Raw genomic sequence first — 72,089 nt, forward strand, 5'->3', positions numbered from 1 at the left:
CCTTGAGGGCACTACTATAATCAAAGCACATAATATTACGGATTAATCCTATTTTATTGACGTTCAGTCTTGTCTTTTAGGTGGCACTTAAAATACTAGCAGACTAAATTATGGAGCCCACTGTTAATTTTCAGACCAGATCATATCGTCCAGGAGGCTATGTAGAAAAGCACTACAGGGTTAGGAATCTGGGTTTACCTTACCAACTATTGTCAATACTGCTGTTACGGCTGGGAGGTACTTCAAAAAAAATGTCTAAATAAAAAGTTACGTGCAACTGAAAAAATGCCTTGTCTGGAAATAATATTGTTTTTGACCAAGTGCGTATGCGCCAAATCCATCTATTCCTCACCTACAATATTACATTAAAATACACAAAGCTTATCTAGAAATATACAATCACTGTAAAAACGTACTCTATATTGTCTACTTAATCTACTTGCATGAAATATTGCATTACGTGTATCATGGATGAAACAACATATTGATGATGCATTTATATACTGTTGTAGGTGATAAAATCAATTACCTTTCCTACTTCTATATCAGCCGACCTGTGTGTGGCAGCAATGAGGGATTTTATTGGAGGTGCAGAAGAGGTGGAGTTGGCACAGCACACTTGATCAATAACAATACCTCTTTCTATTTAGACCTTTTTTGGGAGTACATAACAGCAGTAATGATATTTGCTCAGTGAAACTCCATTCTTGATAAATACCAAAAAAATTGACATTAAGCTTAAAGCTGGTGCATGGCATGTTGAATAAATGTTTCCTGGGTTTAAAGGAGAATTGCCATATTCAACATCTCCTCTAAACCCAGATTCTGGTTCATTTTCAGGGCAGAAAATGGCATTAAAACTGCACTGTGAAGGATATAGGTTGCTTCATTTTCTTAAATGCAACAACTAGGCCTAGGCTTGCCCATGGCTCTGAAGTATCCTAGGTCGGTGATTTTCAACCATTGGACCAAGGGGCCTCGGGACCTTTACAAAAAAAAATATCAACAGCAAGGCCAAAATGTCTCATTTAATGCAAGAACTGACTGGCATAGTGTAATTCCATATTTTGCTGGGGTGTCCTGGATTATTTGAAAACTTCTCAGATTAACCCGGAAGGAATCAGAACACTTAGTCCAGGTGAGATCAATCATGGGCCTATCAAAGCCGTTGATAGCCTATATTATATATAAGGCATAGCTGCATACTAGCATATGCTACAACTTTTGTCTAATTTCAGCTGAAAAGTGAACATGAATTAAAATAATGTATTCAATGAATTGACCCTTGTCTAGCTGGCAAAATTTTCCTGCTGGAGTCAAGTGTTGAAAGAGGCCCGCCTCTTGTGCTTTAAATGGTCTGATGCGCTTTTATACAGTCGCTTTGCAAATAAATCTTGGTGATGCCAGCAGTGTTGGGGAAGCTACTCTGAAAATATAGTTTAACAATTACTTCAGGCTGGAAGAATTTCATCTAAACTTAAGCTACCCTTAAGAAAATAAAGATTATTAAGTGGCTCACTATCTAAATGACTGAGAAATTATATCTAAATATGAAATGTCATACTACCAATTGCAAGAGCAAATCCAATCACTGCAGTCAATGTTAACCAAATGTGTAATTTATCAAAGTAGAATCAAACTATTTCAGGTGAGAATAGGGCAGGTCTGATGCTGAAAAAGAAAATAATTCTTACCTACTTCACACATTTTCCTTTCGCAAGGTAGTGCGTTTACAGTAGGCCTATTTACCTACACAACTACATAGACCAATTATTGTTAATCTTTTATTTACAAATTCTCTCCTAGTTTTGGTGCTGGTCCTGCCCTAAAGCAAGACAGATTGTACAGTATGGCTGCATTTGCGCTGTATTCCATCCGAACAATCACTCCATCTGATTTGGCTGTGTTTTAAGTTCAGTAGAACCTCCTACACAGGACACTTTGCGTTAGACTATATTGTAAATCAAAACCTAAACAAAACGCGTGTCCCTGTCTTTTTTTTCTTCTCCAAGATCTGGCCAATTTAAATTGGCAGAATAATTTTTTTAAGAAATATTTTTTTTTAAAATTATTTCTGGGTAATTAGTTGCTTGGGTAATCTGTTCCTTTGTATGTAGGCATCGAATTGTGCGTATGCTGCGCAGGTTCACTGGTTTGCAAAACAAATGGATGGGTCTAGTTTATCGATTTGTAGATCTGACGCAGTTGCTACCTTAGATTATGAGCCCAGCTAGTGTTGCAAATGAGGTATGTAGTCCCCCAGATGGCCACGGGGAGGAGGAATAGAGCTATAAACCCATACAGTTTTTGGCTGAATAAACCTTAAACCTAACCCTAGGTAAAATCGAATCAAATTTTATTGGTCACATACAAATTTAGCAAATGTTATTGTGGGTGTAGGAACACAAGCATTTCACTATCTCAAACAGTGCAGTAATATCGAACAACTCACAACAGCACACACATCTAAAGTAGAAGAATGGAGTTAAGAAATGTATAAATACAAGGACGAGCAATGTCAGTGGCATTGACTAAAATAGGGTAGAATACACTACATATGAAATTAATAAGGCATTATTTTAAACATTATTAAAGTGACAAGTGTTCCATGTCTATGTATATAGGTCAGCAGCCTCTAAGGTGCAGGGTTGAGTAGTAGGGTGGTATCTGGTTAGTGATGGCTATTTAACAGTCTAATGGCCTTGAGAGACCGATGAACAGCTTCTCTCGGTCCCAGCTTTGATACATCTGTACTGACCTCGCCTTCTGGATGGTAGTGGGGTGAACAGGCAGTGGCTCGGGTGGTTAAAGTCCTTGATTTTTTTGGCCTTCCTGTGACATTGGGTGCTGTTAGTGTCCTGGAAAGCAGGCAGTGTGCCCCCGGTGATGCGTTGGGCAGACCGCCCCACCCTCTGGAGAGGGTGCAGTTCCTGTACCAGGCGGTGATACAGCCCAACAGGATGATCTCAATAGTGCATCTGTAAAAGTTTGTGAGGGTCCCAGGGGCCAAGCCAAATTTCTTCAGCCTTCTGAGGTTGAAGAGACGCTGTTGCGCCTTCACCACACTGTCTGTGTGGGTGGACCATTTGAGATCGTCGGTGAAGTGTATGCAGAGGAACTTGAAGCTTTTCACCTTCTCCACTACTGTCCCATCGATGTGGATAGGGGCGTGCTCTCTCTGCTGTTTTCTGAAGTCCACGATCAGCTCCTTCGTTTTGTTGCCGTTGAGGAAGAGTTGGTACCACTCCGCCTGGGCCCTCACCACCCTGTAGGCAGTCGTTGTCATTGTTGGTAATCAGTTCAGTCGATAATCAACTGCTGTGTCGTCTGCAAACTTGATGATTGAGTTGGAGGCATGCATAGCCACGCAGTCATTGGTGAACAGGGAATACAGGAAGGGGCTGAGCATGCACCCTTGTGGGGCCTCTGTGTTGAGGATCAGCAGAGTCCAGGACCCAGTTGCACAGGGCGTGCTTCAGACCCAGGGCCCTGAGCTTAATAATGAGCTTGGAGGCTGAGCTATTGTCAATTAACAGCATTCTTACATAGGTATTCCTCTTGTCCCGATGGGATAGGGCAGTGCGATGGAGATTGTATCGTCTGTGTATCTATTGGGGAGGTATGCAAATTGAAGTGGATCTAGGGTGTTAGGTAAGGTACAGGTGATATGATCCTTAACTAGCCTCTCAAAGCACTTCATGATGACAGAAGTGAGTGCTATGGGGCGATAGTCATTTAGTTCAGTTACCTTTGCTTTCTTGAGTACAGGAACAATGCTTGAAATCTTGAAGCAAGTGTGGACAGCAGACTGGAATAAGGAGAGATTGAATATGTTTGTAAACACACCAGCCAGCTGGTCTGCGCATGCTCTGAGGACATGGCTAGGGATGCTGTCTGGGCCTTGCGAGGGTTAACAAGTTTAAATGTCTTACTCACGTTGGCCACGGAGAACGAGAGCCCACAATCCTTGGGAGCAGGCCGCGTCGTGGCTTGTTATCCCTTTGTAATCCGTGATTGTCTGTAGACCCTGCTACATACGTCTCGTGTCTGAGCCGTTGAATTCTCACTCCACTTTGTCTCTGTACTGACGTTTTGCCTATTTGATTGCATTACGGAGGAAATAACTACACTGTTTGTATTCAACCATATTCCCAGTCAACTTGCCATGGTTAAATGCTTTGGTTCGCCATTTCAGTTTTGCGCGAATGCTGCCATCTATCCATGGTTTCTGATTTGGGTATGTTTTAATAGTCACAGTGGGAACAACATCTGCTATACACTTCCTCAGAGGCTACCCTGAACATATCCCAGTCCGAGTGATCAAAACGATCTTGAAGCATGAATTCCGATTGGTCAGACCAGAGTTGAATTTACCTTAGCACGGGTACTTCCTGTTTTAATTTCTACCTATAGGAAGGGATGAGCAAAATAAAGTCATGATCTGATTTGCTGAAGGGAGGGTCGGTGAAGGGCTTTGTAGGCATCCCGGAAATTGGAGTAGCAGTGGTCGAGTGTTTTAGCAGCGTGAGTACTACAGTCAATGTATTGATAGAACTTCGGTAGTGTTGGTCTCAAATTTGTTTTGTTAAAATCCCCAGCTACAATAAATTTGGCCTCAGGATATGTGGTTTGCACAAAGTCCAGTGTAGGTCCTTGAGGGTCGCCGTGGTATCGGCTTGAGGGGGAATATAAACAGCTGTGACTATAACCGAAGAGAATTCTCTTGGGAGGTAATACGGTCGGCATTTGATTGTGAGGTATTCTAGGTCGGGAGAACAGAAGGACAAAAGTAACAGTCAGTATCTGGTGTGGCCACCACCTGCATTAAATACTGCAGTGCATCAAGGCACCTGCAAGTTCCCGGACATTTATGGGGGAATGGCCCTAGTCCTCTTCGCTGGCCATGGCAGAACACTGGCATTCCTGTCTTGCAGGAAATCACACACAGAACGAGCAGTATGGCTGGTGGCATTGTCATGCTGGAGGGTCATGTCAGGATGAGCATGTAGGAAGGGTACCACATGAGGGAGGAGGATGTCTTCCCTGTAATGCACAGCGTTGAGATTTCCTGCAATAACAACAAGCTCAGTTCGATGATGCTGTGACACACCGCCCCAGACCATGACGGACCCTCCACCTCCAAATCGATCCCGCTCCAGTGTACAGGCCTTGGTGTAACGCTATTTCCTTCAACGTTAAACGTGAACCCAATCATCAGCCCTGGTGAGACAAAACCACGACTCATCAGTGAAGAGCACTTTGTACCAGTCTTGTCTGGTCCAGCGACGGTGGGTTTGTGCCCATAGGTGACGTTGTTGCCGGTGATGTCTGGTGAGAACCTGCCTTACAACAGGCCTACAAGCCCTCAGTCCAGCCTCTCTCAGCCTATTGTGGACAGTCAGCACTGATGGAGGGATTGTGCGTTCCTGGTGTAACTCAGGCAGTTGTTGTTGCCATCCTGTACCTGTCCCGCAGGTGTGATGTTCGGATGTACTATTCCTGTGCAGGTGTTTTTACACGTGGCCTGCCACTACGAGGACGATCAGCTGTCCGCCCTGTCTCCCTGATGTTCTACTAGATGTTTTCAAATGACAGAAATTATTAACTGAATATTAATTAAAATAATAATAATAATTGTTGAAAAATGAAGTGTCCATGACTGATGTTCTCATCCTCTGCAACATTTTTGAAGGACTGTTTACACACACACACAATTTTAAATAAGGTTTGATTTTGAATGAAGCAACACATCTGCCAGTACCTTCAAGATGACTACCAGGTAAGCAGATCTCTTTATATTTCTCCAGTTAAAAGTTAAACGTTCTCTTGTCAGACTGCGTACACGGCGGTATTGATAATCATTACCGTTCCAGGTAGTTTTCCACATTAAGACAAACGTTCGATTTAAAATGTATGAAATTATACTTCATTCATGTCTAATTATGTACATTGAGTAAAAATGTGCTTTGTCCTCATGTCTTCTCTATTGTTAGCAGAACATGCTTAGGTTCCTCATCCTCCGCAACACAATTCTCACTTACCGCTGCAATTTAAGGCCAGTTGCGGTGGAGAACTTCTGTTTTGGTAATGAGAATTTAATCATACAGACTATATTTATAAATATATATATAATTAACTATTAATTTAAATATTATTTACTAACTTGATATTTTGTTTGTCCTGTTTAATTGCAGACATTCAGCCAGTGACAAAAAGAAAGCTTTAGCGAAGGCTGACAAAATTCAGAGAAAAGGTCTACGCCAACCCAGAACTGCTGGAAGAGTACAGAAGGAAGGAGAGAGAGGTTCGGGGTTGGAGAGGAGGCTGGGACTGGGCCCCCTAAGGGGGTTTTAGGACCTATTGCCAACTTTCCAAAAATCTGAATCGCTTCCGTCCCATGGGTGATCCTAGTATGAGACCTCATTAGGTCTTCCATTGCACATGTGCACCTGTGTACGTAGTAGGTGCACACGCCAAGGGAAATAAGACCAAGGATCATGGTAACGGGATACTGTCCGGCACCGTCCAAGAGCGGGCGACAGACCAATCTTTTGGTCTGTAGTCAGTCGGGTCAACTAAAAGTGCCTCATCCAGTACGCTAAGATCAACAGTCATGGGTCCCTCGTACTGGAATTGGTTTTGAATGGCTTGTGGTAACTCAAGGGAACGTTTAGCAAAAGTGTCCGGCATTTCAATCTCTGTGTCTATCCTGTCGGCGGGAAGTTGGTATAGAGCGAGGTCGTCTATGTGAATAACCTTAACAAAAACAGTCTGGTTGTTTTTACTTTGGTCCCAGCTCTCTGCAGGTCATTCACTAGGTCCCCCCGTGTGGTTCTGGGATTTTTGCTCACCGTTCTTGTGATCATTTTGACCCCACGGGGTGAGATCTTGCGTGGAGCCCCAGATCGAGGGAGATTATCAGTGGTCTTGTATGTCTTCCATTTCCTAATAATTGCTCCCACAGTTGATTTCTTCAAACCAAGCTGCTTACCTATTACAAATTCAGTCTTCCCAGCCTGGTGCAGGTCTACAATTTTGTTTCTGGTGCCCTTTGACAGCTCTTTGGTCTTGGCCATAGTGAAGTTTGAAGTGTGACTGTTTGAGGTTGTGGACAGGTGTCTTTTATACTGATAACAAGTTCAAACAGGTGTCATTAATACAGGTAATGAGTGGAGGACAGAGGAGCCTCTTAAAGAAGAAGTTACAGGTCTGTGAGAGCCAGAAATCTTGCTTGTTTGTAGGTGACCAAATACTTATTTTCCACCATCATTTGCAAATAAATTAATTAAAAATCCTACAATGTGATTTGTTTTCTCATTTTGTCTGTCATAGTTGAAGTGTACCTATGATGAAAATTACAGGCCTCTCTCATCTTTTTAAGTGGGAGAACTTGCACAATTGGTGGCTGACTAAATACTTTTTTGCCCCACTGTACATATTGTGGATTAGAGGGAGCATTGCCGAGATGCGTGTGTCTGCCGCTCCACCCCACCCCACCCCCACTTGAAATAGCCTATTTGATGCTGTTGAGGGGAGGGCAGGCCCACAACAATGGCCAAAGTGAAATGGAGACAGTAGATACAGCTGGTCTGTTGTAATATAATAAAGACAGTAGATATAGCTGGTTTGTCATAATATAATAGAGACAGTAGATCTAGCTGAAATGTCATAATATAAAATAGACAGTAGATCTAGCTGGTCTGTCATAATATAAATGAGACAGTAGATCTAGCAGGTCTATAATAATATATTCAACCTTATGTTCCCTGTACTCTATATATATCTGTTTATTATACCTGTTGATACAGGGCTCATATGTGAAACTATTCTAACTGAACATTTTCTTTCACAGTGACACTGACAGTGACATATACAAAATACCAAAATGGTATTCTAACACACTCCCCCCGAAAAAACACGAAAAAAATATTTATACATTTACCAAATAACACTTTCAATATTTGGAAGACCCTCAGTCGTCTACACAATATTGTGCTGCTGATGCCAGGTGCCATAGCAGTCTCTTTCTGCAGCAAAGCAGAGGGCCACCAAGCATGTGGTGCAGTGATGGGGGACTTCATTTTGCAAAGAACACAGCGACGCCTCCATGCTGTGCCCTTTTGCCCCTGAGGCACATCCATGCCTGCAGAAATTAATTTGGGCAGATGAACACCACTTGTGGCAGGAGCTGGATGAACCAGCTTCAGTGGGGTTGGACACCTTGGCACTGGGGGCTCCCATTTGGAGTCAGTGTCACTGTGAAAGAAAATGTTAAGTTAGAATAGTTTCACATATGAGCCCTGTATCAAGGTATAATATATATATATACTGTATATATATATATATATATATATATATATATATATATATATATATATATATATATATGGAGTACAGGGAACATAAGGTTGAATATATTATTATAGACCTGCTAGATCTACTGTCTCATTCATATTGTGACAAACCAGCTACTGACTATTTTATATTATGACATTTCAGCTAGATCTACTGTCTATTATACACTGCTCAAAAAACAACACAATGTAACTCCAAGTCAATCACACTTCTGTGAAATCAAACTGTCCACTTAGGAAGCAACACTGATTGACAATACATTTCACATGCTGTTGTGCAAATGGAATAGACAGGTGGAAATTATAGGCAATTTTTTAACTTCTCCGTATCCCTAACCACATCCCCACGCACACATTCTCTCTATCTCAAAGACACACACAGACACTCACCTCGATGATTGCTATTGTACCATTACCTAACCTCTGTTACAACTTGTTAAGCATATCACAACAACGTGTCGTGAAAGTGTAAAAAGAGAAAGTTGCCTCTGTTGACAGAGCTCTGTAGGATCTAGCCTACTCTAGATCCTTTGTCTTTGTCTGTGTTGTTTTGATTAACAGTGGACATCAGCTTTGTCCGATGTGGACGTTTATTTGGGGAAGTTGTTGACTGAGGAGCACATTGTAACCAATGACAAACCATCATCTTCCTGGTGGCATCTAATGTATGTGGACATGCAAACATCTCATTCCAAAATCATGGGCATTAATATGGAGTTGGTCCCCCTCTTTGCTGCTTCAACAGCATCCAATCTTCTGGGAAGACCTTCCACTTGATGTTACTGCAGGGACTTGCTTCCATTCAGCCACAAGCATTAGTGAGGTCGAGCACTGATGTTGGAGCGATTAGGCCTGTCTCAGTCGGGGTTCCAATTCATCCCAAAGTTGTTTGATGGGGTTGAGGTCAGGGCTCTGTGCAGGCCAGACTTGTTCTTCCACCGATCTCAACAAACCATTTCTGTATGTACCTCACTTTGTGCACGGGGGCATTGTCATGATGAAACAGGAAAAGGCCTTCCCTAAACTGTTGACACAGTTGGAAGCACAGAACCGTCTAGAATGTTATTGTATGCTGTAGCTTCACTGCAACTAAGCCCGACCGAACCATGAAAAACAGCCCCAGACCATTATTTCTCCTCCACCTAACTTTTCAGTTGGCACTATGCATTCGGGCAGGTAGCATTCTCCTGGCATCCGCCAAACCCAGATTTGTTCATGGGACTGCCAGATGGTGATTCATCACTCCAGAGAACGCGTTTCCATGGCGGCGAGCTTCACACCACTCCAGCCGAAAGCTTGGCATTGCGCATGGTGATCTTAGTCTTGTGTGTGGTTACTCTGCAATGGAAACCCATTTCATAAAATTCCAGACGAACGGTTATTGTGCTGACGTTGCTTCCAGAAGCGGTTTGATACTCGGTAGTGAGTGTTGCAACTGAGGACAGATGATTTTTACGTGTTATGCGCCTCAGCACTCTGCGGTACCGTTCTGTGAGCTTGTGTGGTCTACCACTTCGCGGGACATTTCCACTTCACAATAGCAGCACCTGTAGTTGACCAGGGCAGCTCTAGCAGGGCAGAAATGTGATGAACTGACTTGTTGGAAAGGTGGTATCCCATGACAGTGCCATGTTGAAAGTCACTGAGGTCTTCCATCGGGGGCCATTCTACTGCCAATATTTGTCTGTGAAGATTGCATTTTATTCACCTGTCAGCAACTGGTGTGGCTGAAATAGCACTTCCTGAATTAAGACACCTGAACCATGACCTGTACAAGCACACCTGAATGACCAGTTTAATAATGTCAGGTTGATCTGTAGTATATTGAAGTGGAGCTGGCTGTGGGTAGTGGATGATACGTTTAGGCATAATCTTGTCTTAATGCTCAAAAATGCTTAATCAATGTTTTATTCTTCATATTATTATATTTATTTCAATTGTCACAAGCTGAATAACATTGTTACCTTGTCCTGATCTGCTATCCCAGTTGTACTGTAATTCATATTCGGCCTACTCTGCAACAGCCTTACACTTATGTGTCTTATGTTTTATTTGTAGACATCAAAATATTTGTTTTTTTCGAAAACCTGCTGATCAGGTTTGAAGATGTGGGTGTACACCCTATGGGTGTACTGTTGCTCCTACTGTCCTCTGATAGAGCCAATTTCAGCCCTCTCTGAAGGTCATGTGCTATTCAGAGGTATATTTCTTACATATTACTAGTATACTACCAGTTCTTGGGCCCGATGATACGCGGAGTGCCTGGATATAGCCCTTAGCTGTGGTAGATTGTCCATATATCACAAACCTCCAGAATGTGTAATGTAGTAGATGTTCTGCATAGAAAAGCTGAAGTGAAGCTGGGGGAATTGTTTCGGACACTGTATCCCTCAGCACTGTATCTCAGATGAAACTGAGTGGAATCCTTTCAATGACACATCTGTCAAACTACTCAAGTTTGCAGACGACACCACACTGATTGGTCTGATCTCCAACTGATCTCACAACAGGCTGCTGAAGGGAGAAAGGCTCATAATAATGGCCTGAACGGAGCAAATGGTTTGACATCAAACACACGGATACCATTCCACCTATTCCGCTCCAGTCATTACCACAAGCCCATTCTCCCCGATTAAGGTGCCACCAACCTCCCGTGGTGTCCATGTTCCGGAGAGTGATTGACTGGCTGGTGCCCTGGTGACACAACAACCTGGAACTTAACACTCGAATCCGTGGAGAGGGTGATTGACTTCAGGAAACTTCCCTCACCACCTCTCCACCTTGACATCAATGGCTCAGCTGTAAGCACGGCTGAAATATAAAAAATTATAGGAACTGTAATCTCCCACAATCTCAAGTTGGAGGGCAACATCACAGCCATCACCAAGAAGGCACACCAGTGGATGTACTTCTTGCACCACCTGAATAAATTAAATCTCTCACAAGCAATACTGGTAGAATTCTACAATTCTACATCTGCCATTGCAGATTAGGAGTCTCCAGTCCTTTAACTCATGTAGCCGACAACACCTGCTTTATGAGGTGCTACATGCCCATGGCAGGATTAGACAGATGGGTACACAGATAAGAGTTACTTGGGTCGCAGCCCATGTGGGGGTGGAGGGGAACGAGGCAGTTGATGTACTGGCTAAACAAGTACTTAGTAATGGGGATGTTTAGGTTGTATGAGCAAGGCAGAGGCAAAAGCCTGGTATGGACAGTGATGGTGCAGAGATGGCAGAAGCAGTGGAATAGAGATAATAAGGGCCAGCATTTATTTAATGTGCAGAGGATTGTCGGGGATGGGAGGACAGCAGGAAGGGACGGAAGAGAGGAGGCTATTTTGTACAAGATAAGGCGGGGGGGGGGGGGGGGGGGGGGGCGGGGGGCACAGACGGTTGAATAAGACCTTAAATGTGATAGGAAAGCATCAAACAGGAAAGTGTGATTATTGCCAGGAAACAGAGACTGTGGAGCATTTATTGCTACAGTGTGGGTAGTATCAGAGGGAAAGAGAGAGGCTGAGATATAGTATGAGGGAGAAGAGGATACAGGAAATCAGTTTAAAGAGTATAATGAGTACAACATCATTAGATATCGTCTTAAATATTTTATATTTTTTAAGAGCAAAGGTGCTGGCAGGTGGGATTTAGTTTCTGGCCCACACTCCAGTACAGTAGGTGGCGGTAATGCACCATAACGTTGGATGCCAACCGCCGATAAACCCCACAGAAGAAGTCTTACCTGTGATGAAATGTTTTCCACATACATTGAGCTAGTAGCTAATTAGCTTGATCAGTTTTGTTTAGCTTGTTGTTAGCAAACAGGGCTAGCCATTTTTCATGTTAGTTTAACAGTACATCCATATGTTTTCAATAATGTATTGCAAGGTTAGTACGGTCATGAAAATCCTGCAAAAGTCATGGATTTAAAAAAAAAAAAAATTCCAGGCCTGGAAAGCATTTGGAAAATGATCAAATCTGACATTTTGGGAAAGTCATGGAAATGAATGTAATAATTTATGTTAATGTACATAATTTAGGCACCGTTTTTAAATACTGTATCAATCAAATAAAAATCTACCCATCAGCCAGGATCAGAATGACACTTAACGAGTGGGCCGTTGCTCACGGAGAGAGAAAGTTGGACATTACAGCAGCAGGTAGGCCTAGCCTCTAAAATGTGATCGAGAACAGACTAACTAGGTAGCCAATTTTAAACAAATCTTGTACCCTGTAGTTAACTGTTTAGCGATTGATAGCATGTATTATTGTTTTCGTCATGTCCCCCCAAAAATCTACCGACACTCTTGAATAAGGCCATACTAAGTAGATTTTTTTAACGATTCAAATGATTAATTTAAACTACTATTTTTGATAAAAACAAACAATTCACTATGTCATTGCATTAGTTGGGATTTGGTTCAATTGTGGTGAATCGAATCATTTGAATCAAAATAATAATTTGTGAATATTGAACATTCATTTTAGAAAACAATATTAGATGTAGCCTTTCTTTAGGATTATGTGGCTTCAAAACTTGTTTTGTAGATACTTCTAAATACTCCCATATATGCTAGTCAGCCTGCAAAGTAAACACTTCTAAGGTAGCTAAGATAAATATGACTGAACTTAGAAAAAGGTACATTTCCTGAAGAAAAGTTGCGTGTTTGCTTCAGCTGAATTTTTTTTTTTTTGTCGTCAACCATAGTCATTTGATCTTTTGATATACTGAATGAGCAAATTATTTTAAAAGGCATAAAATGTATTTGGTTGTAATGTTGCAATGTTTTGGCTTTTATTCACGCCCCCCCCTCTAAGAAACTCAATTTTAGAAATGAGCTTTTCAACCAGACATTGATGAAACTGACTGATGTGTTTGAGCAGGGCTTCATCAATAGCCTGCACATCCAGTAGCTCTCCAGACTGAGGGTTGACCCCATGTGTTTTACACAGTTGCCAAACAGATATTCTACATTGTGGGGGGTTAGATGCCTTGCTCAACAACAGGAGATGGTATGGGATCAGAGAGCACATTAAGCTTACTTTTTTTATACTTACATAGAGACGCCGCCAATCGTTGGTCATGGAAATTTGGTTAAAGGTCATGGAGAAGTCATCATTTCATTTGTCAAAATGTGTATGAACCCTGGTATTGCTTATTGTTTGCTCTCAAATACTACCAAGTCCCGAAAACTTTCATTGGCTACAATATAAAGGCTTTTCCCTCACAAAGGTTTGTTTATATTTTTAAGATGACATTGGCTCTCTTTTAAAATATATGTATATTTAAAATATATCACGTGTAAATTAGAAAATCACTTCTGAACTGCATTCGGGCATTGTAGCTTTCAAAGTATAATCTCAAACTAATGCACTAGCTACTTCATAAGAATAAATGTTATCACATTTTGGCATGCTTCATTTGGGAGTGAAAAACACTCAAACACTCAGGCCCATGTCTGGACTAGGTGTTCACATTTCCCACCAAACCCTCTGTGCTCTTAGCTCACTGGGTCAGGGTCACATGGTGCTAATTGTGCTTGGCTGGTGTGCCAGTGCAAAATAGCTTACTCCAGTGGCTCCGAGTTTACCCCTGTTAGGACACAGCTTCTCCACACCTGACTGACTGCTCTGCCGGCCTCTAACCCTAGGGCTGGGTCAGGTGCACTGGACAGGCTACGCTACTCAGTCAGAGCAGATCAGCCCCCTCACCAAGAGCCTATTCAGTAGGTTGGAATGTTTAGAAAGATGCCGATGTATAATATATGGTGGAAATAACAACTTTCTGTGTTGTGGAATAGAAAATAGTTTTTGTGCAATGGAAGACTATTATGCTAAGAAACAAAACTTTGAAACTTTTTGGACTAATGACGTCACTGGTGAACCTGGTGCTGAGGCTGCTCTGAGCATGTGATTGTGTCCAGGGATGTCTGTGAATTATATGTAGGTCAGGTGCACAGACGGTTGTTGTCGTCAGAGTTTTCCTGTAACAATGAATCGTCGAAGCAGAAGTAGGCCGGGATGAAGACGTAGTAGAGGGTAGTGGTTTCTTGTCTTTGTATTAGTTGTCGCATTAGACTTATGTAATTTTGTAACATTGAATGAAATCAAAGACAGCAGGAGTTGACATACATTGCATTCGGAAAGTATTCAGACCCCTTCTCTTTTTCCACTTTTTGTTTTACGTTAGAGCCTTATTCCAAAATGGATTAAAAAAAAAAAATCTTCAGCAATCTACACACAATACCCCATAATGACAAAACAAAAACAGAAATATCTTATAAGTATTTAGACCCTTTGCTATGAGACTCGAAATTGAGCTTGGATGCATCCATAATTTCTATTGATCATCCTTGAGATGTTTCTACAACTTGATTGTCCACTTGTGGTAAATTCCTTTCTCGTGATGGAAAAATACAGAATTACATAAAAACGGACACATACAGAACGTAGTGTAACAAACCACAGACTGTTTTTTGTTTGAACTCAAACTTAACAATAACAGAAACCAGATATGTGATAACGGTATCTATGGAATGAGCGCATAGATACTCTACACAGCAACAGTTACATCTATCAACTGGAGCGCCCGGGGGCTGGTACCAGCTCGTACGACAACAATAGGCTGGGTGAGTCTAAACCACGCCCAGTCTCTACTCTGTGACAGGCCGGCTCGGAAGCAGGAACTATTTCTGTCAAGAGTATATTATAATATCTTTGTCAGGAACAAGTCAGTTCACTGTTTGGGACAGAGAGCCCGTATATACGAAAATTGCATTTACCACTTATTGCTTAGCTAATAAAAAACACATAGCATACAATCGGTGACTCATTGTCATATTTATCCTGAAACCAGATTCGAATTGACGCAACCCTGACAAACCCGATCGAACATCTCTGGAGAGACTTGAAAATAACTGTGCAGCGATGCTCCCTATCCAAACCTGACAGAGCTTGAGAGGATCTGCAGAGAAGATTGGGAGAAACTCCCCAAATACCAGTGGTGTAAAGTACTTGAGTAAAAATCAGTTTTAGTACTACTTAAGCCATTTTTGGGATATCTACTTTACTTTACTATTCATATTTTTGACGTTTACTTTTACTTCACTACATTCCTAAAGAATACAATGCACTTTTAACTCCATACATTTTACCTGACGGGGGGGGGGGGGGGGGGGGGGGGGGGGGAACTATTTAATACATTTTAGAATATGGCTTTAATGTGACAATGTGGAAAAAGTCAAGGGGTCTGAATAATTTCTGAATGCACTGTATGTTAGAAAAGGGGATTGCCGCTGTAAATGTCATTGAGTTCTGGTCAGTGTGAGTAAATGATTAGGCTATAGATAAGTGTGATGGTATTCATTGATTACAGTGGGTGAGGATGTACTATCAGGTTCTCATTAAACCAGTTTTCAAACATGTCTCTAGCAAATTGAGTTACAAAACCAACTGTCATTCTGAAGAGTAAGATGTCTAGTTTTTGGCAAACTCTCTTACATTTCCAGCAGAATTTTTTACATTTTTCACCCCAAATTCTCATTACTGAAATGCATCCAGATTAAAGTCTCGGGTCATTTTATACAATTTTACTTTAGAAAAACCTAACTTATTCTACTAAAATACGATTTTGCTGTTTATCCATAAACAATTGTATACTAGTTGAAGTTGACATTAAATTATGATATTTATTACGTAAAAACAGTCTCATTACGTAACACTTTTTCAAACTCCAATCATTAAAAAGAAAAAGGTTTATTCACCAATATGCATCACCTAGAGGAGTAGTCTTTCGATATCCACAAGTGAATGTATTTGCCTATATGCCTTCAGAAGGAGGTTCTTATTCTCAAACAACACCTTTACCCCACTTGGCCTTCTCATGAGAAGAAACGACTAAAAAGCTAAAATGTGAGTGGAAAAAGTCAGAGAACCATTTCAGTGATGTGGTCAATTGTTTGCCAACTCATAATGTCGGTATTCTATTATTTGCAGATTGAGCTAATTGCTTCTCATTAACAAAACAGACATTTCTCATCCCCACATATTTTTTTAGGTTTGTTTCGGTAATGAGATGTAATTTTGGTAATTTTGATATTCACACTTCACATGACTTATTCCACATGTAGTTGTGTTACAGCCTGACTTTAAAATGTATTAAATTGAGATCTTGTCACTGGCCTACACACAGTACCCCATAATATCAATGTGGAATTATGTTTTTAGACATTTCTACAAATGTAATAAAATAATTCAAGTTGAAATGTCTTGAGTCAATAAGTACAATTATCTGTAAGGTCCCTCAGTCGAGCAGTGAATTTAAAACAGATTCCACAACAAAGACCAGGGAGGTTTTCCAATGCCTCGCAAAGAAGGGCACCTATTGGTAGATGGGTAACAATTTAAAAGCAGGCATTGCATATCCCCTTGAACATGGTGAAGTTATTAATTACAATTTGGATGGTGTATCAATACACCCAGTCACTACAACGACACAGGTAACTCAGTTACCAGAGAGGAAGGAAACTTCGCAGGCATTTCCAATGGTGACTTTAAAACCGTTACAGAGTTTAATGGCTGTGATAAGAGCACTGAGGATAGATCAACAATAATGAATTAATTGTTAGTTGGTTAGCAGCTGAAAATACATTTGACTGGTCATGGATATCAGTCTATCAGTTAATTTGCCTAATTTCATGGAATTAAATTGGTGTCATAAATGAACAAATCTTGTCAGTCATAAAACAAGAACAGTGGGTGTTTCTCTAAGCATTCTACCGTGCTCCACACTTATGCTCCGAGTGCATTCTCCGACGACGTTCTCTTGAGTACGTTCCTTCTAGAATGAGAGTGTGGAGAATGCATAAAACATAACATTTGAGAAGCATTCACACTCCCCCTACTGTATTACCTTACACTTCACCTCCCCATTCACTGAACCTTTTTCCAGCCAGGACAATGGAAACAATAGATGAAGCAAGATATACACAAAGCAAACGTTTTAAGTCATCATTATCAGCTAAATATGTGAATCGTAATAATCTAGCTAGCCAGCTAGTTAAACAGGCAAAAATGACTTAAAACTAATGTTACGCAAGGTAGATGTAAATTTTCCATGGGTAGCTACCAATTATTTGTGGCTAGTTAGCTATCCAGTTAGCCCTATTGACTTATGGACTTGGGACTTAGCCATTCACTGTACTTTCTTCCAGTCAGGACAATGGCAACAGAGATGAAACAAGATATACACAAAGCAACCGTTTTACTTCATAACTATCAGCTATATGTGAATCGCAATAATGTAGCTAACCAGATAACCAGATAACCAGCAAAAATGACCTGAAACTAATATTATGCAAGATGTAATTTCTCCGTGAGTAGCTAGCTAACAATTCTTTGTGGCTATCTGGCTAGCTAACATTAGTAGCTAGCCAGTTAGCCCTATTGATTGATTATGGGGCTAGGATACGTAAGCAGATAAACATGCCAAAATTGACACAGCATGTATTTAATAATGTATCAAGATAAAATATTATAGTCAAGGAACATATGAGATGTGAATAGGCAACATTTTAATCCGAATTCTGAGTTGTTTTTCTCTTGCTTCAGTTCAAATAATGTCCGCCACTGATTTCAATAAATTTGGCATTGTTTTTTACATTGGTGCGTCATATTTCTTTGCCTACTTTCCGTTGAAGCTTGCATCGATGAATTTGTCAAAATATTTACAAACTGAGTACACATTCGAGAAGTGCCTTCCATGCTCGCTTTTCGCATACTTTGATACTCCAACCTTCCCATGCTCCAATTTTGCATCCTCGGAACACGGTAGTATGCATTTTGAGAAACACCCTTGGTCGACCAGAATTATTATTTTGCTAAAAATAATGTACAGCGAGTTTATAGTAGCTCTCTTAACTCAACTAATGGCTGTCTCTAGCAGGGTTGCCAGGTCAAGCTAAAACAAATTGCCTAATTCCTAGCCCAACTAAAGTCAAATCAAATCAAATTTATTCATATAGCCCTTCGTACATCAGCTGATATCTCAAAGTGCTGTACAGAAACCCAGCCTAAAACCCCAAACAGCAAGCAATGCAGGTGTAGAAGCACGGTGGCTAGGAAAAACTCCCTAGAAAGGCTAAAACCTAGGAAGAAACCTAGAGAGGAACCAGGCTATGTGGGGTGGCCAGTCCTCTTCTGGCTGTGCCGGGTGGAGATTATAACAGAACATGGTCAAGATGTTCAAATGTTAATAAATGACCAGCATGGTCGAATAATAATAAGGCAGAACAGTTGAAACTGGAGCAGCAGCACAGTCAGGTGGACTGGGGACAGCAAGGAGTCATCATGTCAGGTATTCCTGGGGCATGGTCCTAGGGCTCAGGTCCTCCGAGAGAGAGAAAGAAAGAGAGAATTAGAGAGAGCATATGTGGGATGGCCAGTCCTCTTCTGGCTGTGCCGGGTGGAGATTATAACAGAACATGGCCAAGATGTTCAAATGTTCATAAATGACCAGCATGGTCGAATAATAATAAGGCAGAACAGTTGAAACTGGAGCAGCAGCACGGCCAGGTGGACTGGGGACAGCAAGGAGTCATCATGTCAGGTAGTCCTGGGGCATGGTCCTAGGGCTCAGGTCCTCCGAGAGAGAGAAAGAGAGAAGGAGAGAATTAGAGAACGCACACTTAGATTCACACAGGACACCGAATAGGACAGGAGAAGTACTCCAGATATAACAAACTGACCCTAGCCCCCCGACACATAAACTACTGCAGCATAAATACTGGAGGCTGAGACAGGAGGGGTCAGGAGACACTGTGGCCCCATCCGAGGACACCCCCGGACAGGGCCAAACAGGAAGGATATAACCCCACCCACTTTGCCAAAGCACAGCCCCCACACCACTAGAGGGATATCTTCAACCACCAACTTACCATCCTGAGACAAGGCGCCAACCCAGACAGGACAACCACATCAGTGAATCAACCCACTCAGGTGACGCACCCCCTCCAGGGACGGCATGAGAGAGCCCCAGTAAGCCAGTGACTCAGCCCTGTAATAGGGTTAGAGGCAGAGAATCCCAGTGGAAAGAGGGGAACCGGCCAGGCAGAGACAGCAAGGGCGGTTAATTGCTTCAGGCCTGAAAACGAGCCCTATTTTTTTCCCCACGGTAAGAGAGTAGTTGCCATATTTATAGAATAAACCCTATTTCCATAACGTTATCAAGCCCATTAAGAAGGAATATCATAGTAACTTGTAATGATGTTAGAAGCTAAATTTGGGTTTCCTCATAATTATTGCAAGCTATGACGTGACGTAAAAAGGAATTTGAATATGTGGCAAGAGAAAATATTTTCCAATGAATGTAGATTGAACTTGTTTGACTGCTATGCTTAAGCAATAAGGCACAAGGGGGTATGGTATTTGGCCAATAAATCACTGCTAAGGGCATTTCTTAAGCATGACGCAACGCGGAGTGCCTGGGTACAACCTTTAGCCGTGGTATATTGACCATATACCACAAACCCCCAGGTTGCCTTATTGCTATTATAAGCCGGTTAATAATGTAATTAGAACAGTAAAAAGTAATGTTTTATCATATGTCATAGAAATATTGGTCCAATAATATTTCTCAGACACTGGAATTCAAAGTAAACTTTATTACAAAGTAACAAGCCAAGCTGGTCCATGGAGCAACTGTCTTCCCAGTCTCGGCACACTCCTTTTATACAGTTTCATCCTTACATCACATACATAGTCGCTCCTCTTTATGTTAATGATTAATATCCTTTGGCATTCAGCCACCATTAACTCTTTGTCTTGCTTCTAACTTGTTGACTCCCATCTTAACTTGGTTTTCCCTCCTCTTATTGGCACCGACATTAGGGCATAGATTCTATTGGTGGCGTAACCATAATACAAATAAATTATGCAGACACATAATACTAATGCAGGTGCATGTCTAATGGTGCTTAAAAAACATTCTTTAACCTGTCTCCTCCCCTTCATCTACACTGATTGAAGTGGATTTAAAGTGACAACAATAATGGATCATTGCTTTTACCTGGATTCGCCTGGTCAGTCTATGTCATGGAAAGAGCAGGTGTTCCCAATATGTTTTGTACTCTTAGTGTAGTGCACCTGTGTGGTTGAGTGGTAAAGCCCCAAATACTAAGCAAAGAGTCCTAAAGGTTATGGGTTCAATCCCTATGGCCACCATTCACATTTTCTCGCTTCCTGCCCTTACAGTGGGGCAAAAAGTATTTAGTCAGCCACCAATTGTGCAAGTTCTCCCACTTAAAAAGATGACAGAGGCCTGTAATTCTCATCATAGGTACACTTCAACTATGACAGACAAAATGAGAAAAAAAATCCAGAAAATAACATTGTAGGATTTTTAATGAATTTATTTGCAAATTATGGTGGAAAATAAGTATTTGGTCAATAACAAAAGTTTATCTCAATACTTTGTTATATACCCTTTGTTGGCAATGACAGAGGTCAAACGTTTTCTGTAAGTCTTCACAAGGTTTTCACACACTGTTGCTGGTATTTTGGCCCATTCCTCCATACAGATCTCCTCTAGAGCAGTGATGTTTTGGGGCTGTTGCTGGGCAACACGGACTTTCAACTTCCTCCAAAGATTTTCTATGGGGTTGAGATCTGGAGACTGGCTAGGCCACTCCAGGATCTTGAAATGCTTCTTACGAAGCCACTCCTTCGTTGCCCTGGGGCGGTGTGTTTGGGATCATTGTCATGCTGAAAGACCCAGCCACGTTTCATCTTCAATGCCCTTGCTGATGGTAGGCTTTGTTACTTTGGTCCCAGCTCTCTGCAGGTCATTCACTAGGTCCCCCCGTGTGGTTCTGGGATTTTTGCTCACCGTTCTTGTGATCATTTTGACCCCACGGGGTGAGATCTTGCGTGGAGCCCTTTCCTAATAATTGCTCCCACAGTTGATTTCTTCAAACCAAGCTGCTTACCTATTGCAGATTCAGTCTTCCCAGCCTGGTGCAGGTCTACAATTTTGTTTCTGGTGTCCTTTGACAGCTATTTGGTCTTGGCCATAGTGGAGTTTGGAGTGTGACTGTTTGAGGTTGTGGAGTTCAAACAGGTGCCATTAATACAGGTAACGAGTGGAGGACAGAGGAACGTTGTTACAGGTCTGTGAGAGCCAGAAATCTTGCTTGTTTGTAGGTGACCAAATACTTATTTTCCACCATAATTTGCAAATAAAGTCATAAAAAATCCTACCATGTGATTTTCTGGATTTTTTTCTAATTTTGTCTGTCATAGTTGAAGTGTACATATGATGAAAATTGCAGGCCTCTCTCATCTTTTTAAGTGGGAGAACTTGCACAATTGGCTGACTAAATACTTTTTTGCCCCACTGTATATCCATTTATATTTTTGAATAAACAAAAATTGTTCAATTCCAGTACCCTTAAAAAAAATAATAGATACAAGTCAGCGAGTGTTTTCAATTGAAAATCAAAGATAAGCCCCCCGAGTGGCGCAGCGGTCTAAGGCACTGCATCGCAGTGCTAGAGGCGTCACTACAGCGCCGGGTTTGATCCCAGGCTGTGTTGCAGCCGACGCGACCGGGAGACCCATGAGGCTTCACACAATTGGCCCAGAGTCATCCGGGTTAGGGAAAGTTTGGCTGGCCGGGATGTCCTTGTCCCATCGCGCTCTAGCGACTTCTTGTGGCGGGCCATTTGCATGCACGCTGACTTCAGTCACCAGCTGTACGGTGTTTCCTCTGACACATTAGTGCGGCTGGCTTCTGGGTTAAGTGAGCAGTGTGTCAAAAATAAGTGCGGCTTGGCGGGGTCGTGTTTCGGAGGACGCATGGCTCTCGACCTTCGCCTCTCCCAAGTCCATATGGGAGTTGCAGCAATGTTGAATTAAAGACAGTAACCACCAATTGGATATCATCAAAGATAATAATTAAATCTTGCCTTTGATCCAAGACATTTAGATTACCAACAAGATATTCACAGTGGATTGGAATACATTCACATCGATGCTGTGGACATTTACGTTGGCCTATCCAGAGGACAGAAGAATGACGAAGTGTGTGAGGTCATTGCAGGAACATATGGTCGCGGTGCTGTTGACTTGGATTTGCTCACAGCCCTGCATGCTGGCCGTATCGTACTCCCAGAACTCCCTGAGAGTTGGGTGATTTTCCCTGCCTCTGCATAGCACATGTAGTCTGTAACACCAGGGTCAGTGTTTGGTTTCAAGATGTCACCAACACTGTCCTACTGCAGGAAAACTATGTACTATTTCCTGATGTACATAAAAAATATTGAATTTGAATGAGGTAATATTGAAGTTTATATCAGGTATATCATACAATATGTGCTAGTGTTTGGTTCTACATTTGACAAATGGAGAGGTTCCTGAAAAGGAACAACATGTGTTGTTACTTTGATAAGATTCTTGTCACATTTAAATGCATCTGTAGCTGACAAAATGCCTTAACACTAAAACCACTAAGCAGTCATTTTGACTGAAAATCCCCTCAACAATTGCCTAGAAACTGAACCTGAAACTATATCGAAACTAATTTCACACATAACAGATTAAATAAATTAAAGTATGAGGGCAGGCCATTCTATTGTATTGAACCATTATAATTATATGCCTAATCTTAAAATGGTATGTACCCTATATCAGTTCACCAAATCAAAGCAGTCTTATCAGTCTACTCTGGCCTACTTGGAATAAGCTACACAGTAAAAACGTTCGTAATTGTACATGCTGAATGGCTTTCAATCTCTGGGAAAATATCCACATCGGTTAGCAGGCGTGAGAGTTGGAGAATGTGGTGATGAGGCTTGTGGAACCTTATGTTGGCAAGGGGAATAATCTCACCATGGACAATTTCTTCACTTCAATGTCATTGGCAAACAAGTTGCTTGCAAAGAAAATAAAGAAAACATGAACAAAGTGAGATGGGAACTCCCTCCCTCTGTGCAAGATAATGCACCTACCTACATTACATTGCGGACCACAATGTCTTGCTCCCAGACAAACTAAACAACTTATTTGCTCGCTTTGAGGACAACACATTGCCACTGACACAGCCCGCTACCAAAACCTGCGGACTCTCATTCACTGCAGCCAACGTGAGTAAAACATTTAAATGTGTTAACCCTCGCAAGGCTGCCGGCCCAGACGGCGTCATCAGATCATGCGCAGACCAGCTGGCTGGTGTGTTTACGGACTTTTACGGATTTTAATCAATCCTTATCCCAGTCTGCTGTTCCCACATGCTTCAAGAGGGCCACCATTGTTCCTGTTCCCAAGAAAGCAAAGGTAACTGAGCTAAATGACTGTCGCCCCATAGCACTCACTACCGTCATCATGAAGTGCTATGAGAGGACCATATCTATCAAGTTAGCCAGCTAACGTTAGCTAGTTAGCTAACAGTACACTAACTTGAAATGAAAAGACTGTTAAAATTAGAAATGTGTAATATCTGTAAATGTCGCTAGCTAGACTATCTTATACATCATGGATGGACGCATCTCCTGTCGGATGTCATGGTTGCCCTTAGTTTGAAGATGTAATCCAGAGACAGGCGTTTTCTCCATCTCCTTAACTATCATACTCGAATTCCACTCATTTCAAAACTCGGTCCTCCAGAAAGTGGGGAGCATATACTAGCGAGCCAGCTAGCTAGCGAGCCAGCCAAAAAACGTGTTTTGATTTATTTATTTTTATTCGGTGCAAACGGCTCTCCTGTGAAGTAGTGACCCACGACATACGCCTTGTTTCCAGAAACAGGTCACAAATAACTACTGTTAAAGGGATGAGAAGATAAAGAAAACACCTTTAGGTTTTACAAAGTGGATGTCTATATTTTAATGCATTTTTATTTGTTTTTGACTAACTTGAATAATTTACAAACTTATGACACACATACTGAAAAAGCTGAATCTTTATTAAAAGGAAATACTTAATAGGACATACCATGCCGTGTTGGTGTACTACCCTTATCCTCCATCTGCTAACAATGAAGAGAGATTTTGATAGAAAACAGAAGTGCAAACTGGTGAGCACCAAGTTAATAAGGTATCTGAGAAACTGTTAAGTAATGTGAGAATGCTCAGTCATTAGATAAAAATAGAACAGAAGTAAGATTCTAGGTTTAAGATAAGACAGTGAAATGTTTAGTGATAAAAAACTAACCCTCCAAAAATCCTTACAAGTCAAAATGTAGAATATTTAAGGTTGACTCAGCGATGTGCCGTAGATGTAAAAAGCATAGTGGGTCAATTTCAGCAACAACTCAGCTGTTTTGGGCCCGTGGTGAAGCGAACCCGTGCACATGCGCAGATACTGCTGTGTGTGAGAGAGAAGTCTTACATCTCACTTATCGCAAAGCTGTGGTGCTGCTTGTGGCAATGTCATTTCCCAGAGTCTACCTTTAAGTCAATCTTACGAGAAGACAAAATAGATTTAAACACAAAACATTATTTGCTACATGAACAATTTACATCAGTTGAACAAGTCTGTTCTCATTATTATTCTCTTTGCCTGGTAAACAAAGCATACATTGGGGTAAAGATATTGCAGTGCTGTACTCTACTTTTAAAAAAAGACTCCAGAGTCCCCCAGTAACTTTTGCCGATGATGGGCCCTCTGGATTTCGCAGCCTTGTTCATCTCAGGCACTCAAAACAACATGGCACATTTTTGAACAGCCGGTAATACTCCTCTTGGATCTGGTAAAGTCAAATGGAATGGGGAATGTGTTACACGCATTAGTTAGCCTCAGAGTGTGGATGAGGTAAAATATTACAACATTTTTATAATAAAGAAATTAAATGAAGGAATGCTAAAGTAATTACAAATAGGGCCAGAAGTTGTTTATCTCCTGACCATATGATATGTCCAGGCAAAACTCTGGGCCCTGCGTTTCTCCTGGTCAGGTCATGTGGTCAGGAAAAACCCCTGGCCATAATTATGAACCTATTTTAGAGAAAGGTTTTACCTTTCTGGACAACACACAGAGGAAGATGAAGATGAACATCCCTTGGAAAGCGTTGGCAATGGTGAAGAGATAGGCTGTGAGGGTAGTCTCATTGAGAATGTGCAACACGCCAAATGTCCAGGTGGCGCCCAGGACGAACAGAAGGGCAAGGGCACCACGAGCACAGGACCTGGAAGGACCATATATGGTTTTGTCATTGTGAGCCATATTCTGACTTGATGTACAGTATGTGTGCTTAACTTAGGCTCATACAATAAGCTTAATGCTAACGTTTGTAGCTCATGTTCTGCCCTAACGTAAAGTATCTGCTCAATATTCAATACTTCTGTGTGACAACTTTACTAACTGTAGTAATCTTTATTTATTTAATTTTTTTTACACATGTTGAGTTTTCCTCAACAAACACTGGGTCTTTGGCATAAAGTCAATACATTCTTGGGATGTTTTTATCAATCTTACCTTATGTTTTGGTAATGGCTAATCTCTGGCTTCTTCACAGCAGTGTGTCGGTACACTTTGTAAATGATCACTCCAAAAGCCAGGAGATTGACCTTGGATAGACGCATACAAAACCATGAGAAACTACTGAGAGACTACTGCAATATGTTCTTTGGAGTAAACAACTTTTTGATGTAATTGTGGAATGTCATAAACTTTATTACCCATTACTGACATGCAAAATGATAACATGTTGTAAATGATTTAATCAGTGTTTCCAGACATTTCTGAAAGAAACGAAATTCTTGAATGTCCAAATGTATTGAAAATAATATGATGAAATTAAAATGTTGAACCTTACCAGGATAATCAAACATGCAGGCCCAATGAAACTCCAAATAAAGTTATTTTCTGTGCTCAGCCAACACCTTTGAAACATAAAACATTATTTAACCACATGTTGGTGTGTAGTGCTACAACAACACCTAACAAGCACACTCACTTTTTCTACTTACACTTTATTGGTACCATAATACTTGGAGCCAAGTGTAGCCGAAATGGCCACCACCACTGCAGGGCTTCCATATCCAAAGATGTAAAAGTTGCGATGCAGGAATCCTTTGTTGTAGATGACACCAACCACTATCAGGTACAGATGGATCCCCTCAATGCACATCCAGGCAAAAGCCGCTAAGAAGAAATAATGAAGAAGCCCAGCAATGATAGAGCAGAATAGCTGAGGGCAGAGAAAGAGAAACAAAATGGACCTTTATCAAATTAGACAGACTTACCATCTATGAAATCATATAAAGCAAGGGTGACTGCACATGTAAACAAATGCAAATGAGATACAGACGGAGGCACAACTACACACACAGGTTCACTTTATTCAACATACTGTCTTTATATGTTCAAGAATATACTGTTCAATATTTACTGGAGCCAAAGTGCAGTCAGTGCTCACTTTATGGGTGTTCATATTGATCCCGACCAGAAAGATGAACTCAGCCATGAAGAGGCTGCAGCACAGGTTCTTGTGAATGGTGGTTCTGGTACTCTGTATCTCACTGAAGAACCAGAAGGTGAAGATGCACATGGACAGGCAGATGATTGAGATGATCATTCCCAGCTGAGTGATCCTGGTCAGAATGTTGTAGTGGGCCGCCATCTGAAAAGAAGAACCAACACAATGGAATTGTGAATCATTTTTACAGCTTTTTAGAGCTTCTCCCCTAGTTTTGTTGTTGTCAGAAAATAGAAAGTAACATATCATTTGAAAGCTTCAGCCCTTGTGGTTTCGGAAATCAAACTCGCATCTTACTGCTGGCAATGTCATAAGAATGCCCTGTGCTTTTCAAATGGGTGTGTTCCTATGGGAATTTGCACATGTTTAGAGCGACACCATTAGGTAAACAATTAACTGAATTTTTTGAAATATTTTTTTTAATCCTTTTGGAACTGTAATTGGGGACATATTTTATTTCAAACCTAGACTTTCAAATCTCCTTTTCCTCAAACAAAAAAGCTGTACATTTCAGTTTTTTTTGGCCTGCTGTATCTCGGTACTTTATGAGGGTAGTTTACAATATTATGTGTTGTTTAGAAAAGGCCACCGGAAGGCGTCAGAGTTTGAGAGGTTAAACCTACAATCTAGTAGGTGTGGTTGAATGGTATAGCCGCCAATACTATGCATAGAGCCCAAAAGGTTGTGGGTTCAATCACCATTTTCTATTATCCTGCCCTATATCCCTCTATATGTATGTGCTGTCTGAATAAACAACAAAAAATATGAAAGAGGGTGCAATTCCACTCTCCTTTTAAAAAATCTAAATACAAGTTAGCTTGTCTTTTCTATTACAAATCACTTCCATTTGGCCTTTCATGCAAGATGTTCAGATCACCAACAAGACAGCCACAGGGGATTGGAATACATTCATATGGATGGTATGGACACTTACGTTGGCCCGTCCAGAAGACATAAGAATGGCGAAGTGTGTGAGGTGATTGCAGGAGCATGTGGTGGTGGTGCTGTTGACGTGGGTTTGCTCACAGCCCTGTGTGGCCCAATGGCCCTGCATGCTGGCCGGATCGTACTCCCAAAAGGCACATTTGGTTACATCTTCTTTAGTGTCAATAGGCTTCAAAAGAAAGGGAATGAAATAGGATAGGAATTGGATATGTTATGGCAAAATATGTTTTTGAAAAAGGTACAAAATAAACAAGGTGGTTTGTGTAAAACAAATGGCTACCTTTTGATTGTGGAAATACTGAACGACCATTTCGTGCCTGCATGCACTTCTAAACTAACATATGGCCATACACATTAATCACAACTCTCCATAACTTCATTTAAATTGTAACACAAAATCTCCCATTGACATCAAAACAGGATTTACAGGAGTGTTGTAATTTTGTGTGTGTGTCACAAGTTAGCGGTCTGCCACTGGAGAGCTAATGGATGAGTCTAGGCTGTCTGCGTGACTGCAAACATACCTCTGTGTGTCTGAGAGTGAAGGTCACATGGTCCAGCTGGTACATGTCAGCAGGTTTGATGGCAGCCGCTATCACCCGAGAGTTCACAGTGATTTCCCCTGTTTCTGCGTAGCTCGTGTAGTCTGTAACACCAGGGTCAGTGTTTGGTTTCAGGATGCCACCGACACTGTCATACCGCAGGAAAACTATGGACACACTTCCTGATGTACAGAAAAAAATTAGATTGAATTTGAATGTAGTAATATTGAAGTTTATGTCAGGTGTTGATACAGTAAGTGCTAGTGTCTGGTTCTACATTTGACAAATGTAGAGGTTCCCCCAAAAACAACAACATTTGACTTGTTACTTTGATAAGATTCTCATCTCATTTAAATGCATCTTTAGCTGACAATAATGTCATAATGTTGTTATAGTGAATGTTTTTTCCCTTTAATCTGATCTCTTGCCATTTTTGTTTCCCTTCTGCCTTTTAGGATTTAAGTTGATACGATCTCCTCCCATGGAGACAGAGAGCTCGGTTTTCTTGGTTTGCTGGACATCAAAAGTGTAGAGTTTCATTTCTGTAAATGAAAGAACAGAAATGATTCAGTTGAGTGGAATAATAATTATCTGATTAATACAGCATCTGCATCAATAGAGAATGGATTTCCAATAAACCAAGATCTTAACACATATAAATACTTTTTCAGCATAAAACTGACTTTAACTATACACAGTGGGGAGAACTTGAAGAAGTATTTGATTTTTTTTCCTACTTACAAAGCATGTAGAGGTCTGTAATTTTTATCATAGGTACACTTCAACTGTGAGAGACAGAAAAAAAAATCCAGAAAATCACATTGTATGATTTTTAAGTAATTCATTTGCATTTTATTGCATGACATAAGTATTTGATCACCTACCAACCAGTAAGAATTCCGGCTCTCACAGACCTGTTAGTTTTTTTCTGTTCTCCACTTACCTGTATAAAAGACACCTGACCACACACTCAATAAAACAGACTCCAACCTCTCCACAATGGCCAAGACCAGAGAGCTGTGTAAGGATATCAGGGATAACATTGTAGACCTGCACAAGGCTGGGATGGGCTACAGGACAATAGGCAAGCAGCTTGGTGAGAAGGCAACAACTGTTGGCGCAATTATTAGAAAATGGAATTAGTTCAAGATGACGGTCAGTCACCCTCGGTCTGGGGCTCCATGCAAGATCTCACCTCGTGGGGCATCAATGATAATGAGGAAGGTGAGGGATCAGCCCAGAACTACACGGCAGGACCTGGTCAATGACCTGAAGAGAGCTGGGACCACAGTCTCAAAGAAAACCATTATTAACACACTACGCCGTCATGGATTAAAATCCTGCAGCGCACGCAAGGTCCCCCTGCTCAAGCCAGCGCATGTCCAGGCCCGTCTGAAGTTTTCCAATGACCATCTGGATGATCCAGAGGAGGAATGGGAGAAGGTCATGTGGTCTGATGAGACAAAAATATAGCTTTTTGGTCTAAACTCCACTCGCCGTGTTTGGAGGAAAAAGAAGGATGAGTACAACCCCAAGAACACCATCCCAACTGTGAAGCATGGAGGTGGAAACATCATTCTTTGGGGTTACTTTTCTGCAAAGGGGACAGGATGACTGCACTGTATTGAGGGGAGGATGGATGGGACCATGTATCACAAAATCTTGTCCAACAACCTCCTTCCCTCAGTAAGAGCATTGAAGATGGGTCGTGGCTGGGTCTTCCAGCATGACAACGACCCAAAACACACAGCCAGGGCAACTAAGGAGTGGCTCCGTAAGAAGCATCTCAAGGTCCTGGAGTGGCCTAGCCAGTCTCCAGACCTGAACCCAATAGAACATTTTGGGAGGGAGCTGAAAGTCGATATTGCCCAGCGACAGCCCCGAAACCTGAAGAATCTGAGCCAAAATCCCTGCTCCAGTGTGTGCAAACCTGGTCAAGAACTACAGGAAACATATGATCTCTGTAATTGCAAACAAAGGCTTCTGTACCAAATATTAAGTTCTGCTTTTCTGATGTATCAAATACTTATGTCATGCAATAAAATGCAAATTAATTACTTAAAATCATACAATGTGAATTTCTGGATTTTTGTTTTAGATTCCGTCTCTCACAGTTGAAGTGTACCTATGATAAAAATTACAGACCTCTACATGCTTTTGTAAGTAAGAAAACCTGCAAAATCTGCAGTGTATCAAATACTTGTTCTCCCCACTGTAGCATCATCCCCGGCATCATCCCCATTTTGATACAATCAAAATGGATATGGTCAAAAGTAAGCATTGTGGCCTCCAGAGTGGCGCAGCGGTCTAAGGCACTGCATCACAGTGCTTGAGGCGTCACTACAGACCCAGGTTCGATCCAAGGCTGTGTCACAGCCGGCCGTGACTAAGAGACCTGTGAGGCGGCACACAATTGGACCAGCGTCATCCGGGTTAGGGGAGGGTTTGGCTGGCCGAGATTCCCATGTCTCATCGCGCTCTAGCGACTCTTTGTGGTGGGCCGGGTGCCTGCAAGCTGACTTCGGACACCAACTGGACAGTGTTTCCTCTGACACATTGGTGCGGCTGGCTTCCGGGTTAAGCGAGCAGTGTGTCAAGAAGATGTGCAGTTTTGGAGGAGGCATGGTTTTTTACTTTTGCCTCTCCCGAGTCCGTAGGGGAGTTGCAGCGATGGGACAAGACTAACTACCAATTGGAGAGTAAAAGGGGTAAAAGTAAAAATAAAATAAAAAAGTAGGCATTGAATAGCTTTTGGTGTTAGAGTTGGATGTAAAGGAGAAAACACATTGCACCAAATGACGGTCTGTTGTTCATATGCCGTTTGTTCACCATTCGTTCAGCGCTGTGTGTTTTATGGACCAACCGCCGGTAGGCATCTAACTGTCGACATTTTCTCAGGTTTCTACATGTAGAATCGGTTTGCAAATTATGGTTGGCACTCTGTTCAGAGGTGCCAAGTACAATCTGCCATTAGGCCTGCATAAGACTTTTCAGTCATGTCAACAGTAAATCACTGAATGCACAGAAAAAAATAAGTCAATCTGTTTTACACCATCATTGCTGTGGATTTCACTGAATTATGGGTAAAATTATGAAAATAGTGTTGTTACCTGTAATTGGAAGCCTGGAGTAAAAAATAATCCAACATACTGTACTTCTTTACAGTAATATATTTTTCCTACTGTAGATTCAAATGATCGGTTTCAGGTGCCAACCTCATACTGTCAGGTGAGATATAAAGCTAGACTATTTTAGTAAAATATCTTCTTGAAGCTGCTGTGAAGTGGAATAATATTTTCAGCAGCTGCTGGGAAGGTACCTTGACTTGTTTATCTTTATTGCTAACCAATGTTGAATTACTACATGTTTTCATAGCTAGCTAGCTAGCTGCCTTACATTTGCTAGCTAGCTATAATAAGCTAGCTCAAGCTGACACAAGCCATTTCGGTCTGCCCTAAATTGCTCATAAATATATTTCTGTGATACCTAGCGAAAAAACAAATCACCCTGATAATGATTGTTGTGATGATAGGCGTCGCTCTCCCTCAGCCTCTGAGTGCCATAGATCATAAACTGAGTGCAGATTCGTGACCATTATGTTTTCACCATTAATTAAGAAAATGGCTCGTTTCTAGCAGTTCAAAATATATTACCGGCACAACATTATGATTGAAAGGACGCATTTAACACATAAATCACAGCTGCAGCGAATGACCAGTGGAGGTGCTTTCCGATCTAAAGTGATTCCACTGGGGAGCTGTATCACAGTGTCACCATAGGTAGGTAGTAACGTGGCCAATCATTTTCGGCCATTTTTTTTTATATGTCAAGTAAGATAACAGCCTACAAAAGAAATTACTAATATTGGTAGCCATCTAGATGTCCAGTGATACAGTATGCTAAATGGGGAGAGCATGAACGGCATAACCTGTCACTGTTCACTCGGCTCTCAGCCGTATCCATATATCCTCTCAAACTTTGTTGCATAATGTTACAGTATTAGCCAAACCTGTTCACTTTACCAGTAGTATATAAACATTTGGTGGCAGAGAAAGAAAGGAAAATCTTGTGAGTCTGGTATATCAATGTTTTATTGGATTGAAATAGGTGAATCTAGTCGTCTTATTTGTATTTGTTCATTGCCTCAATTGATTTCATAAACTACACAGAAAATATAAATGCACATGCAACAATTTAAAATATTTTACTGAGTTACAGTTCATTAGGAAATCTGCCAATTGAAATAAATAAACTAGGCCCTAATCTATGGATTTCACACATTTTCACTGGGAATACAGATATTCATCTGTTGGTCACAGATAACTTCAAAGAATAGTTAGGGGAGTGGATCAGAAAACCAGTCAGTATCTGGTATTACTACCATTTCCCTCATGCAGCATGACACATCTCCTTCGCATAGAGATGTTCAGGCTGTTGATTGTGGTCTGTGGAATGTTGTCCCACTCCTCTTCAATGGCTGTGCAAAGTTGCTGGATATTGGCGGAAACTGGAACACGCTGTTGTACACGTCGATCCAGAACATCCCAAACATGTTCAATGGCTGACATGTCGGGTGAGTATGCTGGTCATGGAAGAATTGGGACATTTTCAGCATTTTCAGCTAGGAATTGTGTACAGATCCTTGCGACATGGGGCCGTGCCATATCATGCTGAAACATGAGGTGAAGGCGGCGGATGAATGGCACGACAATGGGCCTCAGGATCTTGTCAAAGTATCTCTGTGCATTCAAATTACCATCGATAAAATGTAATTGTGTTTGTTAACCATCGCTTATGCTTGCCCATACCATAACCTAACCGCCACAATGGGGCACTCTGTTCACAATATTGACATCAGCAAACCGCTCGAACACATGACGCCATCAGTTGAAACCGGGATTCATCCGTGAAGAGCACACTTCTCCAGTGTGCCAGTAGCCATCGAAGGTGGGCATTTACCCACTGAAGTTGGTTACAACGCCAAACTGCAGTTAGGTAAAGACCCTGGTGAGGATGATGAGCACACAGATGAGCTTCCCTGAGATGGTTTCTGACAGTTTGTGCAGAAATTCTTCAGTTGTGCAAACCCACAGTTTCATCAGCTGTCGGGGGGGGGGGGGGGGGGGCTGGTCTCAGACGATTCCGCAGGTGAAGAAGCCGGATGTGGAGGTCCTGGGCTGGTGTGGTTACACGTGGTCTGCAGTTGTGTTGCCAGTTGGACGTACTGCCAAATTCTCTAAAACGACGTTGGACGCGACTTTTGGTACAGAAATTAGCATTCAATTCTCTGACAACAACTCTGGTGGACATTCAGCATGCCAATTGCATGCACCCTCAAACCTAAGGCATCTGTGGCATTGTGATGTGTGACAAAATTGCACATTTTAAAGCGGCCTTTTATTGTCCCCCAGCACAAGGTTCACCTGTGTAATGATCGTGTTGTTTAATCAGCTTCTCCATATTCCACAACTGTCAGGTGGATGGATTAGCTTGGCAAGGAAGAAATGCTCACTAACAGGGATTTAAACAAATATGTGGACCAAATTTGAGAGCTTTTTGTGCATATGGAAAACTCTCTTTTATTTCAGCTCATGAAACATGAGGGCCAAACACATGTTTTTATTTAACCAGGCAAGTCAGTTAAGAACAAATTCTTATTTACAATGACAGCCTACCTGGGAACAGTGGGTTAACTTCCTTGTTCAGAATGACAGATTTTTACCTTGTCAGCTCAGGGATTGGATCCAGCAACTTTTTTGGTTACTGGCCCAATGCTCTAACCACTAGGCTTCCCGCCCGCCGTTCTCAACCCCTACAATAACCCATTCTTCCAAGAGCTCACTGAGTTTGAATTAAGTCCTCTAGTGTGGTAAGTACAGACATACACATTCCTGATATGTCCCTTGTCACCTTTCTTTTTACCCACAGGGGAACGCTTGATGCTGCACTGACTTCTCTCTCATGGATGCTCTCCTGCCCAAACTGTCCCTTTTTTGTGTGTTTCACCACCTCTGAAACACCATACCCAGAATAGAGTTGCTCCTGATCATAGATCTAGGATTGTAGCCAATCCCAATTTTAACTCCATCTCTCTCTTTTTTTCCCCCACATCTCCAATGCACAGGCACACAATATAGTTTATAAATGAGTGTTCTAATGATGCTCTTATTTGGTGCTCTTATGTGTTGTTGGTGCTCTTAACTGTTGTTACTTCATTGTCAATTATGTTAATATGTTGTCACCAATTTGAATACATGTATTTCATGTAAAAATGTACAGTTGAAGTCAGAAGTTTACATACACCTTAGCCCAATACATTTAAACTCAGTTTTTCACAATTCCTGACATTTAGTCCGAGTTGGTGTGGGGGGACAAAATACATTTATGCACAATGGCGCACGCGCACAGCTGGTTTGGGTTCCGTGTTACAGATTGATGGCGGGGGCCAATCCGATGGTAAAACTTTTAAAAGAGTGCAGGCTGTGTTAGATACCAGGGCGAGGTGGGCACTTCACTGGGCCAAGGGAGAGCCAGGGAAATCCAGTAGCTACACTACATGACAAAAAGTATGCGGACACCTACTCGTCAAATATCTCATTAAAAAAAATGGGTATTGATATGGAGGTGGTCCCACAATTTTTACGCACTACGAGCCTCAGCACTTGGCAGTCCTGTTCTGTAAGCTGGTGTAGACTACCACTTCGCAGCTGAGCCATGTTGACCGGAACAGCTCTAGCAGGGCAGAAATTTGACAAACTGCCTTGTTGGAAAGGTGGCATCCTATGATGGTGCCACGTTGAAAGATACTGAGCTCTTCAGTAAGGCCATTCTACTCCCAATGTTTGTCTATGGATATTGCATGCCTGTGTGCTCGATTTAATACAAATCCACAAATTTGAAGGGGTGTCCACATACTTTTGTATATACAGTGTATATAGTGAGAAAAATCTCAAATAAATTAATTCCAGATGTTAGTCACCGAGCGCACTAGCACAAAGCCAAGGTGGTGAAAAGTTGACAAATTACAAAGGAGAACAGATGAGGTACTACACAACTACATGTATGATTTTCTCTTTTGTTTTGAGCCCATGGCAGGAATGCACCAGAGCCTGTTGTGCAAACGGGGTTCCCACTAGATAACACAGCCACAATGTCTGTAAAGCGCATAAGGTGTGACTAATGTTAGCCAGCTTGAGCTAGCTACCAAGCTAGCATACGAAGGATGGATGGTAACTTCCTGTTGAAGGCTTTTTGGCTTCTTCTGTGGGGTTTAAGAAGTGCTGCCACCTACTGTAACATAGCGATAAACACTTTTCTTCAAATGAGTGAGGTGGTTTAGGGAGTGGAATTTGTTAAAAGGAGCAGTTTGGATTGCCCCGAAAATATAGTATGTTAAATCAATGGATTAAATGTAGGGTATCTTTGGGCATAATCAATATAATCTACTTAAACTGTAAATTTAGGTGTATCCTTTTTGTGTCATCCTAGATGATTTTAAATTAATTATGTCCACGTGTAGTTGTGTTTTTAAATTGGCAAATAAATCTAATCAAATTAAAATCACAACAAATGTAAGGTACTTATAGAAACAACAAAAACAGCTTGCAGCCTCTGGTTGGCTGGGGTTAGCTTGAAGGCGGCAGGCCGAATTTGAGATTAGAGAAATTCCTTGCTATTGTCTTTCAAATTAACTCATGGCTGGATGGCTTGACACAGGTTTATAGCTGTCCTCTGAGGCTAAATGCCAGAGATGGAAGGTAGCCTAGTGGTTAGAGCGTTGGGTCAGTAACGGAAAGGTTGCTGGATTGAATCCCAGAGCTGACAAGGTACAAATCTGTTGTTCTGTCCCTGAACAAGGAAGTTAACCCACTGTTCCCTGGTAGGCTGTCCTTGTAAATAATAATTTGTTCTTAACTGACTTGCCTAATTAAATATAATAATTTGTGGTCCTATGAGTGGGCGCTACCCGCCAGAGATGCAAATTACGTCTTGAACACTAAACACCGCTTACCCGCTGGTGGTAGGAATTTATAGCCTTGGGTGTGGGAATGCGGAAAATAGCAAGCGGAAAATAGCAAGCGGGTGGGCATTTTTGGCATACTGGCAAAGGATCTGATTGGCTGACATTGCCATTCCAAAAATGGCTGCTGTGGCTTCTGCTACCTAGCATGAGGACAAAAATAACAGTTTTCCGGAAAAATGATCTGTCACCTAGGTGTAACAATTGGACAATTCAGAGTACAACGCATTTCTCATCCCTGGATTGAGGTATGTTTTCCGAGACATATCTCGCACCAGCTCCACTGTGTCTTAATCTACACAGGAAGCCTGTCCGATCTGCAACAAGCAGATCTGCTGGCTAGCTGTACTCTAATATGAGTTTCCATAAACCTGTATCACTTGTGGTATAAGTAGAAGAGTAAGCACTGCAAGAAGCCCCTGGAATGAAGCACAGCTAGCAGTGCCTGATGTGATTGGTCGAGATTCCACAATACAGTGGATCACTCTGGACCCATGAACTCACGTCCATTGACTCATTTTCAGCAGTCTACTTTTTCAAAAGGCATAAACTATCTTTTAAAATATGTGTGCCTGCATAGTGCAACCTGAATGCCATAGGGGAAAAATTATTCCCTCAATACTTTACTGAAAACTGTGTGCCCAAGCTGTTCAAAAGATATGGTTCATTTTACCAGACATAGGCTGTTTTTTTTCTATTGCAAATTCGAGGGAAACATGAGATAAATAAACCATTTCGTGGGCTGTTTTAAAACTATGCTACTCACAGACTGTAGCCTATTTGTTTGATAACAAACAAGCTGGTTAAGTCACGTTACCTTATCAGCTGACAACCTGAGGGGTATTCCAGAAAGCCTGATTAGTGAGTTAGAGAAATCTGTCAAACCATACTTTGAGCAATGGTAACGAATGCTCTGAAGCAAACCTGCTACTTACTAGGTAAAGTTGATCTTAGCCTTTAATGGTGAATAAAGACAAGGCTTCTCCGCCAATCAGATTCTTGTCGAAAATACAATTGACATCCGAGCCTGCATTGTTTGCCTTGTATTACAAATGGAAGGAATTATTGGACCTCGAATAGATCCTTTAGGTCATTCAGAAGATTTTATTTTGGAACGTTATAGTTTTTCCACACAATAATATATCTGGCCAATTTACTCAACCCCTACATAGCCAATGTAACCCAATACAGTTATGCTTTGACTGCTATAGGCCTAAAAACTCTGTGCATTAGTGATTTTTCCCCCACAAAGTTTCCTGTACAATTTGGGTGATGCAGAATGATTTGGAAAGGCAACTGTGTGTAGAGCCATAAGAAGAGTCTGCTTCGCATTGAATACTTTTTTGGCCATCAACCTGTCCATATAATCAAGGAGAACTTTTACAGAATTGCAGGCACTGTTGGCTGTGGTCAATTAATCTCAAATCTCAAATGAACAACACTAGGCAACATGATAAAAAAAATGTTTTACATTTCTGGTGTTAAAACTAAACGTAGAATATATTGTTGCCCGTGTTGTCATGAAAAGCACTCTGAATTCAATCAATTCTTATTCCTCATACATAGGCTGTGGAATGGGCCTACCAATGCAATTAGGCTACCACAATTTATATATTGGTATATAGCCTTCACATGTAATATCACCAACGTGGCAATAAAAGTGCTCTATAAAGTGAAAGCATTATTACTAATCACCCATGTGTAAATTACACATTTACTCTGTTTGCAATTTTCTGTCAGGCTGTATTTTGCTGTGGCGGCTGTATTGGTATTTTGGGGTAAATAAGTGAACATATTTGTTGTATGTTGTTACAAGTGTTTCTTGTTGTGGACTCTGTCTTTTGACTCCATATCTATGTACTTTTATGTCATCGACATGAGGACCTTTTTGAATGTTGTGTGCATGCGCCAATTGTCAGATCGACCAATCTGCACTTTGGTTAGTCTAATTACTTCAAGGAGAGGCAGCCATTCTAGAACCAAGAAATCACAGACTCCCTCATCTGGTTAAGGTAAGCTGGATATGTTCAGGGAATCCTGAATTTGTTAAACCATCTTTTTGGAATTACCCCCCCAGGTAACTGGACAGGCACGCATTTGGTTGCGTTGACAAAGAGATTGTGAACCCAGAAGTATATGTTTTGTCCTATGGGGGGAGTAGGGAAAATAGATAGACAGCCTAATTTGGGTGTAGCCCTGGGCAGATTTATGTTATGCCATGTTGTCTTCGGGAGATTGTCTGTTTCATATATTTATTTCACACTAGTTGATGTAAGTCAGTGGACCAATTCCCATTACTTATGATTGTCTTTCATATTATAGGATATGCTTGTCAGAAAGAACAGTAATGTTATTCCTTATACTTCTTTTATTATTACATTTCTTCCCAATTTGTCTGGTGCATCTTATTGCCTGCAATCTAATGTCTAAATCCAATATGCATACTTGTGTTTTTTTAAATGAATTATAAGAGACTATGCCTTTTTGTAGGCATTCATGTAGGTAGGCTTGGTAAGATCAACTTTAAAACATTCAGGCTATCCTAACTTCAAATTCTTTAAGATCTTTATCAACTATAACTATATAAATGAGGATAAAATAACTCACTGACAGTAACTCTTGAACCGTTAAAGCTAGAGACACCAAACCAACTTTCACATGTTCAGGCTATCCTAACGTTAAATTCAACTGTACTTATGTAAATTAACTATAATTCTATACATTTGCACACATTTACAAGAAATAATTCCCTAACAGTAAGTGTTGACACCAAAACAACTTTCACATGTTAAGGCTATCCTCACTTACGATTCATAAAAAACGTATCAACTGAAACTATAAAAATATGTATTAAATTAGCATAAAATAACTCACCAACAGTAACTCTTGAACTGTTCAAGCTAGAGACACCAAACCAACATTCAGATGTTAAGGCTATCCTGACTTCAAATTCTTAAACACTTTTATAAACTATAACTACATACATTTGCAAAGATTTGCATAAAATAACCCACCATTAGTAACTCTTGAAACGTTCACGCTAGAGACACCAAACCAACTTTCACATGTTCAGGCTATCCTATCCTCTCAATTAATCGATCCTTCACAAGCTAGCATGCACACCATATTTTCTTCAGGAAATGTACTTTTCTAGTTATTATAATAATTTGTTTTTTTGTACAAATTCTTAATATATATCTAATCTCTCAATTTTCATCTCAAAGTGCACCAGATTTTGCATTTAGCTGTATTTTTTATTTTTTTTACCCTACTAGTGTTCCATCTCTGGCTTTGGGCTAAGCCCCCAATGTCCTTAAATCCTAGAAATCCTAGAAATGCCCCTGCTCTCGGCCGACAACTGCTACAGGTGTGTCCGTGCTAAGAGACATGGGTGTGGTGCTCTTCTTACCCATTTCTTTCTCTTTGATCTCAATCTCAGTTGTCGCTTTATATTTCCTGGCCAGTGTCAAAGTACTCTCCTCCACTGTGTGTAAGAGCTTGGTTATGGTGTGGTCCCGGTGCTCCTCTTTGAGTCTGTTCCAGGCCACCAACTCATCATTCTCAACCAAATTGTTCACCACATGTAAAAATGTCTGTGGAATAGAAAGGAAGGCAAACAAAAGCATTTATGAATATCAAGAAACAAGACAAATCATACTGTTTATTTTCATGGATTGAACAACCCTTTCTCTGTTTTAATGTATACGCAGCAAAGTTTAAGTAGCCTTACAAATGATGACAGAAACCATATATATATATATATACAGTGCCTTGCGAAAGTATTCGGCCCCCTTGAACTTTGCGACCTTTTGCCACATTTCAGGCTTCAAACATAAAGATATAAAACTGTATTTTTTTGTGAAGAATCAACAACAAGTGGGACACAATCATGAAGTGGAACGACATTTATTGGATATTTCAAACTTTTTTAACAAATCAAAAACTGAAAAATTGGGCGTGCAAAATTATTCAGCCCCCTTAAGTTAATACTTTGTAGCGCCACCTTTTGCTGCGATTACAGCTGTAAGTCGCTTGGGGTATGTCTCTATCAGTTTTCACATCGAGAGACTGAAATGTTTTCCCATTCCTCCTTGCAAAACAGCTCGAGCTCAGTGAGGTTGGATGGAGAGCATTTGTGAACAGCAGTTTTCAGTTCTTTCCACAGATTCTCGATTGGATTCAAGTCTGGACTTTGACTTGGCCATTCTAACACCTGGATATGTTTATTTTTGAACCATTCCATTGTAGATTTTGCTTTATGTTTTGGATCATTGTCTTGTTGGAAGACAAATCTCCGTCCCAGTCTCAGGTCTTTTGCAGACTCCATCAGGTTTTCTTCCAGAATGGTCCTGTATTTGGCTCCATCCATCTTCCCATCAATTTTAACCATCTTCCCTGTCCCTGCTGAAGAAAAGCAGGCCCAAACCATGATGCTGCCACCACCATGTTTGACAGTGGGGATGGTGTGTTCAGCTGTGTTGCTTTTACGCCAAACATAACGTTTTGCATTGTTGCCAAAAAGTTCAATTTTGGTTTCGTCTGACCAGAGCACCTTCTTCCACATGTTTGGTGTGTCTCCCAGGTGTCTTGTGGCAAACTTTAAACAACACTTTTTATGGATATCTTTAAGAATTGGCTTTCTTCTTGCTACTCTTCCATAAAGGCCAGATTTGTGCAATTTACGACTGATTGTTGTCCTATGGACAGAGTCTCCCACCTCAGCTGTAGATCTCTGCAGTTCATCCAGAGTGATCATGGGCCTCTTGGCTGCATCTCTGATCAGTCTTCTCCTTGTATGAGCTGAAAGTTTAGAGGGACGGCCAGGTCTTGGTAGATTTGCAGTGGTCTGATACTCCTTTCATTTCAATATTATCGCTTGCACAGTGCTCCTTGGGATGTTTAAAGCTTGGGAAATCTTTTTGTATCCAAATCCGGCTTTAAACTTCTTCACAACAGTATCTCGGACCTGCCTGGTGTGTTCCTTGTTCTTCATGATGCTCTCTGCGCTTTTAACGGACCTCTGAGACTATCACAGTGCAGGTGCATTTATACGGAGACTTGATTACACACAGGTGGATTGTATTTATCATCATTAGTCATTTAGGTCAACATTGGATCATTCAGAGATCCTCACTGAACTTCTGGAGAGAGTTTGCTGCACTGAAAGTAAAGGGGCTGAATAATTTTGCACGCCCAATTTTTCAGTTTTTGATTTGTTAAAAAAGTTTGAAATATCCAATAAATGTCGTTCCACTTCAAGATTGTGTCCCACTTGTTGTTGATTCTTCACAAAAAAATACAGTTTTATATCTTTATGTTTGAAGCCTGAAATGTGGCAAAAGGTCGAAAAGTTCAAAGGGGCCGAATACTTTCGCAAGGCACTGTATATATATATATATATATATATATATATATATATATATATATATATATATATATACCCTTAGGACAAGAACATTTAGTATCCTACTTCTAAAAAAAGCAATAACAATGCTAGTGGAAATAAAGATTACTCTGAGAGTTGCTTTGGTCACGGCTGGTTTGGCGGTTTGATTCTTCTCCCCAGAGCTCATCAGCGAGGCCGATTGAGAGAGGGCCTCCACATAGGAGATCACATCCACCGACGTCAGCTCTCCCGACGTCTGTTTTTCAATCTCCACCAGCAGGCTCTGAAGATCTGTAAGATTTCTGAACTACAAATGGAAGAGACAAGATTAAGTAAGCTCCAATGGATGCCTCCTCTCCAAATAGGATAAAAAGGATGGTCAATTTAAAAATGTCTACTAAATCTTAAAGCAAAGCAGACAATTAAACTAAGTTATTCCCACAAAAAGTGTTCAGACCTATACACATTTCTTCACATGGATATTAACATATATTCCTAATAGGAGATCCTGATTGATAAACACATGTACCAATTAAATATCTATATAGTGACCAACAGAGGGCGGTGTCCTATTATATATTATAAGTGGTACTACCTTCCTAGTTCATTTTTTGGAATACTTACATATTCAAGTGTTCTGTTGACACTTTGTGTTAGGCACACAACGTTGTCATGACAATTTTTCTTGGGATGCTCTGGAATACAACATATGGAATCATCATATGAATTTAACAGTCTGCTAGAGTAACCTCAAAACTGCTTGTTTGTTTAACAATATTTAAATATTTACAACTATGATATCACCAGGACATACCAAAATTGTTACATATTAAATTTTTTAAAAAGATAATTAAGATAACACAGCTCACAATTTGTTTATTAAGATTTTATATAATATGGTAATCTCACATCATTTTAATAATGTATCCTCCCAATTCCCTCAACTTTGGTTTCAAAATTTTGAGGGTGAATTGATAGGCTTACCTTGACATATTATCCCATTCTCTGTATGAAATCGCTTAGTGCCTGAAGTAGAAATGTAATCTCTTTGGCAGGTGCAAGAGAAAGATCCATTTGTGTTTGTGCAATGTGAAAATGGCCCACAGATTTGGTCGTTCTTGCATTCATCAATATCTAATAGTAAAAAGAATAACAGGGTATTTTTTTAATGAAAGACATAAAATAGGCCCTGATGAATGACATTTTCAAACTGAGAAAAAAATATTGAATATCAGTTTCTTAAATATGTGTTGTAATGTTGAGAAAAAACCTGATATTGCATTCGGAAGGTTTTCAGACCCCTTGACTTTTTCCACATTTTGTTACGTTACAGCCTTATTCTAAAATGGATTTTATTGTGTTTTTCCTCATCAATGTACACACAATACAGGTTTTTAGAAATGTTTGCACATTTTATTACAAATAAAAAACAGAAATACCTTATTCACATAAGTATTCAGACCCTTTGGTGTGAAACTCGAAATTGAGCTCAGGTGCATCCTATTTCCATTGATCATTGTTGAGATGTTTCTACAACTTGATTGGAGTCCACCTGTGGTAAATTCAATTGATTGGACATGATTTGGAAAGGCACACACCTGTCTATATAAGGTCCCACAGTTGACAGTGCATGTCAGAGCAAAAACAAAGCCATGAGGTTGAAGGAATTGTCCGTAGAGCGCCGAGACAGGATTGTGTCGAGGCACAGATCTGGGGAAGGGTACCAAAAAATGTCTGCAGCTTTGAAGGTCCCCAAGAACACAGTGGCCTCCATCATTCTTAAATGGAAGAAGTTTGGAACCACCAAGGTTTGTCCTAGAGCTTGGCCAAACTGAGCAATCGGGGGAGAATGGCCTTGGTCAGGGAAGTGACCAAGAATCCAATGGTCACTCAGAGTTCCAGAGTGCCTCTGTGGAGATGGGAGAACCTTCCAGAAGGACAACCATCTCTGCAGCACTCCACCAATCAGGCCTTCATGGTAGAGTGGCCAGACGGAAGCTCTCCTCATTAAAAGGCACATGACATGACAGGCACATTGCCAAATGGTACCTAAAGACTCTCAGACCACGAGAAACAAGATTCTCTGGTCTGATGAAACCAAGATGAAACTCTTTGGCCTGAATGCCAAGCGTCACGTCTTGAGGAAACCTGGCACCATCCCTACGGTGAAGAATGGTGGTGGCAGCATCATGCTGTGTTGGTGTTTTTCAGTGGCAGGGACTGGGACTGGGAGACTTGTCAGGAACAAGGGAAAGATGAATGGAGCACAGAGCACAGAGAAATCCTTGATGAAAACCTGCTCAAGACTTCAGACTGGGCTGAAGGTTCACCTTCCAACAGGACAAGCACACAGCCAAGACAATGCAGGGGTGACTTCGGCACAAGTCTCTGCATGTCCTTGAGTGGCCCAGCCAGAGCCCGAACTTGAACCTGAAAATAGCTGTGTAGCAACGCTCCCCATCCAAGCTAACAGAGCTTGAGAGGATCTGCAGAGAAGAATTGGACAAACTCCCCAAATACAGGTGGGCCATACTTGTAGTGTCATACCCAAGAAGACTCAAGGCTGTAATCGCCGCCAAAGGTGCTTCAACAAGGTATTGATTAAAGGGTCTGAAAACTCATGTAAATGTCATATTTCTGTATTTTTATATTTTGTAAATTGCAAAAACAATTGTTGCTTTGTTGTAATGGGGTGTTGTGTGTAGATTGATGAGAGGGGAAAAAAACAATTTAATCAATTTTAGAATAAGGCTGTAACGTAACAACATTTGGAAAAAGTTAAGTGGTCTGAGTACTTTCCGAATGTACCAGTCAAAAGTTCGGACACCCCTACTCATTCCAGGGATTTTCTTTATTTTTTATATTTTCTACATTGTAGAAATAACACATATGGAATCATGTGGTAACCAAAAAAGTGATAAACAAATCAAAATATATTTTAGATTTTAGATTCTTCAAATTAGCCACCTTTGCCTTGATGACAGCTTTGCACACACTTGGCATTCTCTCAACCCGCTTCATGAAGTATTCACCTGGAATGCATTTAAATTAACAGGTGTGTCTTGTTAAAAGTTAATTTGTGGAATTTCTTTCCTACTTAATGCTTTTGAGCCAATCAGCTGTGTTGCGACAAGGAATGGTTGGTATACAGAACATAGCCCTATTTGGTAAAATACCAAGTCCATATTATGGCAAGAACAGCTCAAATAAGCAAAGAGAAACGACAGATCATCAGTACTTTAAAAATATGGGAAAAAATTTAACTTTTATAGTTTCTTCAAGTACAGTGGCAAAAACCATCAGGCGCTATAATGAAACTGTCTCTCAGGAGGACCGGCACAGGAAAAGAAGACCCAGAGTTACCTCTGCTGCAGAGGATAAGTTAATTTGAGTGAACTGCACCTCAGATTGCAGCCCAAATAAATGCTTCACTGATTTCAAGTAATAGACACATCTCAACATGAACTGTTCAGAAGAGACTGCGTGAATCAGGCCTTCATGGTTGAATTGCTGTAAAGAAACCACTACTAAAGGACACCAATAACAAGAAAAGACTTGCTTGGGCCAAGAAACACGAGCAATGGACATTAGACCGGTGGAAATCTGTCCTTAGGTCTGATAAGTCCAAATTTGAGATTTTTGGTTCCAACCGCCGTGTCTTTGTGAGACGCAGAGTAGGTGAACGGATGATCTCCGTATGTGTGGTTCCCACCGTGAAGCATGGAAGATGAGGTGTGATGGTGTGGGGGTGCTTTGCTGGTGACACTGTTAGTGATTTATTTAGAATTCAAAGCACAGCATTCTGCATTGATACGCCATCCCATCTGGTTTGCGCTTAGTCGGACTATAATTTGATTTTCAACAGGACAATGACCCAACACACCTCCAGGCTGTGTAAGAGCTATTTGACCAAGGAGAGTGATGGAGGGCTGGATCAGATGACATGGCCTCCACAATCACCCGACCTCAAGCCATTTTGAGATAGTTTGGGATAAATTGGAGCATATGTGGGAGCTCCTTCAAGACTGTTGGAAAAGCATTCCTCATGAAGCTGGTTGAGAGAAGGCCAGGAGTGTGCAAAGCTGTCATCAAGACAAAGGGTGGCTACTTTGAAGAATCTAAAATATATTTTGATTTGTTTAACACTTTTTCTGGTTACTACATGATGCCATATGTGTTATTTCATCGTTTTGATGTCCTCACTATTATTGTACTATGTAGAAAATAGCAAAATAAAGAAAAACCCTTGAATGAGTTGGTGTGTCCAAACTCTTGACTGGTACTATATAAATATATATATATATATATAATACCAGTGCATTCTGTCCCGTCATTTGGTTGAAAGTGATTCAGCCCGGTTGAAGTGTATCCTGAGGCACAGGTGCAGTAGTAGCTGCCCTCTGTATTGGTACAGTTGCTGTTGTTTCCACAGATATTAGTGACATTTTGGCATTCATTGTCATCTGTTATGATGGAAGAAGGACACAGAAACAAAATACATGTAAATTGTAGATGCTGCGTACACAGTTTAGCAGGTGTTATGGCGGGTGCAGCGAAATGCTTATGTTCCCTGAACCTATCAATCAATGTAGTAAATGTCAACAAGCACACAATAATACAAAATTAAAATATATATTTTTTTACAGCGGTAGGTATGGTAACGTGACCAGTGATCAATGACTATGTACATAGTGCACAGGTCCCTACGGTGCAGGGTAGAATACCCGTCGTAGCTGGCTAGTGATTGTTACTGAGGGGCAGAGTAGGGTACTGGGCAGAGGGAAGGGTGGTGGCTGTTTAACAATTTGATGGCCTTGGGATAGGAGCTGTTTATCAGTATCAACTGTATCAACAAGGGGTTATTATTCAAACATTACTGAGACAAGTCATAGTCAGATTTACAAGGAACGTTACTACGACCCCGTACAAGTTAACTACATTGATATAGCTTGCTGTGCACACAGTTCATCCTGGTTGTAACTGGTTTGTAAAATCTGGCAACCGTCAGATATTCACCATGCCAGTTCACATCAAAACACACCTGCATGAGCTATTCACAGTGTTTATTGGAAGTGATCCGATAGGACTTTCAATTGTTGTGTTCATCTGTCTAGTTATGATGAATATACTGGTCTTCCTCCCCCACTGTACCTTGTGTACAAAGCCTGTCCGGGAAGGGATATCCTTAGCTCTGAGAAAGGGAGGTGACAATATTCAGGATGAAATATGACCTTAAGATTCCAGACCTCTGAACCGCCATTGTTAACACAAACACTGTGTAGGAAAGTGTTCCATAATGACAATGACTGGCTTCCATTTTCTCTGAGTAGCCTATGGGTAGCTCAATAGGATTTCACAGTACAATGGTAGCAAAATGAATATGCATTAGGGATATAAACAAAATTACGTACTCAAGTTGACTGTCTAAAAGGGATAGTTCCCCACTCATATCTATTCTCTAGAATAAAATGAATGGGGTCTGATTTAGAGAATCTAAGAGCATTTCATTGGTGGAGCAAAAATTATATTGTACCTTAAAATGATGGACTATCTTTAAATTTAGAGTAGGAATATTTCATTTAATGGGGCCATCAATTCTGCTCTATATTAATGAAGTGAAGTTCAAAATTATTTTTTAAATTCTCAAAAACCCATATTTGTACTGTATTTCCGTGTAGAAGCCATTTACTGTATGTTTATATTACCACAGTTTCATTTACACCGGGCCCTTGAATATGTAAACCCCCATGATTATGATCAGATAAGGAAATATGAATACTAAGCAAAAGTGCCCCACAAACCTAAATGCAACAATGTTGGCTGACAGACAAACTTGAGCAATAAAACAATTTGACCACTTTCACCAGGAGCAATCATTTTTCACATTTCAGTCCTTTTGTTATGATAAACACACTTTGATGTTTACAATTTCAATAGGGTAGATAGGTTGGGGGGAAAAAAAACACTTGGAATGATTCATGATTGAAACAGGTTTACAATAACTGTGCGAGTTGCCTGAGAGGATGGTGCCCATAAGGTGCTAATTAACCTCTATGGGATCGGTGTCCACCCCATGGGACGGGTGAGCTAACATAGGCTAATGTGATTAGCATAGGTTGTAAGTAACAAGAACTTTCCCCAGGATGTAGACATATCTGATATGGGCAGAACGCTTACATTCTTGTTAATCTAACTGGACGGTCCAATTTACAGTAAAATAATACCATGCTATTGTTTGAGGAGAGTGCAAAATTATGATCTTGAAAATGTATTAATAAACCAATTACGCACATTTGGGCAGTCTTGATACAACAGTTTAAATAGATATGCAATGGTTCATTGGTTCAGTCTAAAACTTTGCACATACACTGCTGCCTTCTAGTGGCCAAAATCTAAATTGCGCCTGGGTTGGAATAATACATTATGACATTTCTCTTGCATTTCAAAGATGTCGGTTAAAAAAAAAAAAATGCATGTTTTTTTCTTTGTATTATCTTTTACCAGATCTAATGTGTTATATTCTCCTACATTAATTCCACATTTCCACACACTTCAACGTGTTTCCTTTCAAATGGTATCAATAATATGCATATCCTTGCTTCAGGTCCTGAGCTACAGGCAGTTAGATTTGGGTATGTCATTTTAGGTGAAAATTGAAAAAAAGGGTCCTATCCTTACAATTTACCTGTCTCCTCCCTTTCATCCACTCTGATTTAAGTGGATTTAACAGGTGACATCAATAAGGGATCATAGGTCAGTCTATGTCATGGAAAGTCTATGTCAGTGTATGTAATAAAGTTAAGTCAATATTGGAGCTAAACAAACTGGCCAAATTGTTTGTTACCCTAACAATATGTTAGCTGTCTAACCTTTCTTCAGCATGTCATTAAACCTTAATTAATTCAGGGAAGTTCCATTGAGACCAATGTCCCTTTTAGAAGGAAGCCCTGATTTACAAAATGCAGCATAAAAATACTAAATACATAATAAGGAATTAGTGAGACAGTTATTTTTAGTGACACTGTTAAAAAGTTGTGTTCACTGCTGAATACGTTATTATTTGTTAGCTAACTTCCTTTGCTAACATGTCTAGAACATTTTCTTTGCCACAAAAACGGCTAAGATTGTTGATATACTTTTCTTCTCCCTTCTCAATTCTCAATCTGACCATTTCTACCATGGGAATACATGTATGTCAAGTGTTGTTCTACTTAAAAGCGATGCTGTTGAAAAATAAGCCCTTTTTGATTGAGTTAATGTCCTAATGTATTTTCACTGGGTGTGTAGCTAAAGAAGGAGTTTTAATCCTTGAGGCAATTGAGACATGGATGGCAAGACAAAATGGCAAGACAAAAGATGAAAGTGCCTTTGAATGGGGAATGGTAGTAGGTGCCAGGCACACCGGTTTGAGTGTGTAAAGAACTCTATCACTGCTGGGTATTTCACGCCTAACAGTTTCCTGTGTGTATCAAGAATGGTCTACCACCCAAAGGACATCCAACCAACTTGACACAACAGTGCATTATGTCGCCATGGATGTCGCCATGGGCCAGCATCCCTGTGGAACGCTTTCGACACCTTGTAGTCCATGCCCCAACAAATTGAGGCTGTTCTGGGGGCATAAGGGGGTGGAACTCAATATTAGGAATGTTTTGGATACTAAGTGTATATTTCCAATTAGATTTGGGTAACTTCCAGTCCACATGGACAGATGAACCCCAGGTTCAATTCAATTGAACCTGCATTGCTGTACTTATGCAAATTAAATTACAGATTGGTTTTGGCTCATTGGTTTTGGGTAAACGTCGAATTACCACCAAGTGGACTCCTCTCACAGGTACTGTAGATTCTTCAAATTTTAAGAATAGCAAGTGTTCTCAGGCAGTAATTTGTAAACTAAATTTGTAAATTAAATTCCAGCCTTAACATTGTAAAACAGGACAGAGAAAGTGTTCATTTTTGCAAGCCTGCTGTTGAAAGATATAAGACAAATGGGTACCACCGGCTGAAAGTTTTCCATATATGTGAAGCAGTACATACATGTATGCAGTAAGGATCCAAGTACAATCAGCTGATTATGATTAAAGTTTACTCCTAGTGTTAAAAGGTAGTCAAATGTTGGAGTGTTTTTCACACTTTACACCAGTGTAGATTGAATGCAACAATAACCAGTGTTGGCCATGAATATTTTCACCTAGAGTTACAAAAACTCTGAGTGCTAAAAGCTAATACTTCTTGTGTTGGTGTTAAACGTGTTGATTTAAAAGTTTCAATGGTTATCTCATTTAATAATATATATGCTTGAATAATATAACTTCTAAATCCCAAATGAGCTTAGTACAACCGTTTTATCCCAACTTTTCCATTGTTATATTAATGGTGTCCATTTGAGTCTTTGTAAACAAAGAATAGCCTCAAAAAACACTATGCAAAATCCTGTTGATCGTATGGACTCTCTCAGTCCTTGCATCCAGAGCATCCTCTATGAACTATGGTTAAAATCCTGCATCCCATCAGCTTTACAGCCGACCAGGTGGCTGTTGTTTGACTAAAACACAAATATCGGATTGTGCCTTTAGCCGCAGACATCATCATGCAACTTTACTTTACAGACCAGTAATATACACCCTTTTTTTACCCTGAATTAATGCAAGGATAATCACCCAATATTGCCTAAAATAGAGCCTATTTTTTTTCATTTATTTGGGGGTTGAGGCATTAGACTACCTATCAGGTCTAAACCTGAGTGTAATGTCCATTTAAGTGCTATGTATTCCATAGGCCTAATTAACCTTGTTCTGTATAGGTTTGTAAAAAATCTAGAACTTATATTTACCATTACAAAACTTGGTTCCATCGCCAGTATATCCACGGTTGCAGTAACAGGCATTATTGGATCCATTCAGGGTTTTACACGAGGCAAGTTGATGGCATGTATGACAAATGTCATAACATCTGCATGGGTCTATAACACTGGAAAGCCATGCTATGAGATAAAAATAGAATACATTTGCTTTGTGAATTGATTAAAATATGTGAAAAAAATGTACTACCAGATCAGCATTAACTCATCAATGTGGAAGGAACAATGGTACCATGAACTATGGTATGTATTGAATGTTGCATACAATCATATTATGCTATTATGACTAAGAATGTTTACATTTTCAGCAAATGGTAATATAATAACAGAAAGACAAAAATCTTATGTAAGCCTACTCAACATCAATAAACTACTCAGAAGTAATGTTAGACTGATATTGAAATGGACTCGCACAACTGCAAAGTTCCTAATTATATCTATGCAACTATGATCACTAAATGCCAAGAGACCTGGAATTTGGGATAAAAAATATCCCGCCATGCATCCTGATTATTTTCTCTGGTAAATCCCACATACACATAACGGAAATGGCAAAGAACATATGTGTATTTGTATCATGTTCAAGGGGTCTGCTATGCCACAGTGCATACTATATGACAGAAGAATGGATAGACTCACTTACCTGCTAAAAGTACAAGTTTCATCTGGGACTTGAGCAAAGACTCCATACTTGCTTTGGGACAGCAATACTTTTAGCTGAAACTCTGTGGCTGGTGACGTGGTCCATTTCCTTGCGTCAGTTTTCCTGTTTCCCTAAACCTGACCCTTCCTGTCCTGATCTTTAATCAGCTTTCACAAACATTAAACTGGGGACACGCCACCGTCCCATGACAATGGAGTCTAATCAACAGCATAAGAGAATGCTTATTAACCAGTATAGTCTGGCTTCCTAATTAAAGTTATTGTAGCTGTAGTATAAGAGTATACATTCTTAAAATTTATGATTTGCAATTTGGTGGCTTTTTCTTTCAACTCCATCTCAATACTAAGTGTTCTTTCATTTTACAAAACCACAAGGACATTGTTCTCAAAAGAAACAGAAACACTAGCTGAACAACATTGACTTCAGTGAAGGACAACACCCTCTTTTTCTAGGACACTGTACAAAAATTCCAGAGATGTCTTCCTACAAATGTAACACTGATTTCAATGCACTCGACTAACTTGCATCAGTATTTACGCATCTTTTCATTCATTTTATTCAGATGATCTCCAGACTAGCACTCAAGAGGATGATAGCCACTAAGCCACTCTGAAGCTGCCAAGTAATTGAATTAAGGAATATGAATATCTTATACTGTAAATGTTTTAATATGGAAAATTAAAGTAATGGTTTCCTGCATGCTATTAATTCACTCTTCATCCCTTTGATAAGTTCCCAGTGGTGGACCATTTCACTGGCTGAGTTGCATGGAAAGTCAAATTGGCCAAGTTGGACTGATTCATTGTATTATATTCTCCTGTCACATGATCAGTTCATTTACATGCATGTAGAATTAAATGAGGACTTTTTGGGTATAGGGTCTTCCAAACAAATTTTATGGTAAATGTAAGTACACTACACTTTAGCCTGCAAAAATCGTTGTAGGTTTATTAAATGATGGGTGATATACAATTAAGTTTGGCAAAATTGTTTAGGAAAATGCTCAGAAAGATTGAAGAATAAAAAACACACTGGTGCAAGTCCAAAATTAAAAGGATTATTGGTAACACTTTATATGTTGGACAAGGTATGACAGAAATCTGTGCTTTGTTTTAGTTTCCCTGGCACTGTTTCCAAATGCTAAACTTTTATAATTTGTAGCACAACTCCCATGAAAGTTATGATACTTATATTAGTATTTTCCGTGCATCATGCCCAAATTGTCTATAAGTGACTTTGTTGAGATACACAATCAAATGTAAATACTTCAGGATGATTTGGACATTACGCACAAAAAAATGCTAATATAATAGGTACCATAACAAAGGTTACGCATGTAACCATGGTTATGTGAGCTATATGGATCACTCCAATAAATTGGTATCACTCCGCAGCGGAGGGATACATCCGAGGTGAGGATTTACAGATTTACTCCTGTGTACTCTCCTGCAAGGCCTTGCGGAACTCAGCAGAGATGGGGACAGATGGAGAGTCATCACTGTCCACCAGTTTGATGTCCAGTGCAGTGGCTACCTGAGTGAGTAGGCTCCTCATAACCTCTCAAGCCGCTGGGGGCAATGAAGCCCCGTTGCTGGCTTCTGATGGCCTGTCAGCCTGGTAGCCCTGCTCACAGTGGTGAACAGTGCCAGCATCGTCCCCCAGGAACAGCCTATCACTGGCCAACAGGGAATAGCCATCGAAGCTATCAACCTCCTGATGCAGGGCAAACGCCCTCCATTCAAGGTGGTCTCAGCGGTCCGACTGCTGCCCCCGTCTAGGACTGGCAGCAGATGGGCTCTGCCTGTGGTGGCTCTGGCCATGCTTCCTGGCAGGGACATTAGGCCCAGTAGAGGGACTAACAGCTTACTGTGGCTCAAACCCAGGCAGTGCATACAGAATTCATAAAGGGAAGCCATGAGCTCAGCCATGAGCTTAGCCAAGCCAACAAGGCCACGGAGCAGGGGTCCAACGCCCTGGGAGAGCTTGTGTCGTGACCCGCTTGGGAGAATAACCTTTGATAATCTTCATCAGATGACACTCATAGGACATCATGTTACACAATACATTTATGTTTTGTTCGATAATATGCATATTTATATCCACAAATCTCGGTTTACATTGGCGCCATGTTCAGAAATGCCTCCAAAATATCCGGAGTAATTACAGAGAGCTACGTCAAATAACAGAAATACTCATCATAAACTTTGACGAAAGATACATGTTTTACATATAATTACACTTGTTCTTAATGCAACCGCTGTGTCAGATAAAATAAAAAAAAGCATACCATGCAATAATCTGAGACGTGGTCAGAAATACACAACATTTCTCCGCCATGTTGGAGTCAACAGAAATACGAAATGACATCATAAATATTCCATTACATTTGATTATCTTTCATCAGAATGCAGTGCCAGGAATCCTAGTTCCGCAATAAATCGTTGTTTTGTTCGATAATGTCCATTACTAGTGTCCAATTAACTACTTTAGCTAGCACATTTAGCTCACATGTCCAAAAGCTGGCGCCGGTCCAGGCGAACTCGGACGAAAACTTCAAAAAGTTATATTTCAGGTCGAATAAACTGGTCAAACTAAGTAGAGAATCAATCTTCTGGATGTTATTATTATATATATCCATTAACGTTCCAACCGGAGCATTCGTTTTTGTCTACAGAGTAATGGAACGCATGGCGATATCAAGAGTAATGTGATATGTGACTTAACCAGGAACTGGCATTCTTCCACGTTCTACTGACTGTTGACATCTAGTGGAAGGCGTAGGAAGTGCGAACAAATCCATATCTTACTGGGATGTGAATAGGCGATAAGTGGAAAATCAACCAGCCCCAGAATTTCCACTTCCTGTTTGGAAGTTTACCTGCCCTATGAGTTCTGTTATACTAATATAATAACTACAAATACAAACACAAATATCATAGTGTTACATGCATTTCTTATTCCATTTATGTTTTGAGGTTTGATGTTAGCACATTAGCACATTTGGCGCACCGATTGGTGTCACCTCGTTAGTCAATATGTGTTACAACTGTGCCGGCACATATTATATTTAAGACGGACTGACCCTTGAGTGATGTAGAGGGTTAACACCTTAAGTTTGCTCTCCCTATGTGATTTTTTAAAACTATCCTTTATTTAGTGGGCACTCATGGTGGGTGTCTTTTAGGTCCCAGTTGTTGTTTTTGTAGTCACCTTTCAGTGGACACTCCCATGAGTGTGTTTCATAACCCCTTCTAGAGCCACAACTGTTTCATTTAGGTTGTTGTTAATGACTCTTTGTTAGTTCTCCCTTCTGTTTGAGCGACAATTTTTGGTTTCTTCCTGGGGAACGTAACACTCAGAACAGTAAAGGAGTATTTTTGTGTCATACCCATGGTGTATTGTCTGAGATACACATGGCAGGAATGCAGTAGCCAAACTACCCAGTTTATAAACACAGGCAAAACACCTTCATACATAATGCTCATAACTATTTCTAAAGCAGACATTGACTAGGATTTTAGCATATATACTTTTGAGTACTCGTGAGTTATAACAGTATATTCGCTAATTAGCATTGTATAGGCCTAATTCCAAACCAAACAATACAACAGGATAGAGTGGCCGCAACACAAACAAAATAAACATTATGAAAATTAATTTAGATTAAATGAAATCAAGAAAACAAGGAAGGGCTTTGGGTGAAATGCCTGCTGGGGGTAGACTGTCTAAACCGTTGTGTAATGACGGGTGAGTGCGAAATGAACGGGAAATCGCTTTAATGTCCTTCAAATCGTAACAGGTCCAAAACATGGGTGAAGGCCCAAAACACTGGCGCTAAACCAACCCAAAACCTAGATACAAACACTGGACAGCAAAAACACGATACATCACCAAACCTAACAACCAACAAGCCCGCACAAACACCAGCTGGCAAAACGAACTTAAATAACACCCATCCCAAAACCCCAACAAGGAACAGGTAAAAACAATTAGACATAAACAAACGAAAAGGAAAAAGGGATCGGTGGCAGCTAATAGACCGGCGACGACGACCGCCGAGCGCCACCCGAGCAGGAAGGGGGAGCCACCTTCGGTGGTATTCGTGACAACCGTCTCCATAACACCACATTTTCTAATGATACCAAATTTCATTGTATGGAATGGTGTTTCACTGTTTCTTGTCAGACATTACACACATCACAATGCACTGTCATAATGAATGTGCTATGTGTTGAAATATCAGTCAATTTGCCATTGTTAAAAAAAATTATGCCACCGCTATGCCCTAGAATGATAGCATATTTCTATCAACAGAGTCTAATTGTGTTTAAAAACGATAAAGCCTTTTGTCTCATGTTTCTATACCAAGTGTGCATTTGAAGATAAGGCATGAAATAACACTCAGTTGGTGGTTTTATTTATGGTCATTTGACACTGTTAATGTCAAAATTACCCTATTCTTTGTGTGGGAAACAGACAGAAACAGATTATGGGCGGTGAGGAGAAAGTCTCATGCCAAACATCTGAGTCACACATAACTAAATGATGAGATAAGGAATATGAACTGGTGACTTAAATGTGGGACCAAAATCTATTGCGTTTACCAGAGAAAATGTTATTTAGTGGTGCAACAACTACATCTACGTAGATATGATTCTTAATATAGCATATAGCCGAATATGAAATAAATTAGGGACATGGAATCACTGAAACATTAGAGTAGACCACTTTTGCAGCTTCAAAATGACTAAGAAATGTATTTTCATAATGAGTAATACAGTAACACTTGACATCAAGTTCTTATACATGTGTAGTAAATGTGTGATTATTACAATAGCAACATTGTTGTTATATAGGACTTTGGAAATTGCTTTTTAATTGCATAATAATGGAGTTATTAAAATTGGAATAAGGAACAGTCACCATTCCTCTTGTGTGCAGTAGTTACACAAACTCTCAGCTCATTGCTATGCAATTACCAAAGTATTATGTATGCTAATGAAATGTTCCTCCAGAAGTAATTACAGTTGTATTACACAGGCACAATGACAGTTGAATGTTAAGAGTTGTTGAGAATACTAACAGTAACAAGATATGGCTATTATGTGTCTAAAGGAAACTAAATATCCCATCACTGCCTTCTTCAATCAACTACAGCCAAGTTAGGTAGGCAATCATGTTAGTTTGTATTCTGAATAAAACTATCCCTTTAAAATGGTATGGTGTGTGTTTAAACAAGAACACTTACCCTCAAATGGACAAAGAGTTACAAAGTTGTTTTTGCTAAGCATTCAACTTGCTATTTGCAATGTTTGCAAATGGCTTTGAATTACTCTGCAGTATTTTCAGGTATCATAAAATGAGTTGCAGATTTCAACCTTTTCAATGGCATGTTGAAAGAGTCATACAGTAGTTGAGCGTCACAACTTATTTATACTAATGTGTACAACATATCATTGGTTTGATTTGATTATGTACACCTGAGGCAATGGACATTCAGGAAAATTGACATTCACAAAAATAGAAATGTATTGTGTAGTTCAAATATGACGTTCAGATAGATTGGAATAGTGTAGGAGGTTGTGTGTGCTCTATTCATTATATTTCTATCTTCAACATGCAGTTCCAGATACAGCCAATCCAATAGTTTCAAAAAAGTTGTCACTTCCTGAGATCTGTATTCAAATAGTTTTCAAAAGTAGTCATTTTTTGGGATCTGTTTTCAAATAGTTGTAGTCACCCCTAAAGTAACTATTTGTTCCCCTGGAAAAATAGTTCATTTCCACAAAGCATAGTTAAAACTATAGTTATCCCAGGTCTGGTTCTGGGTCAAATGTTTGAAGGAAAAAACATCTGAATGTCTCACTCTGACACTGTGCTAACGGAGAGGAAGGAAGAGATGTTGTCTAGAACAAACCAATGTTGTTTGCTCCCTTCCTCTTCAGTCCTTTGAAGTCAGGAAATCTCTCATTCATTGTAAATGCTTAAACCTCTTGGAGGTGCTTGATACACAATGACATTGTAAAAACGAATTGGAAAATAAAGCTCTGAAATGTTTCGCTTCTTTCCATTTCTCCACATGGATATGATGAAATCATTAAAAAGCATCAAAGTGGTACAATTGACAAAAAATATAGGCTTCACAAGACATTAAACATTGCATTCAATGGGGGTGAGAGTAGCAACACAATATGGATTCCTAGAGAAAGGCATCATGTGCATAATTTACATGCATGAGATTGAGAGATAGAGAGGAGGGAGAAAGGGTGAGATGGAGGGAAGGAGGGAGGCAGGAAGTGAGAGAGGGGTTAGAGGTTGAAGGGGTGAAAGAAGGGGGAGGGAGAGAGAAGAGAAGGAGGGGGGGATAAAGAGGTAGAGAGACAGAGGGAGGCAAAGGGAGGGAGAGAAAGAAGAAAGAGAGGAGATTGTGGGATTAGTTTGTCTGTCTCCACAGTGCAATGATTATTTCCTCCCATTGAATGCAATGTACTCACTTATGCATCATATCCTTGATGCATTTCTCTAGACATCAATAGTGTGAGGTTAATCTTCCCCCCAGTTGAATGCAATGTATTCACTGAGGCGTCATGTATTGTGAGGCATATCTTTTTGCAAAATCATACCAGATTGATACTCTGCTGATACCAGGATGCCCCCACTTCTATCATACTGTTACGGGGCTGTTGTTGATTAATTTAGGAGTGGTTTATTTAATTTTAAATGTAGGCCTTACTTGGCCTAATTGTGGTACACAACACATACAAGTAATTTTTTTTCTTAAATCACTTGAAAAGTAAAATTTACAAGCATCAAGTCTCTAGCTTTCAGAGGATGCCTGCGCTTGGTGAAGACATCTACCGGTTTCCTATGGCAGCCGAGTTTGATAGTTGCGGAGTTGTTGGTAGGGACAGGTTTGATGATGGTAATGTTGGTGGTGAAGGAGTTGGCTCGCTGGACTTGTCCTCAGACTTTGTTCTCATTCCTCAGCTTAGTCATTTTCACTACGAGGGAGCCCTCGGCCATCTCTGCACTGCAGTCTTCTCACATTTTGGGTGGTGAAACAAGAAGCTGTGTCAAGAAAGCATCTTTTGAAGCAAACATGTACAGTTGAAGTCGTAAGTTTACATACACCTTAGCCAAATACATTTAAACTCAGTTTTTCACATTTCCTGACTTTTAATCCTAGTAACAATTCCCTGTCTTAGGTCAGTTAAGATCACCACTTTATTTTAAGAATGTGAAATGTCAGAATAATAGTAGAGAGAATTATTTATTTCAGCGTTTATTTCTTTCATCACATTCCCAGTGGGTCAGAGGTTTACGTATACTTAATTAGTATTTGGTAGCATTGTCTTTCAATTGTTTAACCTCTCTAGGGTAGGGGACAGCATTGGGAATTTTGGATGAAAAGCGTGCCCAAATTAAACTGCCTGCTAATCAGCCATAAAATAATATGCATATAATTAGTAGATTTGGATAGAAAACACTATGAAGTTTCTAAAACTATTTGAATGATGTCTGTGAGTATAACAGAACTCATATGACAGGCAAAAACCTGAAAAAAATCCAACCAGGAAATGGGAAATCTGAGATTTGTAGTTTTTCAACTCATTCCCTATTGAATGCACTTCCGAAGGCTCCCACTAGATGTAAACAGTCTTTAGAACCTTGTTTGATGCTTCTACTGTGAAGTGGGGGCGAATGAGAGGGGAATGAGTCAGAGGTCTGCCAGAGAGCCACGTGATAGTTAGCTTGAGTTCCATTGCATTTCTGAAAGGAATTCTCCAGTTGGAACATTATTGAAGATTTAAGTTAAAAACATCATAAAGATTGATTCTATACATCGTTTGACATGTTTCTATGGACTGTAACGGAAGTTTTTGACTTTGCGTCATGAATTTGGATTACTGGGCTGAACGCGCAAACAAAAAGTAGGTATTTGGACATAAATTATGGACATAATCGAACAAAACAAACATTTATTGTGGAACTGGGATTCCTGGGAGTGCATTCTGATGAAAATCATCAAAGGTAAGTGAATATTTATAATGCTATTTCTGACTTCTGTTGACTACACAACATAGTGGATATCTGTTTGGGTTGATTTGGACTCTGAGTGCTGTACTCAGATTATTGCATGGTGTGCTTTTTCCGTAAAGTTTTTTTGAAATCTGACACAGCGGTTGCATTAAGGAGAAGTGGATCTAACATTCCATGCATAACAGTTGTATCGTTTAGCAATGCTTATTATGAGTATTTCTGTAAATTGATGTGGCTCTCTGCAAAATCACTGCATGTGTTGGAACTACTGAACTAACGCGCCAATGTAAACTCAGATTTTTGGATATAAATATGAACTTTACCAAACAAAACATACATGTACTGTGTAACATGAAGTTCTATGAGTGTCATCTGATGAAGATCATCAAAGGTTAGTGATTAATTTAATCTCTTTGTGCTTTTTATGACTTCTCTCTTTGGCTGGAAAAATGGCTGTGTTTTTCTGTGACTTGGCTCTGACCTAACATAATCGTTTGGTGTGCTTTCGTCATAAAGCCTTTTTGAAATCGGCTGTGGCTGGATTTACAACAAGTGTATCTTTAAAATGGTGTAAAATACTTGTATGTTTGAGGAATTTTAATTATGGGATTTCTGTTGTTTTGAATTTGGCGCCCTGCACTTTCACTGGCTGTTGACGAGGTGTCAATCTTGGGTCAAACGTTTCGGGCAGCCTTCCACAAACTTCCCACAATAAGTTGGGTGAATTTTGGCCCATTCTGCCTGACAGAGCTGATGTAACTGAGTCAGGTTTGTAGGCCTCCTTGCTCGCACACACTTTTCAGTTCTGCCCACAAATTATCTATAGGATTGAGGTCAGGGCTTTGTGATGGCCACTCCAATACCTTGACTTTGTTGTCCTTAAGCCATTTTCCACAACTGTGGAAGTATGCTTGGGGTCATTGTCCATTTGGAAGACGCATTTGCGACCAAGCTTTAACTCACTCCCTCATGATGCCATCTATTTTGTGAAGTGCACCAGTCCCTCTTGCAGCAAAGCACCCTCACAACATGGTGCTGCCACCCCCGTGCTTCACGGTTGGGATGGTGTTCTTCGGCTTGCAAGTCTCTCCCCTTTTCATCAAACATAACGATGGTCATTATGGCCAAACAGTTCTATTTTTGTTTCATCAGACCAGAGGACATTTCTCCAGAAAGTACAATCTTTGTCCCCATGTGCAGTTGCAAACCGTAGTCTGGCTATTTTATGGTGGTTTTGGAGTAGTGGCTTCTTCCTTGCTTAGCGGCCTTTCAGGTTATGTCGATATAGGACTCGTTTTACTGTGGATATAGATACATTTGTACCTGTTTCCTCCAGCATCTTCGAAGGTCCTTTGCTGTTGTTCTGGGATTGATTTGCACTTTTCGCACCAAAGTACGTTCATCTCTAGGATACAGAACGCGTCTCCTTCCTGACCAGTATGACGGCTGCGTGGTCCCATGGTGTTTATACTTGCATACTATTGTTTGTACAGATGAAGGTGTTACCTTCAGGCATTAGGAAATTGCTCCCAATGATGAACTAGACTTGTGGAGGTCTACAATTTCCGTCTGCGGTTTTAGCTGATTTCTTTTGCTTTTCATTCATTATTTTACCAGGTAAGTTGACTGAGAACACATTCTCATTTGCATTAACAACCTGGGGAATAGTTACAGGGGAGAGGAGGGGGATGAATGAGCCAATTGTAAACTGGGGGTTATTAGGTTACCGTGATGGTTTGAGGGCCAGATTGGGAATTTAGCCAGGACACCAGGGTTAACAGTCCTACTCTTACGATAAGTGCCATGGGATCTTTAATGACCTCAGAGAGTCAGGACACCTGTTTAACGTCCCATCCGAAAGATAGCACCCTACACAGTGTCCCCAATCACTGACCTGGGGCATTGGGATATATTTTTTAGACCAGAGGAAAGAGCACCTCCTACTGGCCCTCCAATTCCACTTCCAGCAGCATCTGGTCTCCCATCCAGGAACTGACCAGGACCAACCCTGCTTAGCTTCAGAAGCAAGCCAGCAGTGGTATACAGGGTGGTATGCTGCTGATGTCAAGCAAAGAGGCACTGAGTTTGAAGGTAGGCCTTGAAATACATCAACAGGTACACCTCCAATTGACTCAAATTATGTCAATTAGCCTATCAGAAGCTTCTAAAGCCAAGACAGAATTTTCTGGAATTTTCCAAGCTGTTTAAAGGCACAGTCAACTTAGTGTATATAAACTTCTGACCCACTGGAATTGTGATACAATGAATTATAAGTGAAATAATCTCTCTGTAAACAATTGTTGGGAAAAGTGCTTGTGTCATGAACACAGTAGATGTCCTAACCGACTTGCTAAAACTATAGTTTGTTACCAAGAAATTTATGGAGTGGTTGAAAAATGAGTTTTAATTACTCCAACCTAAGTGTATGTAAACTTCCGACTTCAACTATAATTGGCCCACATTATGTTTCTGTGTTACAAGAAATGTAACACCTTATTTGGTCTGTTCCAATGTTTTACAGAGAAACAAAATGGCCTTGATTTGGTATGTCCCAATGTTTTACAGAGAAACAGAATGGCCTTGAATGTGTTATGCATGACTCAAATGTTCTGTTGAGAGAAATACAGCATGAGGTCTGACTACAACAAAACGAGCAAAATGACTCATGAAATATAATTACATTTTGCCAACAGTTTTCCTTCGCCACCCACACTACATTGTCCCTACTGGTTCAGTGGTACTATGGAAAAAGGAAAGATTGGCTCAGTGCTCCGCAGTTGGCTCATCTCATGACCTATTAAAAATGGCCAGGAGTTAGGGCAGGGACTGCTTCCTTGAGGCTCCAGACAATGGGAGGGGAGCAGTTGGGACTCACATTTCCTATCTGGCCTGAAAGAGTGTCACGCTGTGGCCATAAACCAATAACTAGTTCTGTATCAAATCAATGAAATAAAATTGTATTTGTCACATTCGCCGAATACAACTGGTGTAGACAGTGAAATGCTTGCGTACAAGCCCTTCCCAACAATGCAGAGTTTAATAATAAAATAGTAACACTAAGAAATATACAAGTATGCACAAGAATGGAGCTATTTACAGGGAGACCAGTACCATATCAATATGCAGAGGTACAAGGTATATGAGGTATGTACACTAAGGCAGGGTAAAGTGAGTAGGCATCAGGATAGATAATAATATGAGTAAATAACAAACAGAGCAGCAAACGATGAGTGGAAAAGTGTGTTTGTGTCAGAATATGTGAGCAGAGCTGAGCGAGGAGCAGAGCATGCCCAATTTGACTGGAGTGTGGAGCGAGATTCCTTTAGCAACTGTAATGGAGTTCGCTAAATATTTTCATAAAGAAACTTACAAAACACGCAGGTGCTAAATCAAGGTGATTTAGAGCAAGAGAGGGAGTCCGGTGAGGTAAAAATCATTGTGAAATCTGAAAAGATACGTATCCAAAAGCATGATGGTATGCTTACTACGTGCACATGCTAAATTCAAGGAATGAGGTGGGTAGATACTGTAACTAAGTGTGTCATTGTAGCAAAGTATTTATAAACAATAAATCTGATCTCTTATCTATACAATAGGCCATTTTTTGTTTAATTTGTATTTAATTCTAACTAAGTCAGCCTATATGCGCAATTTATAGACTATAATGATTTATAGTGAATAAATATATATATGCTATTTAATGAGTTGGACAAATTTCCTGTCAAAATGTTTATAATTTTTTATTTCACCTTTATTTAAACAGGTAGGCTAGTTGAGAACAAGTTCTCATTTACAACAGCGACCTGGCCAAGATAAAGCAAAGCAGTGCGACACAAACAACACAGAGTTACACATGGAATAAACAAAGGTACAGTCAATAACACAATAGAAGAAATCTAAAAACAGTGTGTGCAAACAAGTGTAACAAGTCATTTTGGGTGTCGGGGAAAACTTATGGAGAATAAAGTACATTATTTTCTTTCGGAATGTAGTGAAGTAAAAGTAAAAGTTGGCAAAAATATAAATAGTTAAGTAATGTACATATACCTCCCCAAAACACTTAAGTAGTACTTGAAAGTATTTTTACTGAAGTACTTTACACCACTGCCCAAATACCATCACACCAGTACATTAGCATACTTTATATACACAGTTACATACGCATGTATCACATAGTATTCCATACATAAGTTAAGGCCATGCAACCTGAGTTGAAAGTGAGTGAGGTGCACATGTACAGTACATAAACAGATGCATTCACCATATATTTATGTGGTGGACACTTGATACGGTCACATGATATTGTTGTGGTATGTCACAAAATCATCTTACGACCACACATATCAATATTCATTTTATGTATTAATATTTAGCTAAGTGGATGGGTCTCTACGGAAGGTACAGCAAAATGGTTACTTGCATAGTAGCAATATCAGAAGTAGATAGTGTCAATATAAAAACATATATAGCATGTACATGAACAATATCAATGACGAGGTAGTTATATGCATACAATCAGGGGTAAAGTGGCTGAGCAGCAGGATACATAAAAAATTGTAGTAGCAACGTATGGCGTTTGTGTTAGGAGAGAGTCATTTGAATAGAGGCACTGCCGATAGTGCTGATGAGAGGTCTGTCCGAACCACGCATGAACAAGGGAATCTACATTCGGAGAGCCTGTTTCTGTCCTGCCCAAGACTTTGGTGCGGGGCATGTGATGTCCACAGACTCTTCATCGCAAAACTCCCTGATCTTCTCAAAAAGATACGTTTGTCAAGCTGTGTCCAGTCCAGGTGGTGCTTGTACAGGCAGACCATCAATTGGAGGAAGGATGTCAGCAGTCCGAATGCTCCTTGGCGACAACAACACCAGGCTCCAGAGCATCGAAGCTATAAAACAGGGAATAACAACAACAAAAATCAGAAGACATTACAATCTTGCACAACATCAATTCACCTCCCAAGTTTATATAAGAAAAATAACCTCATACAATGCAAGGAAAATTATTTTCACCTGAAGTGCTGGTACTGCTTGATCTGTGGCAGAGGCCTGAAATACGGAGTCAGGTGTTGTTGCCAGCCATAGCTTTCCACCAGCACCGTATCATCCTCCAGTCCAACCAACTGAAGCACTGCTTGATGAGGCCGAAGCACCAGTTGGGGGCAAACTTGGTGTGGTCTGTGATCAAGAATTGAAGATCCAGACTGTGGTGGAGCTTGTGCATGGTCCGCCAGGCTTTAACTTCCTGACTGATGTCTTTAGATGTTGCTTCAATATATTTTGGTATCCCAGGAGGTTTACCAAGGGGGATGGTAATAGAGGGGAGGTACGTGAGGCAACGTTGGCTCCCTCTGCTGGGAATACGGGAGCTGGGCACCCCGACACAGACAGCTCTAAGTGGAGGTAATTAGAGGAAAGTGCCAACCAGCCGTGGAGGCCAAATAAAAGGAGCACGGTGGCACACCGCAAGAGAGAACGGGGAGAGACTGACACCAAGCGAAAGGAGAGAAGAAGGACCAAACCTCAGTGATTTTCTTGTTATATATTTTTTCTGTCTTAGTAAAGTTGTTTTTGCGGACTAAAGCCTCCCTGTCTCTGTGTCAGTTTCTGCACGCTCAACCCAACGCCCCACGGTTTACCACAATATCCACATGATTTTCCTGCCTCAGGATGTCATCTATTTTGTGAAGTGCACTAGTCTCTCCTGCAGCAAAGCACCCCCACTTCATGATGCTGCCACCCCCGTGCTTCACGGTTGGGATGGGATTCTTCGGCTTGCAAGCCTCCCCCTTTTTCATCCAAACATAACGATGGTCATTATGGCCAAACAGTTCTATTTTTGTTTCATCAGACAGGGTGGACATTTCTCCAAAAAGTACTAGTTTTGTCACCATGTGCAGTTGCAAACCGTAGTCAGGCTTTTTATGGCGGTTTTGGAGCAGTGGTTTCGTACTTGCTGTGCGGCCTTTCAAGTTATGTCGATATAGGACTCGTTTTACTGTGGATATAGATACATTTGTACCTGTTCCTCCAGCATCGTCACAAAGTCCTTTGCTGTTGTTCTGGGATTGATTTGCACTTTTTGCACCAAAGTACATTCATCTCTAGGAGACAGAACGCGTCTCCTTCCTGAGCAGTATGACAGCTGCGTGGTCCCATGGTGTTTATACTTCATACTATTGTTTGTACTGATGAAGTTGTTACCTTCAGGCATTAGGAAATTGCTCCCAAGGATGAACCAGACTTATGGAGGTATAAAAAAACTATTCTGAGGTCTTGGCTGATTTCTTTTGATTTTCCCAATGATGTCAAAACAAAGAGGCACTGAGTTTGAAGGTAGGCCTTGAAATACATCCACAGGTGCACCTCCAATGGACTCAAATGATGTCATGATTTTTTCATGCACAAAGTAGATGTTCTAACCGACTAGCCAAAACTATAGTTTGTAAACAAGAAATTTGTGGAGTGGTTGAAAAACAAGTTTTATTGACTCCAACCTAAGTGTATGTAAACTTCAGACTTCAACTGCATATCCTTCATCTGGGGTTACCTGTTGCCACCCATGTAAGCAGGTAAGCACCACATTCGAAATGCAAAGATCAATGAAAGAATAATTAAGCAGATCACTGGCAGGAGTCATCCAGCTTGACCCAGGGCGAGCCTCCATGGGAGTTACTTTAGTTTCGGGCCCTGCTTAGCATAAATGCAAATACTATTACCCGCATTTTCCTGCTCATCTGAAATGAATTATCGTCCTTCAAGAAGTGATTAAGTGGATTTGTGTGTTTTATTCAAGGATCTAAGAGATGTTTATCGATTAGTATACCTAAGTTGTGAGGTGCTGGGAAAACCTTGATAGTGGTGCTCAAATTTGATATCTGAAAAGGTGTAGGTACCCGGATTTGTGATATTAATAATAATAACAAATAATAAAAAATGTTCTAATTCATTCATAATTCACTGTAATGATTAATTAATTTAATAATTAATTGTGCTTTTAATATACCAGTGACAGCCACTAAGGCAAGCTAGCATTGACTAGCATTAGCATTCAGTGGGGCGAATAAGCACGCACAGCCTTGAAAAAGTGCACAGTCATTAACTGACATTTATGGGAGAGAATTTGACGGACGTGGACGGAGATGTAATGCAACTGATGTCAAACGTGCACTGGAATTTCAAGATGTGTCTTGGTACGTGGGTGGACGTGGGTGGTAGTTTCAGGAGATTTACTGAAACATTTTCTGCACATATACACACCCGTACACGTCCGTGCACAAAAGTGGTCCGTTATCGGAGATATAAGGGACTTGTTCAGGGCCATACACGGCTGGACACTGGCCCGCAAATTTCCCGAATTGTGAATTGTAAACTGGAGTGTTCAACCCGTAAATGTACATTTTCATGCAGTGTAGCCATGTGCAAATGAGGAATATTGTGGATCTTAATGTTGTGGATCTTAATGTTTTTCCTCAAAATCAAATCAAATCAAATCAAATGCTCATAATCATGGACTATCGGACCACCATTTTATTACATTTGCAATCGCAACAAATAATCTACTCAGACCCCAACCAAGGATCATCAAAAGCCATGCTATAAATTAGATGCCCTTCCAGACTCTCTCCACCTACCCAAGGACATCAGAGTACAAAAATCAGTTAACCACCTAACTGAGGAACTCAGTTTAACCTTGCGCAATACCCTAGATGCAGTCACACCCATAATAACAAAAATAATTTGTCATAAGAAACTTGCTCCCTGGTATACAAAAAATACCCGAGCTCTGAAGCAAGCTTCCAGAAAATTCAAACGGAAATGGCGCTACACCAAACTGGAAGTCTTCCGACTAGCTTGGAAAGACAGTACCGTGCAGTATCGAAGAGCCCTCACTGCTGCTTGATCATCCTATTTTTCCAACTTAATTGAGGAAAATAAGAACAATCCAAAATGTATTTTTGATACTGTCGCGAAGCTAACTTAAAAGCAGCATTCCCCAAGAGAGGACGGCTTTCACTTCAGCAGAGATAAATTCATGAACTTCGAGGAAAAGATCATGATCATTAGAAAGAAAATTATGGACTCCTCTTTAAATCTGCGTCTTTCTCCAAAGATTGGATGCCCCGAGTCTGCACAACTCAGCGAGGACCTAGGATCAAGGGAGAGACTCAAGTTTTTTAAATTTAATACTATATCTTTTGACACATTGATGAAAATAATCATGGCCTCTAAACCTTCAAGCTGCATACTGGACCCTATTCCAACTAAACTACTGAAAGAGCTGCTTCCTGTGCTTGGCCCTCCTATGTTGAACATAATAAACGACTCTCTATCCACCGGATGTGTACCAAACTCACTAAAAGTGGCAGTAATAAAGCCTCTCTTGAAAAAGCCAAACTGGACCCAGAAAAAAAAAAAACTATCGGCCTATATCGAATCTCCAATTCCTCTCAATTTTTAGAAAAAGCTGTTGCTCGGCAACTCAAATCAAATCAAAGTTTATTTGTTTGTCACGTGCGCCGAATACAACAGGTAGACCTTACAGTGAAAATATTACTTACAGGCTCTAACCAATAGTGCAAAAAAGGTTTTAGGTGAACAATAGGTAAGTAAAGAAGTAAAAAACAACAGTAAAAAGACAGTGAAAAATAACAGTAGCTAGGCTATAATACAATAGCGAGGCTATAAAAGTAGCGAGGCTACATACAGACACCGGTTAGTCGGGCTGATTGAGGTAGTAAGTACATGTAGATCTGGTTAAAGTGAGTATGCATATACTGTATGATGAACAAAGAGTAGCAGCAGTGTAAAAGAGGGGTTCGGGGGGAGGCACATAGTGCAAATAGTCCGGGTAGCCATTTGATTACCTGTTCAGGAGTCTTATAGCTTGGGGGTAAAAACTGTTGCAAAGCCTTTTTGTCCTAGACTTGGCACTCCAGTACCGCTTGCCATGCAGTAGTAGAGAGAACAGTCTATGAGGGTGGCTGGGGTCTTTGACAATTTTTAGGGCCTTCCTCTGACACCGCCTGGTGTAGAGGTCCTGGATGGCAGGCAGCTTAGCCCCAGTGATGTACTGGGCCGTACGCACTACCCTCTGTAGTGCCTTGCGGTCGGAGGCCGAGCAATTGCCGTACCAGGCAGTGATGCGGTGCTAACTTAGTGTTAGTGCTAACTCAGTGCCTTCCTGAAGACAAACAATGTATACGAAACACTTCAGTCAGGTTTTAGAACCCATCATAGCACTGAGACTGCACTTGTGGTAAATTACCTTTTAACGGAGTCAGACCGAGGCTCTGCATCTGTCCTCATGCTCCTAGGCCTTAGTGCTGCTTTTGATACCATCGATCACCACATTCTTTTGGAGAGATTGGAAACCCAAATCGGTCTACACGGACAAGTTCTCGCCTGGTTTAGATCTTAATTATCGGAAATATATCAGTTTGTCTCTGTGGAGGGTTTGTCTTCTGACAAATCAACTGTACATTTCAGTGTTCCTCAAGGCTCCGTTTTAGGACCACTATTGTTTTCACTATATATTTTACCTCTTGGTGATGTCATTCGGAAACATAATGTTAACTTTCACTGCAATGCATACGACACACAGCTGTACATTTCGATGAAACATGGTGAAGCCCCAAAATTGCCCTCCCTGGAAGTCTGTGTTTCAGACATAAGGAAGTGGGTGGCAGAAAATGTTCTACTTTTAAACTCCGACAAAACAGAGATGCTAGTTCTAGGTCCCAAGAAACAAAGAAATCTTCTATTGAATCTGACAATTAATCTTGATGGTTGTACAGTTGTCTCAAATAAAACTATGAAGGACCTCGGCGGTTACTCTGGACCCTGATCTCTCTTTTGACGAACATATCAAGACTGTTTCAATGACAGCTTTTCTTCCATCTACGTAACATTGCAAAAATCAGAAACTTTCTGTTCAAAAATTATGCAGAAAAATTAATCCATGCTTTTGTCACTTCCAGGTTAGACTACTGCAATGCTCTACTGTCCGACTACCCCTGATAAAGCACTAAACTAACCTCAGTTAGAGATAAAACACGGCTGCTAGAATCTGGACTTGAACCCCAAAAATGTATCATACTACTCCAGTGCTAGCCTCCTGCTTCCTGTTAAGGCAAGGACTGATTTCAAGGTTTTACTGCTAACCTACAAAGCATTACATAGGCTTGCTCCTACCTATCTCTCTGATTTGGTCCTGCCGTACATACCTACACGTACGCTACGGTCACAAGACCCAGGCCTCCTTACTGTCCCTATAATTTCTAAGCAAACAGCTGGATGCAGGTCTTTCTCCTATAGAGCTCCATTTTTATGGAATGGTCTGCCTATCCATGTGAGAGACGCAGACTCAACCTTTGTCTTTATTGAAAAATGTATCTTCAGTAGGTCCTATGATTGAGTGTAGTCTGACCCAGGAGTGTGAAGGTGAACGGAGAGGCACTGGAGCAACGAACCACCCTTGCTGTCTCTGCCTGGCCAGTTCCCCTCTCTCCACTGGGATTATCTGTCTCAAACCCTATTACAAGGGCTGAGTCACTAGCTTACTGGTTTTCTTCCATACCATCCCTAGGATGGGTGCGTCACTTCAGTGGGTTGAGTCACTGACGTGGTCTTCCTGTTAGGGTAGGCGCACCCCCCTTGGGTTGTGCCGTGGGGGAGATCTTCATGGGCTATACTCGGCCTGGTCTCAGGATGGTAAGTTGGTGGTTGAAGATCTCCCTCTAGTGGTGTGGGGGATGTGCTTTGGCAAAGTGGTGGGGTTATATCCTGCCTGTTTGGCCCTGTGTCAGGGGGCTAGGGTCAATCTGTTAGACAGGAGAAATACTCCAGATATATCTGGTGACCTGTGTGAATTTAAGTATGCTCTCTCTAATTCATTCTTTCTTTCTTTCTCTCTCTCCATCTCTCTCAGAGGACCTGAGCCCTAGGACCATGCCTCAGGACTACCTGGCCTGATGACTCCTTGCTGTCCCCATTCCAGCTGGCGATGCTGCTGCTCCAGTTTCAACTGTTCTGCCTGCGGCTATGGAACCCTGATGTAATGGACGTCGTCGGTGGAATAAGATGAGGACCAAAGCGCAGCGTGGTACATGTTCATCTTTTTAATAAAGTAAACTGAACACTGAATAACAAAACAACAAAGAAACAACCGGAACAGTTCTGTCTTGTGTAGACACACAAAGACTGAAAACAACCACCCACAAAACACAATCGAAAACAGGCTACCTAAATATAGTTCTCAATCAGGGACAACGATTGACAGCTGCCTCTGATTGAGAACTATACCAGGCCAAACACAGAAATAGAAAATCATAGAAAAACTAACATAGACAACCCACCCAACTCACGCCCTGACCATACTAAAACAAAAGACAAAACAAAGGAACTAAGGTCAGAACGTGAGACCTGACCTGTTCACTGGACGTGCTTCCTGTCCCAGATCTGCTGTTTTCAACTCTCTAGAGACAGCAGGAGTGGTAGAGATACTCTGAAAGATCTGCTATGAAAAGCCAACTGACATTTACTCCTGAGGTGCTGACCTGTTGCACCCTCGACAACTACTGTGATTATTATTATTTGACCATGCTGGTCATCTATGAACATCTGAACATCTTGGCCATGTTCTTTTATACTCTCCACCTGGCACAGCCAGAAGAGGACTGGCCATAGCCTGGTTCCTCTCTAGGTTTCTTTCTAGGTTCTGGGCTTTCTAGGGAGTTTTCCCTAGCCACCGTGCTTCTACACCTGCATTGGTTGCTGTTTGGGGTTTTAGGCTGAGTTTCTGTACAGCACTTTGTGACATCAGCTGATGTAAGAAGAGCATTCTAAATAAATTGGATTGATATACGATGACTTATTCATAACAAAAAAACAGGTAGCTAAATATTATAACAAAATGCAATCATTGGCTGTTAGTGAAAAGCGAAAATCAATTAATTTTTTATCTTCATTCAATCTTTTTTCCATGATTTATTTATTTTCCATGATCATTGAGGAATATATTTCTCAACTTTACTGACTGTGATGGTTTCATACTCACTAAATAGCCTATAGACCTACAACAAGTTAGGATCGGCTGCCATTTTCACAACTCTCATTGAATTGGACTCACAAAAATATTTTGCTCTGTGATCTGATCCGAAGCGCAGTTTAAAGGTAGAACATGCAGTTCACCTTATCCACTGACATTTGTAGGCTACGTCTGAATAGCCTACTGTCGTCTAATGTCAAATGTCTCGAGTAGCCCAGACAATATTTCATTTATAAACATCATACATACACTACATGATCAAAAGTATGTGGGCACCTGCTCGTCGAACATCTCCATTCTTCTTGGAAGTCTTTCTACTAGATGTTGGAACAATGCTGCGGGGGCTACACGCTTCAGCACTCGGCGGTCCCGTTCTGTGAGCTTGTGTGGCCAAGCACTTCGTGGCTGGGCCGTTGTTGCTCATAGACGTTTCCACTTCACAATAACAGCACTTACTGCTCTAGCAGAGAATACATTTTTGTTGGAAAGGTGACATCCTCTGACGGTGCAATGTTGAAAGTCACTGAGCTCTTCAGTAAGGCCATTCTACTGCCCATGTTTGTCTATGGAGATTGCATGGCTGTGTGCTTGATATTATACACCTGTCAGCAACGGGTGTCGCTGAAATAGCTGAATCCACTAATTTGAAGGGGTGCCCACATACTTTTGTATTTATAGTGTATCGTAACCACCTTTTCTGGCCATGATGAGTAGCCATACAACAAATTGCCATGCACATCTCTTGTTTAATTGGG

General features: G+C 40.6%; 1 protein-coding gene across 2 annotated transcripts; it reads right to left on the minus strand.

The window, feature by feature from the left end:
* Nucleotides 1-24,290: 24,290 nt before the first annotated feature.
* On the minus strand, nt 24,291-51,355 carry adgrl4 (adhesion G protein-coupled receptor L4). Of its 2 annotated transcripts, XM_021599792.2 has the most exons (16): nt 51,225-51,355; nt 50,555-50,704; nt 46,032-46,181; nt 42,703-42,852; nt 42,343-42,413; nt 41,846-42,025; nt 39,742-39,925; nt 28,741-28,854; nt 28,295-28,494; nt 27,760-27,939; nt 26,766-26,969; nt 26,317-26,537; nt 26,163-26,229; nt 25,823-25,914; nt 25,364-25,532; nt 24,291-25,094 (listed from the first exon to the last, which is right to left on the minus strand). In XM_021599792.2, the coding sequence occupies exons 1-16, from the start codon at nt 51,268-51,270 to the stop codon at nt 25,032-25,034; spliced, it is 2,241 nt and encodes a 746-aa protein (XP_021455467.2). In that variant the 5' UTR covers nt 51,271-51,355; the 3' UTR covers nt 24,291-25,031. The 2 variants fall into 2 exon arrangements, with proteins under 2 accessions (XP_021455467.2, XP_021455468.2); XM_021599793.2 differs by lacking the exon at nt 50,555-50,704 and having other exon boundaries at nt 51,225-51,337.
* Between the last annotated feature and the right edge of the window lie 20,734 nt (nt 51,356-72,089).

This window comes from Oncorhynchus mykiss, chromosome 30, assembly GCF_013265735.2.
Source record: "Oncorhynchus mykiss isolate Arlee chromosome 30, USDA_OmykA_1.1, whole genome shotgun sequence".
NCBI classification, from domain to species: Eukaryota; Metazoa; Chordata; class Actinopteri; order Salmoniformes; family Salmonidae; genus Oncorhynchus; species Oncorhynchus mykiss.

What these genes read in the sequence shown, in the direction of transcription:
- adgrl4 (XM_021599792.2), bottom strand. Translation starts at nt 51,270, where the DNA reads ATGGAGTCTTTGCTCAAGTCCCAGATGAAACTTGTACTTTTAGCAG. An exon ending in TCAATATGAACACCCATAAA is followed by an intron (nt 26,538 to 26,765) that starts GTGAGCACTGAC and finishes CTCTGCCCTCAG; the next exon opens with CTATTCTGCTCTATCATTGC. An exon ending in TATTATGGTACCAATAAAGT is followed by an intron (nt 26,230 to 26,316) that starts GTAAGTAGAAAA and finishes TATGTTTCAAAG; the next exon opens with GTGTTGGCTGAGCACAGAAA.